Source organism: Rhipicephalus microplus, chromosome X (assembly GCF_043290135.1).
Source record: "Rhipicephalus microplus isolate Deutch F79 chromosome X, USDA_Rmic, whole genome shotgun sequence".
Classification (NCBI taxonomy): domain Eukaryota; kingdom Metazoa; phylum Arthropoda; class Arachnida; order Ixodida; family Ixodidae; genus Rhipicephalus; species Rhipicephalus microplus.
The window spans coordinates 349408679-349480767 of NC_134710.1; the positions used below are offsets into that span (position 1 = coordinate 349408679).

At 42.7% G+C, this 72089-nt stretch overlaps 1 long non-coding RNA gene across 2 annotated transcripts; it reads left to right on the plus strand.

The window, feature by feature from the left end:
• The first annotated feature begins 9076 nt into the window (after positions 1–9076).
• LOC142777281 (uncharacterized) lies at positions 9077–42231 on the plus strand. Of its 2 annotated transcripts, none has more exons than XR_012888005.1 (4): positions 9077–9340; positions 26697–26825; positions 40523–40622; positions 41032–42231. It is a non-coding gene; the product is annotated as an uncharacterized LOC142777281 (long non-coding RNA). The 2 variants fall into 2 exon arrangements; XR_012888006.1 differs by having other exon boundaries at positions 41727–42231.
• The last annotated feature ends 29858 nt before the right edge of the window (positions 42232–72089 follow it).

Below are 72089 nucleotides of genomic sequence, written 5' to 3' on the forward strand. Positions count from 1 at the left end.
TACATTCATAAGACAACCTATGATGAGTGGTATGTGAGGAGTACTGCCTATTTAGCCAACCAGAATTATTGATACTAATGACCATTATTTAGCAGCAACAGTAGTTTTAGTGAAACCCATTTTTGATAATATAGGTATAATCGTCTCAGTGTAAGCAGCCGAAACAAAGCTACATTAGCTGCGTTCGACATAGAATACATAAATTATTTTATATGTTTGTTGCAAAGAATATTTGTTAAAACAGCATACCGTCATGTATGTGCTGCCGTATCACTAAATTAGCATGTATGCGCACTATGCAGGAGCGCTATTCAAGCATATTAGTGACACACCTGAAATGTGGAAATTTCATATTCCTTTTTAGAGTTGCAGCTGTGTTCACCAAGAACATTGAGGAAGTTTTTTTTTTGTAACATGTTCGTTTTTGTACATTTTGCTCTTTTAAGACACATTTTTCATGATCGTTATAAAGAGCTGCCAAATGAAGCTTTCCTAACCGACACATTTCACTGAATTGTTCTTTTGTTTCTATTGCAGTCTATACGTGCTCGTCGTACAAAGAGTGTGGAAGACGTCCGGACTAGCCGGTCATAAATCCTGACTCGTGAAAAACTTCGCTGCGGGTGCACAGCAGCTGCACAAGGTTTCTGTTTTCTGTGAAAAGGCAACTTCATAGAACTAAATGTTAGCTGAATTCAAGTAGCACTCATGTTCAGGATGTTCAAAATAACAGCAATGTATCCAAAGGGACGCAATGTGAGACAATATTTCTCATTGTCAGCGGTGTCATTGAGTGAGAATAATTATTGAACCTATTAATGACTGCTGCAAGCGGTCACGTATGTTTTAAATATTTCACTAAGTCCAGTTCTACATAGGTTCGCTTGTAAAAATTCTAGCATGCTCGTGCTCATAAGTCCTGCTGGAAACTTTACTTGCAGCTTGCATCAGTATGTATCCAGGGCAGTGAGAACTAGGACAGACATCTGGATGTGATAGATGCATTTATTCTGACTATTGGTCGAAGGCACGGGTGATCATTATAATAACGGTTACCCTTTTACTTTTGGGTGGCGAAAGCAAGAATTGGCTCCTCGTCCCACCAGAGAGTAATATTTTGCTGATCTTCACTGCCTTGCATGCGTATTCATGAGAAGCAAATTTAAACTTTGGAACGGGTTATCTAGAAACATAAACATGCTCAAAAACTTTTTCCAACGCAGACATACCCGCTTCTTTCAGTAGCTAAAATTTTAATATTCTTAGTTTATTGGGCAACTGACAGCATTATTTTCTTTTTTGTGTCCCTCTGGATACAACGTATCTGGCAAAGTGTTTTTTCTGCTCTTGGAGCTGAATTTCAGTTCAATCACAAAGCACATTTTTGAATGTGTCAATGCAACTTACTAAGCTCTTTAATGCATATTTAGTTTTTTTAACATCTACTGAGTGAGTGGTTCTTCAGACTCCCATGTCAGGTTTTAATTGATGCCTTCTGCACATAAGCAATTTAAAAAAAGCACCTTTTGTGTTGTAACAAAAATTAGCACATTACTTATTTTATTTTCACTGTAACCTTCACTGAATTTTTTTTATTACGCCACCATAGTTATTTTATTGTCTTCGGAAAGTTCACTTCATAGGTGCAATTAGGTGATTTCTTACTGTCGTACTTAATCATACATATTTTTGCCAATACCCATTCATGTGTGATATTTCACAGTGTTTCATACTCATGTTGAACATTGTTAATGATAAATGATAGAAGGCATTCTGGAATATTGTAGCTTGAGTCCGAGGATTGGGGAGGGGGCTGAAAGGTAAAGTTTTTCATCTACATCTGCTTGCTTTATTTTCCGTGAAGTGTAATCAGTACAATATTTGCTGAGTTTGTATTAAAACCACGATATGATTATCAGTAAATACTGAAACTTTCGGCATGAAAAATGACGTTTTAGGTGCCCATGATAGGCCCCAAAACTGCCATTATTACATAAATAAGTGGTAAAAACTGTTCTTTAGGCATTTATAGACTCAATTCATAATTTCTTCAGTAGCGCGCAGAGGACAAATATTCACCTTCTAGCAGAGACAGCAGGCAAATTCTGTGCTTTAAAAAAGCTAACTGCTAAATTTATATTTTCCATGAAAAGAAATAGAAAGAAGCATAATCATTTTGAACAGATTTGGGTAAAGGCTGAGCGAATTTGACATTGTGGGAAAGACCATGAAATAATAAACAAACCAGCATCATCTCGAAATTTTTGGTCTTGAATTGTGCTTGACTTTAGTCAGCATTTGCTTTTAGGCGAAAAAGAACGCTTGACGTTCGCTGTAGGTAGTGTAGCATACTTGTGGTCTAGCACTTTCAAGGCTTTAATTGCATTCAGAACATTTGTATTAGCATCACTTTAAACATTAGACGCCTGCTTTAGCACATACAATCTGGGATTCTTTCCAGGGCAGATTCAAGCTTTTAAGCCAACCCTGTCAGCGACGAGCCTATTGGAGATGAGGCGAACTTTCCTTCGTGTTCGAAAAAAAATGGGCATCCTTAAGCTTTCCCTTTAAGCGTTGAACGCGATAGCGATCCTTTCTTTGATGCATACTTCCACCACTTAGTGCGTACCTCTATTGCTTGACGTCCCTCGACAAGTTTAAATTGTGCATTACTCTGCAGTATAATCGATAAAGTTGAAAGTGGCATGTGTCAGTGAAGCTTTCACATATTGCTGCATTCTGTTTATTATGTACATGCGAGTACTGTGCATGCGAATTCACAGATGTGGACATAAAAATAACAACATTAATTTGTGTGCCCGTGGAATGACTACAAAATACATGTTATTCGCGCAAAGTCAGGGGTTATTTAAATAAATTGGCAGTTGCATAACTAGCTTTAGAAGCTTTATGCCTATGCGTGCTTCAGAGTGGACATTAAATTCAAAATATTATGACCTTTCCAATTTCTTTTCTCTGGCTTCCCGATCGACGAAGTAGCGCTGTGATCCACTCGTTCATTGCCTGAGAAGGTAGTTTTACAACTTCTCGTTTTTCTGCATTGCTCGGCAGACTTTCATGAAAAACATGGTATTCAATAAAAACATTAATACCAACAAAACTTATGTGTAGCCTGTAGTCGGCAGCGCTAGGCTAGCTCACTTTCGCCTGATTAGCATTCGTTCTAGGTACACTGTACTCTAGCCTTGCAAACGGAACCGCCGAGGTGCACTACATTCATACCTAGTGATGGATATCTTCAAGGGGCAGGGGATACACTAGCGTTAGCCTTCCCTCGCTTCGCTACAGTATACACTCTAGCCACGCTTAAGGAACCATGCTGCACTACTCTCGAACTAAGCGACGCAAACCTTTTAAGAAGGCGTGCTAGCGCTATAGGTGCTTTCCTCGCTCATCCTCGCTCATCCTCACTGGGGTACAAGCCCCGCTCACGTAAAAGCGCATTTAAAGTGCGATGGTATCGGAGCGCTGGCAAACGTCACATTGGTGGGAGCACATTTGCCGATTCTATATATACGTTGGCTTTGGCAGTGTGTCGACTTATGATCTGTTTTCGTCGATATAACACAGTGTATGCGCGTGTCGATTCTACGTCGAACCATAATCACGCCTTACCAGTAGTTAAAAACATCAAGGAAAAACACTACCGCGCTATGCACGTGTTCGTTAATATAGCCACACCAAGTGCTTCTTGTTTTCCTCCATATGAAGAGCTCATTTAGGCAAAACGTTTGCTCGACGAACGTGGAAAAGCATTTTTACGCACTGAAAAGCTCATATAGGCACGAAGCTCGAAATAGGCACTTATAAGCACAGTAAATATGTTATTAAAATGTTTCCCATCTCTTAGCTCGTGTTTATTTCTTAGAGAGGCTCAAAACGGACTCCAGAAAAATAGGCATTTTGCCTCAAGTTTCGTTCCTTAATTAAAAGGGGTGCCATAGTGAAGGGCTTCAGAAATTTTCACCACATAGGGTTCTTCTAAATGCACTCTTGTCTAAGCAGACAGGTCTCAACCATTTCTTCTTTGATGGAAATTGCGGCCACAGCCAGGATTTGATTCTGCGGCCTTCAGCTCAGCAGTAGAGGGTGACATGAAGGAGGTGACGTGTGTGCTGTAGTCTCACTTACAGTGTTGCATGTTAAGTAGAGCAGTTTGCTGTTAACCAGGCATCTCTACTAGTACTGCAATGTTGTGTTTGTAACATTCCTAATTTACTGCAATATTTATTATTTCACCAAGCACGTATCCCTCAGCAGCTCTGGGTAGTGTGTGTTGATGTTGTTCATCACATTCCTGAATTTTTGCAATATTTGATGACTGTCGAATATATTCTGAGTTAGTTGTGAAGTTGTGATTGTTCCTTGTTTTATGGTCTGTAAGGCCGCATACATTTTTTATAGTTAATCGTATTTTGCTTCATCCGCCGACAAATTTACATTGCCTGTTTGAATATTGTCTGCAAAATGCTCTAAACTCTAGAATAAACGATAATAAATTAATAATTTTACAGAGTTTTGTGTACATGTCTATGCACATTTCAGTTACAGTAGCCGTATTATGCCGCCCTGTGCACACAGTGCAAATGGCCTAAATTCTTGTCGGCATAAAAGGTGGCTACTTACAGGACACATCCTGGACAGAGACTTTGAGGTGACAGAAAAGCGGCGGCCAAATTACGACAGTTGAGAGACATACAGGACAATAACAAATGGTAAACAGAAAGGACAGACATTTTGAGGCGACATAAAAGCTGCGGCCAAGTCGCGACATGTGAGAGACATACAGGTTGCGTCCTCATGTTGCCTCGGGGAATCATACAGTACACCTACAAGACGTTGCCATTTTCATAAGCGGAAGACAGAAATGCGAAGAGCCGCAATGCAATGAAGCACACAACTAAAAAAGAACAAAAAACTTTATATATTTAGCAGTCTCGCCAAAACTGCCTAACTGCTACCTATGATCCTTTATTGTAAAATCAACTCAAACGTTACAAGAATGCTAGCCGCTGCCCTAATTAGCACCGCTTACATATGGCTACACCCAAAATTCTGGCTCATTCATCAGTCATAAGAATAGGTATTACAGGAAAGTGAAACGTGTCTTCATTAAAGTTGTGCTTATTATGTAGGGACATATGGCAGCTATTACAGTTTCTATTGGTATTTCACAGCTATATCACTGTTTTACGTGTACACATGCACATTAACAGCTAGGGGCACATCTCTATGGTGACGATTGCCAACAGTTTTCACTATTTATTCAGGGTGGCAACTGAAGTGTTTAATATACTTCTGGACACAGCGTATTGTCAATCGCGTACAATGATGACATCGACAAGCACATGCTAAACTGCAACTCAATTCAATATGCCATATGCACTGCAATTCAATATGCACATCTTCAAAGCACGTAAGATATGTACAGACAGAGTAGCGGCACGCTCCCAAAACCTACGCAAGCATTCATGCATACCGCACTTCAGCAGCGCGTGACGCCGCCATTCGCACGTGAACTGCAAACGTGCGCTAGTGTTCCTTGTCCAGCTGGCCTGTTTCGCTCCACCAAGGCACGACATTCGCCCGTCGACATTGTCACCTACGTACAGTCCTTACTGTAGCAGCTTTTATGAAAAATGTGGTGCTCTCACTCTTATGTGGTCAGCGGCGACACATCGTTGGTGCACGTGGAAGCTGCACGACTGTCAAGGAGCTGTCATGGAGCTGTCATGCCCTAACAAGGAGCTGTCATGCCCTAACTCGAAGCGAAAGGCAAAGCAAATAATCACAGAGAACTATATTTTCGTAAAGAGTGGCCCCTCGAGCCTTTTGCGGCCGAGCAAGGAAGGGTCCAATCGATCGACAGACGGCATACCCGTTTCTAATTGTTAGTCAAGACATATAACAGCCGCCTCAAAAAGACCTTGGAGACCCAAGTTTGGCAAGACATTTTTTTTGAAGAAAAAAAGTTTGTCAATTTGTACACTTCGCAATATCGGCTTTAGATCATGTCCTGCTCAGAACGTTTATGCATTACGACAAAAATCAGTAAAGTGTGACACGAAATTGTTGTCTTTCATTATTTTTTATGCACAAAGGGTACACATTCATGTCTTTTAGATTGGTTTAGATGTACTCAACATGTGTTCTTTTAGTGGATGCATGGGTGTGTTGCCTAGTGGTAAACACAATCGCTTTACGAGCTTGAGAAAATGGTTCAAAGCCCAGCATCGAAAGAAAAAAACGTTTGTTCTTTTATTTATGCTGAAGAAATGAACAGGTCTCACCAGCCGCTTGTGGCGCTGAAAGCAGCGCGGCACTTAGGCCACAGGGCCCGATGGGAGTGCCCGTTCTTAAAGTAAGTATTTTTTTTTTCTATAACATATCTACGTCGGTGACACTTCAGTGCTCGCTCTGTCAGTATTTTTTACCGCTATCGAGAAGCTTTAAACATGGTTTGCAAGACTGTGCGCAGGCGCGGGATCTCGGACGCCCTATTTCAACTGTGTCATGCCACTTTACTTTTCTTGAGCTCTCAAAGACGGCGGCATAGTCTAGTTTCACCAACATAGAGCACGGAACAAGATAATGTGTGAAAGATGTAAGGCGTGTTGGTACCTAACCTCGCAATTTTTTAATAGCTTAGCGGGTAGAGCACTGGAAACCTCTCATCTTTTCCCAAGAGGTCAGAGATTCGACGTCCAGTAAGAAAACCTTTCCTTGAATGTTTTTTGCCAATGGGTAGCGCTAAATATGCAACGTCACATCCATGACGGAAATTCGTCTCTGAAGTCTTCATGGATCCCGGCATAAGACATTTTCGTGTTAACAGAAATACTGTAAATTACATAGCACGGCTCAGTCTCCCCCTAGCATACGGGCCAACTAATGCTTCTCTCCACCTGAAAGAGCACCACCACGTCGGTTATGGTGCTAGCCATTGGCCACGCAGACGTCTCCCTTAACGCTCTCGGCCTTCAGCCACCATGAGCCATGTGAGCTGGTTGTTTGAAGTGTTTGTGATCAGGATTTATAATGCTTCACTTCCAGAAGCACTCATGAAGCAGGCTCCAGTCACTTTAGCCGCATTAGTGGCCAATGACTGGTCGATACATCGAGCAAGGAATACGTGGTACGTACACAGGAAAGAAGACTACTATTATGGCCCTGGTGGTTAAAGCTCGTGTACTGATTCCACTGCATGTTAAATAACACCAGATGATTGCGAATTTTTCAAGCCTTCAATTTTGGCCTGGCTCTTGATAATATGGTAGTTATAGCGCGTAGAACCCGCGATATAATTTATCACTAATAGGAACGAAGGTTAGCATTGTATCTATATTACTCATTTTCTACAATTGAGCGTTTTTACAAGGTAATTGAAGCAGAGCAACATCTAAATTTACTTATATATACTGATGATAGTGGGCTGTATAGGTAGATTTGAGCCGCAATATAGTTGCGAGGTTTAATTGGTGACATAGGCACACTGGCGAAAAAATAGTTTGAGGAGGCCCATCGACAATGTCAGTAGCAAAAAACTACATTTTTCTTAGTTCTTACAAAGAAACGAGAATAAAACCACCACATGTGTGGTAAATGAACGCTGTATACCAGTGCTGTGCATTACGAGATGCTATGTCTAATACTATTCTGGTAATATGTCAGATTCAGTTAATAAGATTGTACGACTAGCCTAACCATTAATTTTTAGGCGTAGACGGTTCTTCATAATTTCGTTCCATTAGATGCACGTCGCGAGTGTGGCTGTGTGATTGAAGTGACGAGAAAGCGCATGATCCCCTTTCTACTCTCGGTCGTACGACAACTCAACTTTGCATTATAAATGTTTTAGCGATTTACTGAAACGCAGTGACCCCAAACTCAGTGTGAACTAAATAGCTGAGCTGAATGTTTATTTTATTTATAAAGGTATGCTCAGTGCACCTATTTTTGCGTCGTTGTGTATTTATTTCTAGGACATATACGTAGGTTTAATGAAAATCGCACCATTATCAGTAATGACTCTGAATACTGTCACATTACAATTTAGAAGCTTTAAAATTATAGAAATATGGACGTAATTGCCGAAATATTGAAAGATTTGACAAGAGAAAAAGGGGCGTCTGAAAATGTCTCATTAAGTTGTCTAGTGAGCTCCCAAGAAATCCACCCAGTTATTCCTAAATTTTAAGATGCTTTTATTGCGGTAGCAATATTATGCACAATTTCGGCTGGATTTTGCCGCTGGCGTCAACATTGCCATAACTCACCATATATGTATACGTATCTATATATATAAAAACACAATAAAAAGAGAAATCCCGCCAAAACGGTTCAGGTACGCGGTATCGAACGTGGGACCTCTGAATTGTGAGTGTGAAGTGTTGGCCTCTGAGTAACAAAAGAGCGCTTTCTTTAGTGTTCAAAAAGCAAGCCTACTATATCTGCTACTTACCACTGGTAACGGGCATCTCGGGGATGACGGTTGTGTTTTCAGCATTACCAGGAACATGACGCACTGAGAGCGCGTCGCCACATCGTCATGACGGGGCCGTGGGCGCTCTCGTCTTTTTCGTGTGCTCTGCCCAGTAGGAAGGGGCAGGGTGGACCTCAAGCGTGCGCTTATCTCGCAGTGGGAAAAATGGTATGTTCGGCTGGCCTTGGGCGTTCACCGAAACAATTCTCTTGTGGTTACCAGGCGCACAAAAGTCACTGAAATCGTTGGACAATCTCCGTTTGCGAAAAAAGTGCACTTTTCTGACCCAGCGAAGTAACAACTGAAACTCTTATTCGCGTTCATCGGTATTTGCCAGTACGTTTTGTGCGTCACTGCTGCTTGACAAACGCGGGGCGCGTTTTGATTTGCTTGACATTTTTCATGTGACCTTCCAATATGTTGCTATCGCGTTCATTTCTTCGTCTCTGGGCAAAGCTGTGACTTTTTTGATAAAATGCACGAACTTTTAAACCTATAACCAGTCTGAAAAAACTAAGTGGCGTCGCATGCTGACCGCAGGAAGGCAGGGTACGACTGTCACAAAATATGGAAGATGAGTTGGAATACACCTTCACGCGACGTATTGTAAGCAGGTGCAAGGGTATTTACATCACCGATATAAAGCACCCTCACCTCCCGTCGTGGTATGCTGGCCAACTTTTCTTTTCAAGCAAACCATTTTTTAGGAAGATGACTCGGCATGGGGGAGATCAAGCGGCTGTGTATCTGGGCTTTTTGCTCATGTCATGAGCACCTGCATCACCGGAATTGATCAAAAATGCTTCTAGAAATTGGATTTTTCTCACCATTGGTATGGTGAGTTAATTTTTGTTCATTTGCTGTATGTCAGTCACTGCTAATAATATGAAACTAGGTGAATTGCTATTTGACCCAATTTATAAACTTGAGAAAAACAAATTGAATAGAGAAAGCATTCCTCCGTTACCAAGAAAGAAGAAGTTTTAAAGAAACTTTGATCAACAGAAAAATGAGTCTTTGCCTAGTTTCAGGGGTCAGACACGTCAAAAAGTGCAAGCATGTCGAAGCCGTGGAAGTGACGGAAGCTTGTTCAGGCTGCCTTTGACATATTCTTTAGGGGACGCCACTAGGAACAAAAAAATATTTGTTTCTCTAAAGAGTATACTTGCTGAAGCAGATGTAAAAGAAGAAGCCTGCGTGCACCAGAATTAAGTGTTTCTATAATATACCTATATCAAACACAGCATCAGTACGCCTTCAGTTAGGCTTCTGCGGAGACTAGTAGGTAGAACGCCTTTCTCTTTATTGCGCTGTACGTTACGCACATGTTCGTCTTTTATGACGTAGCAGCTGAGCGCAGTTTACAGATCGCTTGATTGAAACAATATAGTTTAGTAGGCTCGAGTAGGGAAAACAAAAATAGTTTATTTCAACATACTGCTGCCTTGAAACGCTACATGCCGCATGGAAGGTATACTGCAACTTTGAAACGTTTTGGAGTTATGGCCCATCTTGATCATGTGATGACGAAACTCTGGTGCAACAGCTGGATACGCACACTGATGAAATTTAAAGAGCTCTCCGTTTTACATATTGCGAAAGAGAAAGTTTTCCTGCGCTCGTTCTTTTGTGCAAATAATTTCACAATATATGAATGATTACATTTACTCTTGAAAAACTTCTAAATTTTTATGCTTTCAATACGCGTGGGAGCAAGAACTGAAGTCGCATGACGCTAAACACTATTGTGCGTCGCAAAAGCTCAATAGTGGCTAAACAGAGTTTTGTGCGCAAGTGTGCTTTTATAGAAACAATACTCATTGATCATAAAATATTCAACGCCAAAACGACTCCTAGGGCCCGTGATCCACAAAAGCGGGATATCATTTGACGTGCACCACATGCAAGACGAACAAAATCAAAAAATAAAAACGAAGGCATTTTTTGTACTTATAGTACGCTACTTTTCGACGATCAGAAAAATGGCAGTATTTTTGTGAAATGATGCTTGGTCAGCTTAAAACACGCGAGGAAAGGAAAAAATTATGAGTAATACCATCTTGAGCTATGCGCTGAAACTTCTGGGGACCTTGCCACTATTTACGGCAAAAAGGAATGACAGCCCATACTAAAATCAAGACAATGATTTAACAGGGCGAGTTTCAAACGAGTTTTTATGATGAGCACGTTTTATGATAGATAATTACGAACTCCTAAATGTGCACTCTTTCTACAAACGGAAATATTAGAATGGTGAGCTTATACTTAAAAGTTGGACACAATCAAATCGCAAGTCACCAATACAGTCACCGTTTCACTAAGCAACCGCGCACAAAAAACTGCTCTTGAAAAACCCTTTAACATGAGCATGAAAGGTGGAGAGGTACGTTCAGGATAGGCATGATTTTGATCGTCTAATACTAAATACACTGAAAGACATCCTAAAATGTCTTATAGTGAGGGCGTAGGCTGGCAAAATAAATGGAGCTCACTCGAACTCAATAGCTAAATTTATTTTTCGCTTAGGATTCTCTCGAACGCAGACTTACCAAATTTTGAGTTATAATTACCGAGGTTAATTTGTATTAGTCTTTGGAATAATACAAATCCTAATTTTGTGTTTTGTCAATTTCATGCTTTAGCGAAGGTACTGAAGGCAATATAGGTGGCGTTTTACGTTGCAAAACCGAGATACGGTTGTCAGGGTCGTCATAATGGGAGGCTCCATAAATTTTCGGCAATGTATCTTTCGGAGCCGGCGAAAAAAATCTTGTCGTGGTTCGTGGTCAGAGACTGCTTTACCTCCTGGATAATGATGCAGAGTCGTATGAGTATCATGCTAAACATTCACACACAAAAAAACCGAAACGCGCATAGGAGCGCGCTGATGAGAGCTGTCCGGCGTGTTGAACCGTAGGGTCAAAGCTTGGTATAGACCATTCAAAACAATGACGCATTTTGCTGCTTGAAATGATGACTTTTAAGCCAAATCCAAAAATGTCGGGATTAAAAGTGTAGACACCAGTGTCGCCTCAGCGTGATCGTACCAGTCCCGAGAAAGCGGAGTACTATGCAATCTAAAGAAAAAATCAGTAGACATGGCGCCGAACCAACATTTAAAGGGTTTGCTCAAACTCCATGCAATTGAGTCACATCGCTAAAACTGCTTCATAAGGACTTTTATTTTTTTTTACTCGCAAAACGGCCCTGTTATATCTAGAATGTATGATTTCGGTATAGGTTGTTCTTTGTATGGTTTTAATTCAATGTAGCTGTTCACTCTTTTTCATTCTTAATGGCATCACCCTCCTCTGTATTGCTCTCGGGCCTTCGAGCACTTTTAAATAAAAAATAATTCAGGAGTCTTTTCATCGGGCAAGCAGGGTTAAGCAGGCCTTCCTGTCTTTGTGCGTAACCTAAGTACAACTCTGCCGAACTCCCTCACACTCCGACGCACGCTTCAATCAGAGTGAGTCCACTCATTAGTGAGTTTGCCGACATATAACTGACAGTAATGAAAAAAGCCATTTAATAAGCAGATGTTCTGGCGCAAGCTGCTGTTTGTAAGAGTTCACATATTCTAACCAATGACAGTCGTGTATATAGGAACATGCATTCACACACTCCTAAAAAGGCACGTGCACCTACTGACGACTTCAAATACACCAGGGTTATTCAAGAACGCTTTGTAACGAACGCAGTTTTAGGGTATGCTGGAGGAGTTTATGTTGGGCACAGCAAGCATTATGTGTTTCATCAGGAGTGTAAATATTTCAATTTAGTTATACGAATCTAACGTCTTACCCCTTTCATGTAACCTGCTGTATAGGTTGCATTGATGGAGAGAGAAGAATTGGTGCTGCTGCCACTTGGGAAATAAAATTAGAAGGTGAAAGACTAAAGACTGGTTGTGGCAGGGCTTTCACTCCTCATCGTTGGTCGCCCTGCTAGTATTATGAAACAACGTTACACAGAGTATAATCGCCAATCCTTCTTTTATATATTGACCAGGCACTGTACTAAGACTGTTTTATCAGGAAATGCGGAAGAACTGATGGCAACGGCAAAAGAATGAAAACACGTTGTTTCAGATGGCTCTAGGGTCACTTAAGGCACCCGCCAACGGCCGCCCATTTGGAGACAATATTTGCCTCAGGGCGGGCAGCAGTGCCACAAAGCGGTGTCATTTGTCGCCCGCGTCCCAGAGCTCCGATTTCTTGTCCCCCGAGGTGGTTGTTTTTGTGCACGTGGCCTAGATTAAGATGAAACACGTCGCCAGCAGAGTCTGATGTTTGCAAGCGGTCGGTGAACGAGGCAGAATCACCTCAGTGATGCTACGCAGCGCGAAGCAATTGATTTCCGATGCACGGGTGCGGAAACAAGGGAACCCGCTGCACCCAAAGCCTCACGTGGTGGCGGCAGAAAAGAAGTGCGAAAAACGTGAAGCTGTGGTTGCTAATAAACGGGGTCGTCCGTATATTGAGCTGTGAAGGCGACAACACTCACTCCACCCAGCCAAGCATAGGCCTCTTTTGTTGTAGACAACAGCGCACAATCTTCATCACCGTGTACAGGAGTGCACTTGATTTGCAAAACGAATGACCAAAATATAGGCAGCTCAAGTGTATGCTTATATAGGGGTGACGAGCGTGCATAATTACGAAAATATTACTCAGCGAAAAGGCAATGCGTCTCTCATAATCATATGGTGGTTTTGGGACGTTAAACCCCACGTATCATCATCAAAGGGCGAAAGCCAGGTCTCACCGACGTGGTCTCGGACATATCATTGGCATAACCAAGCGCGCAATGAACAAATGTGTTTACGAAAGAGTGAATTTTCAGTAAACGTGTCCTTTGATAAATGCATCGCTATCATATATACCCAAGTAACGCAGAATGTTATCCTAACGTGTAATGGAAGCGCCAGATGTCAGTTAGTAACAATGCCGAAAAGCGCTTAACGTCCTTGTTTGATCACAAGATAACGTTGCTTGTAACATTCAGGAGGGTACGGCGAGTCCAGGATAACATTTTCCAACATCAAGACAATTTTTTCGCAACATACCAGCAACGCAATGACAACAAACTAGCAACGTGATGTCAACATTGCTGTGTGACGTGTTGACTTTCATGCGAAGTGCGCAGAAAGTATATACTACTGTGTGTGCGTTATTAATAAAAGACAAATTGACTTGTTGCGAAAACCGCCCCGAAGCTTCTGGCTAGGAAAAAATCCTGGTATGGTGTGGAAAATTGCATTATTATTGTCTTTGCAAAAAAACTGTATCCTAACAGCTATTTATAAACGCATTTGTACATGCATAAACAAGTGGTGTTGAAACAGCCAAGCCTTAAGAATTTCAAAACACACTTGTGCATGTCCGTAAGACCAAAAACACACTAATAGTATCCCGAAGCTTCCAACACATGTGATACACATACTGAAATTTTAGAGCATTAAAAATGTGGTATTGCTCTCTGTAAGCAATGACTACAGTAAGTCAACACGTGTTGAAGGTGCAGTGCTTTTATGTGCTGAATAGGAGCAACCATGAGGACATGCAGTCACACAGCTTAGGCAGGAAAGAACATGCCGATGTACCTGAATGCTCTAAGAAAGAAAAAAAGAAGATATTTATTGCGAGGGTTACTTCTTATTTATTTGTCGTTGTGACAGGGCAGGATATAAATGGGAGTGTTAAAAACACAATTTAAGAATTCATTATTGAATATGAACAAGGCTTGTTGCAAGTTTCTTTCATACTATGTCCACTGCTGGTCGTAAAAAACAAATACAGGTGCAAAATGAAAACACAACTTTTTTATACAACCTTAGCAAAAGCTTGACGAAAAAAGCTTTTATCTATAGTACTTACAATATCAGGGGAAACATGAACAGCCAAGGGAGAAGACACTGGCGAAAATTTTATGTGTTAAATACATAGGAGGGCATGAATACCATAGACAGCCAGTGCCTTGTCGGTAATTTTCCAACAGTGATGCATGCATTGTATACAATGACGGTTGCCACTGCTGTTGAATGTCTATGTCTTGATTTCATGAAGAGAGACAATATAGCAGCATTGAAAAACTGGCACATCCCACTCAGACACAGCTTGTTTTGACATAGCTTAAAAGGATTAAAACAAGAAGTTTTTACCTAAACAGAAAAACCTGCTAATATCCGTGTAGCGAAACATGTTGCACATCAAGAGCAGCTTATCAGTTGGAAAGCAACAGAACTTCATGATTACTGCCTGGCACGCATTTAGCGAAAAGCGGCTCATTAAATGTGACCAATTGCTTCCATAAAAAATACGCCTTTGAAAGGTAAGGTAGCTGACACCCGGTCACAAAAAGCCAAACGCCATCAGTGTAGCAACTGCTCACGGTCATTCGCGAAAAACAGTGACCACCCAGCCACAACCAAGTGAGAAATATTGATCACAAAACAAATACACAAGGCATGCAATAATTTTCTGCTCAGTTCATTACCAAGTGGTGGTGCTTTTGTTCATTGGATGATTAAATTGCCTTGACACAAATATTCTTGTTCAATCAGTCATAATTTTATTATTTTTATCTAGAGGTGAGCCCAAGATAAATTTATAATGTTATGCACTGCTCTGCTTAACTGTCTAGTATTTTTATTTATGTATTCTTGTGCTGTGTGTGCACACTAATTTTAGCATTTCAACTTTTTTGGATACGCAGTACATGCAGCTTCCAAGTTGATAATTTGTAGTGAGTGGTTATGCGCATCATTGGAAAAGTGGCAAAGTACTCCAACTTGTTTGTGGAAGTTGTTAGGAAAGAAATTGATTTATCGAAGGTATTCAGAACAAGTATTATAACCGAGTACCCTATTTCTAACAAAAAATTAGAACCAGAAATGTCAACTAAGAATACATATACAATCATACTTAAGGGCACAGGAACAGCAGCAGGCGCAGTAAATGCAATCTTTTAGAGTATAATGACAAATGGACACCAACCTACATCGTCATCAGAGAAGCAACTAACAGCCATACCGCCACAACAGTTCGCATGCCCAGTGGAGCTCACATATGCAAACTGAGCAGCAAGTGGATGTCGCTAGTATTTGATCGAAACTTTACCAATGTGGTTCTACTTGAGAGAACAAGCTCGCCAGGTCAGGATACGTCCAGGATTGGTACACTGTAGACGATGTCGGAAAACAGCAATTGTAGGGTGATGGCTCTGACAACCATAGAACAAGCCATGATGCAAGGTAAACGGTTGGAAATGAGGGCCTGCATTATGAAGAGGAAGTGATTAGACTGATATTAGTAGCTTATCAAGCAAACAAAATATATATATGAGAACACGTTGTTAAAAAAGGCAGAAAATTGGCTGACAAAATCTGTCTGAACATCCTTTGAAAGCTGTGCCAAGACTGACAGAAAGCTATGTAACAATCCAGCAACGAAAAAACACTGCAGTGGAGAAAATTAAATAGTGCAGAGATGAAATTTGTGGAGCTGTACTGAGCTGAATTATCGACTCCTTACTCATACATGATAGCAAAAAATCAACATTTCTAACCTATTTACGGTCTTATTTCAGTTCTTAAGCTCAAACATAATCAATCTTCTTAGTTATTTCCAGGGTGGCAATGTTCGTTGAGGTATATATTATATAAATGACTCACAAAAAATTATTAGTAGTCTAAAACTGCTATATAATCTGGTGCATAGCAAACAGATGGCACTCATAGCGTAGTATTCTTTACTCTCACTCCTCATCAGCCGCATTGGTAGTAAATTAGAATGAAATTGTCCTCCTCATTTTCTTCTTAAGGCACGTGCATAAGTGCCTAAACAAAATTTAAAAAAAATCATCCAAACATCAATATAAATTATCAGCATCGTTTTGGTGCAACACAGTATGCAGCACAGCTTTAACTAAGGAGCAGTTGTAAAAATGTTCAAAAACACAGGCCATTTTATGATTAAAAATATGGGCTCCTACTTGTTACAGCAAAATGTAGCAGAAACTAGATAGGCGTTTTGCCAAATATGCAGCTGGCATTCTCAGAATGCCCTGGCACCAAATAAGCGGAGTTTACACAGTTTGCTGCTTGTCTCGTATGTCGCTTTGTACACGGCCGCGGTTGTTGTCGCGCACCAACTTGTCACACTAATGAATCACGACTAGAGAATTTTTATCTTGCCCCACTTTTGTTCCCGAGCTAGCGTTGTCTCATCACTGAAGTTGAATGCATGTCCTGTCGTCGAAAAGTGTTGGACGAGTTTTGTCTTATATAGCGTGGCATGAGTGGCTTTGGAATGTCTCCTTTGTGCTCTTTGAGGCCTGTTGGTCGCTTCCTGCCTATTTCACCCATGCATGTGGAGTCACATACATCACTGATCAGCACTTGCAGTCATATAGATGGAAAACGTGGTTGGTGAATCGTAACGAAGTCATTATATGAACAGGTTTATAAACGACACCCAGAAACACATGCAAAAGGGAACAAGGAGTGTGCAGCGAGAAAACACAATACCCATTGTTTCTGTACCATACGTTGAAGGTTTTTCAGACTCTGTTTGAATAGCACTTTTTCCACTGGGAATTATAACAATTTTCAAGCCTCATTTTACCTTGGTAAACATGCTCTTCAAGCCCTAAGACAACCCTCCTTCGAACGATCAAAACAGGGATGTTTGGAAGTTCCTGTGCAGCGGCTGCGACACCACTTATATTGAAAAACTGGCAGGAAGTGGTCAACGAGTTTTAAAGAACACAAAGGGGACATCACAAAAAGCACGCATTCTCAGACAAAGCTCATCAAACACTTCTTGAAAATGGGGCATGCCTTCGACTTCCATAATTCAATGACGCTGGCTCGGGAACAAAAGATAGGGAAGAGAAATCTTTTCGAGTCTTGCTTAGACCATCGTGACCAGCCAGCGTGCAACAACTATCGTGGCCTCCATCCGGATGAGTATACACATACGAGACAATCAGTGAATTCGGTCACCTCCACACACTTAGTGCGAGTGCACACTGAGGATGCCAATCACATAGAAGGCGGAATGTCTGTGTAGATTTGTTATAATTTGTTTTGTAAAGTTGGGTTAAATATTACTATCACTAAGGAGCTCAGTTCATTTTCATGTTAATTCGACTTATGTTCAAACTATTCCAGAGAAAAAAATTGTTTATTTGAACAAAATCAAATATTTATGGACTTGCTTTCTATCTTTGCGTACATATTTTCTCCTCAGGCAAAATAAACCTTGCTTCTCAAAATTCATGCCATGCGTTGACTACCGATATTGTACCATCCCATAATTATGCTATTGCCAGTGAACTGTTTTCTTGGAAATTGTGATCGATGCGTCTCTTCTATTTGGCTACACCACTTGTCTTAATTGAAGAAGTGCAGCGGTTGACTACCAACTTTTCTGTTAGTAGTTAGCTCAGCGAGTGCTGCTCACTTTATCAGATTGATCCTTCTAAATTGAAAGCATCAAAACAAACTTGACCCAATTTCAAGCATTTGCCCCAAGTAAAATTACCCAATTTTTATATTAGGAAAAGTTTGGTTTTTCGCTCTACACTTTGTCGTATAAGATTAAAAGTTTTTGTACGTTCTCGGCATGAAGAAGCTGTATCATTAGCTTTGCAGAGGCATTCCCTTGAAAATCAACTTAAGCTGCAAATTCACGACAAAACATGGCAATTCACGTACAATGCCTAGCCTTCATTATGCTGGTGCAACTTATGTGAGCAATATTTTGGCCCATGCAAAGCAACAAAATACCTGCATTTTACCTAATTTCGTTTAAAACATACCGTCTCTCAGACAGTCAAACTACTCTAATATGCATCACTCTTTCATGCCTTTGTCGGGGCTTAAAGCACACACAAAAGCACGAAAAAGACGAAAGCATCAAAATTCCACTCGAGCGCAGCTTCTGTTCCGATAAACCATTTACTTTCATTGTTTCTGAAGATCTGCCTGTATTTTTGAAGCAATGCTAGCAGGCCGCAGCTGCACACCAGTCTTTGTGAGGTAGCACCTTGGTGGGCATGATGTCAGATGTCTCTTCGGCAAATGTAAGCTTCCTGTCCTGCTACTTCCCTTTTTCCACCTCTACTTTACATCGTGCACTCTTCCTTCAACAGAAGTGCTAAGATGGCCCCCTTTTCGGGGCTTTAATCTCCAGCCGGTAGCATTATTCACTGCTGGTGCTATTCATATTTGCTCTAGGAACCCTACAGGGGGAATGTCGTGAATTGAGAAGCACGAGGGACAACTGGCGAGGTTCGCATACCCGTTTCAGGAGATAGTAAATGACACCTACACAACTTGACCACGTGGCCACTAGATATGGCAGTTTGTAAAAAAATACCAAAGCAGATTACACGTGCTCAGGCATGCTCTTGTTACGACCATCATCATTATTGAAGTTTTTCGGTCTTTGTGAATGAGATCAAAAGATTTCGATCGACGCATTCCAAGCAAGGGTGCGCCCTCAAGACGGATTAATTTCCTCTCGGCAAAAGCTGAACAAGGGGTTCGGGACTGGTTCGCGCAGAGAAAACGCACGAGCCAAGAGAGGCCATTGTGAGCTCGACTCAAGAAAGGCCATTGTGTTTGCTGCGAGCAAAGCTTTCGAGGCAGACAAGGAGGCAGCTGGGCCACTTTCGAGGTCATCGAGGAATTGGAATTCTCGGAACCAGCATGGTATTTGCAGTTCAGGCTGCAAGCTAAAACCAAATTGGTTGTGAATGCATCTTGCGAGGACAAGCGGAGCCCGGGAATCAGTGCAGCTAAGCCACAGCTTCTAGCAAACAACCAAGAATGGAATGTGGGGGTGAAGAAAAGGATAATGCATTATCTCCTGCAGCCCTAGCTGGAGCCCGCCTCGGCGACGAGGGATTAGTTGACTACTGCTCCTCCCCCCCTTTCTCCATGGGAGCAGCAGAATTGGGTGGCATATTTTGACGATATGCTGGCCCAACGCTACATTTTCCTACCCAAACAGTCAGGCAAGTTTGACACCTGTACTGGCAGCCGGTTTTTCGAACCTCACCCAGCTGCTAGAAGAATCTTGAAAACCAAGATCATCGGACGTGCGCGAAACTTGGTGACTTGTGCGAAAACGTGGGTGCAGTGCGTTTGTGACCATATTTCGGCATGGTGTAGACTGTACCCTCTCCACATGCATTGTGTGGTGTCTTTTCTCTCCTTGATGGGTTGAGCACCTAGACCATGGAGTGTCCTATTGGCGGAAGCCGTGGACAATGTGCCCAGGGTTGGCAACGAGGCGCTATATAAGCCGAAGACTTTCGTGTATTTGAAGTTCTACAGTTCAACAGCTCTCATGTGCTGTTCTTGACTTCTCGTTCTCCTTCTCAGTTACTAACTATGTAAATAAATTGTTGTCGTTTTTACGACCGCCTCATCTGACTTTTTCGACGATGGGTCCTCGGACGGGGGCGCGCTACCGAACTGAGACCCGTGGGACCCGGAGTCACAACAACTGAATGGCAGCGGTAGGATAGCGTCAACCCAGGTCGCAACCACTGGATTCAGCGGAGAGATAACGTCAACCCAGGTAGCAACGACTCGACGATAGCAGTCAGATGCTACGATGCCATTGACTTCGAGAGGAGATGGACGACAACGGTCGGATGCTTCGAGCTCATCGACTTGAGAGGCAGCCGAACGGCACTTCTGGGATGACATGAGGTCATCGACTGCGAAAGGCAACCGGAAGGCACTGCTGAGATGCGGGACGCTGGAGGCATTACTGCGAGCCGGGTGAGTGCCGACTTTCTCTGTTAAACTTCACCAGGCATTTACTAATGTGTGAGTAAAAGCTGGTAGGGAGAATAGCTTTTTTTGGTCATTGTGTAACTGGCGTCAGGCAGATTGTGAGATAGTTTGTTTTAGCTATAGTCTGTGGGTGACGGCAAAGTTAGCAGTGACAGAGCTATTTTATTCATCAGGTTAACACATTACTTGCGTCGGGCAGATAATTGTGAGATAGCTTATTCAAGATATAGCCGGTGGGTGACGGCAAGGTTAACGGTGACAGGGCTGTTTTAGTCATATGGGTAACAGATAAATTGCGTCAGGCATATAATTGTGAGATAGCTTGTTTAAGCTATAATGTTTGGGTGACGCCAAGGTTAACCGTGACAGAACAGGATTCTAAGTAAAAGCTTACGGAAGCTTTTCAGACTAAGTTAACAGGTAACTTGAGCCAAGGCAAAAAACTAGGGCTGTCGTTGTTGTCAGGATTATTTATCTGCAAGACAGGAATCATTTGTAGAACAGAGAACGGTACTGGAAGCAGTCATGAATCTGAAAGCCCTGTGAAAACCCGTATTGCTAGTGATCGCAGAGGAGTTAAACTGGATGTGTCGGACTCCCACAACAAAACAGAACGGATCGAGCGGATCGTCGGGACAGGGACAAGCGATGAGGACCTCTCAGAGTATGTCGAGAGCATTCAACAGAGAAAACAGGCAGAAGCCCAAAGAGAAGAGGCAGAAGAAGCCGAAAAGATACGTGCACACGAAGCTACGATGCAGGCCATTTCTGAAAGAATACAAAGGTCGAATAATTGCATTCGGGAACTGCATCAAGATTTTCGTCCGTCGTGTATGTGTGAAGTATGTGTAAAGCCCAAAACGTGCGGTGAAGTGGCGAGTACGGTGCAGTGTGAAGTCACCGTGGAAGCCGCTGTTTGCGAGGTACCGCCCGAGAAAGGTACGTGTCTCTATCAGTGCGACATGCAAAGTGATCCTTCGGCGGAGAGAAAAGAGCAACAGTTCGTTGTTAGGAAAATAGCGCCTAGGGAAAGTACGCGACTCTCCGATGGTGCGAATGTAGTGCATGTAGAGAGCGGGACGGTGGCTGGTATGCAAACTGTAGCAAGTCCAAAAGGTGTTCCATGTGAGACCGAGGCTGGTTCCAATCCCCCTGGTGGGATCATTGAGCAGATTGATGAGCTGGAGACCACGCTCGAGCCTCAGCAGGAAAATGACCTTTTCGAGGTTGAAAGAAAGGACGACGAAAGTAGTCCTAACTGTAGTGAAGTCATATTGCTACTAAACCCGACCATACTGCCAGCGAGGGCGAGCTACTGTTGAAAGTATCTCCTACAAATAGCGTAGGAAATACCTCAGAGGGTGACAAAGTACATTGCGAGGCTGTCGTAGGTGTACAAACAGGCGCAATGTTGGTGGAGAATCGTTTCGAGGAAAAGTCTAAGCCCAGCAGCATGAACAGAGCTTTTGCAGTGTTAGAGACATGCCTTGTGCAGCGACACGTAAAGGATCGGCCGGACGATAAAATCTACCCGCAAATTGAGGACGCGAATTTCGAAGAGTTCAGATCTGTGGAGGGCCCAGAGTCTGGTTTTGTGAGGGGAGCGCAGATAAGTCAGCCCGTCAGAGCAATAGAGCTGGGAAACCGAAGGGCAAAGGCGGCAGAAAGGGTGGTGCACAGGCACACCTGAACATATAGGGTTCCCGATGAAGCAGCCAAGGAAGTTTGTAACAACCAAAGAAAGGTTGTACATAAGTGTCACTGCAAAAGAAGAATGCGGGGACGTGCGGCACCACAAAAGCTTGAGGCAGAGGGCACGCCGCAGCGGACACGGAACGGTTGGCCATCCGGCAATTCTACAAACTTTCCTTTGAGGCGTACTGTCAGGCGAAACTGGCGAGAGAAGAGTAGTGGAAAGGGACACGCGTTCCCAAGAAGGAAAGCGCCGTTGATAAGAACAGGTTTGCGTCGACAACTACGTCTACAGGTTGCTAAAAGAAAGGCTTCTGGTTCTAAATTCAGGGTAGAATCAAACCCCAAAAGACAATGGCGAGTGTTTCACCCGCACTTTGGGAGTCTTCGGTGTTACGAAGAAAGCCGCTCAAAAGCACGAATGATGCGAGATAGCAAAGTTGGCCTAGGAGTTCGCGCTAATTGTGGCCTCTGGCGATCGCAAAAGCGGCAGAGAACACGACCGCCACCTGCAAGGCTGAAAGCGTGAAGGTCAGCTGCAAGCTTTTCACAGAATGCGACCCAGAAATTCTGGAAGGAAATCATTTGACTACTGTTCCAGTTTTATTCCTTTAAAGTAAAGTTTTATTTTGTCAGTAAGGTATAAAAAAGGACTGGTTTCAAAGGGTTCATGCCAAACGTGGTATGTTGTTGTTTTTGTAAACATGTACAAAGAAGCATGCAGTTAGAATATTTTTAGATGGTATGGAAGCGTACCTTTGGTCGAAAAATGTTACAGCGCTCCATAGGTGCGAATGGAGCTAACGCACCTGAAGGGCCCGGCGCGTTCTTTATCCAAGGGGCTAGCATTATAAAGTATTATTAACCGAACAAGACTATTACGCAAGGTTTAGTTCCGTTCTTTTGGTTTTGATAGAATGCTTAGGTATCGTGCGATAGCTTAAGCGGAGCGTTACGCGTTACCAAAAATCGAGGTTAGAGCAAGATTTCGACAAATTATAGGATGCAGATGATTCTAATCTGAAAGATTTGAGTCTGTGAAGGTGTGTCCAACTAGAGACGTGAATAATTGTAGCATTTGAGCTTGGGTTATAGCGTCCGCAGAGAACTCACGCGAAGACTTAAGTTCTTCGTTGTGCGTAAATGGAAGTCATGCGAGAATTCTTCGTTCTGAGCTTTTTGTTGTTTCACAGGGGTCCTGTTTAGGTAGTGAAAAAGAGTCGTAAAGGCAGCTAGGAAAACTAGCTTACTAGATTACCAAGTGAGCTTTATCGAGGTGCAGCATTGTCCTCTCAGGGTTATTGCCTTTGTTCTCTAAGAATGGCCGCCTGCTGCGTTGAAGCCTCGTTTTGCAACAGTATACCTTCGACATACGTTTCAAAAAGAGGGATACCCCATGGCAACGCTGAGTGTTTAAGTCGCTGTCCCTGACGCGAATAGCTTTCTCGAGAGTTCTGAAATATTTTTTTTCCTGACCTAGGCGAAGACGATTGATTAGGTTTTGTTGTTTTGTTGCGTTTAAGAGTTCGTTGAACTCATGGTAAGTACATTGAAGACACCACTATTGAAGGTTTCAGGTTGGGTTTGCTTCCAGTACTGTTATTCTGTTTCACTCAAACGTAGGAGAGAAATTTAGAATAACTAGTGTAATTCTTTCAATTAGTTGTAAAAGGGTAAGTATGCCTGGTTGGGTTTAACGGAACTGTCTGGCGCTCACTAGGTGAGTGGTTGTGTTTCTTATGCGTAGGTGATGTCTCTTGAGCCAAAATGAAGCAGGTGGCACTACTTCATCAAGGATAGTCTTCACCAGACCAGACGTCAGCGCTAATCTTTCCGAACTGTGGCCGCAAACCTCAGCCCATCGGGATCTTCACCCCACCATGCGATAGACTGTTACGACCACCATCATTATTGAAAAATTTCGGCCTTTGTGAACAGGACGAAAATATTTCGACGCATTCCAAGCTAGGGTGTGCCGTCAAGACGGATTAATTTCCTCTTGGCAAAAGCTGAACAAGGGGTTCGGGACTGGTTCGCGCAGAGAAAGCGCACGAGCCAAGAGAGGCCATTGTGAGCTCGACTCAAGAAAGGCCATTGTGTTTGCTGCGTGCAAAGCTTTCGAGACAGACAAGGAGGCAGCTCGGCCATTTTTAAGGTCACCCTGGAATTGGAAATCTCAGAACCAGCATGGTATTTGCAGTTCAGGCTGCAAGCTAAAGCCAACTTGGTTGTGGCTGCATCTTGCGAGGACAATGGAGCCCCCGGATATGTGCAGCTAAGCCACTGCTTCTAGCAAACAACCAGGAATGGACTGTGGGGGTGAAAAAAGGATAATTTATTATCTGCTGCAGCCCTTGCCACAGCCGGCCTCCGCAACGAGGGATTAGTTGACTACTCCTCCTCCCCCCCTTTCTTCGTGGAAGCGTCTGAATGGGATGGTATATTTTGACGATATGCTGGCCCACCGCTACATTGTCCTACCCAAATAGTCAGGCGAATTTGCCACGTGTACTGGCAGCCGGTTTTTCGAACCTCACCCAGCTGCTAGAAGAGTCTTGGAAACCAAGATCATCGGACGTGTACGAAACTTGGTGACGTGTGCGAAAACGGCGGTGCAGTGCGTTTTTGACCATATTTGGGCATGGTGTAGTCTGTGCCCTCTCCACATGCATTGAGTGAGGTCTTTTCTCTCCTTCGTGGGTGGAGCTTCTAGACCATGGAGCGCCCTATTGGCGGAAGCCTCGGACAATGTGCCCAGGGTTGGCAATGAGGCGCTATATAGGCCGAAGTCTTTCGTTTATTTAAAGTTCTACAGTTCAACAGTTCTCATGTACAGTTCTTGACTTCTCGTTCTCCTTCTCAGTTACTAACCTTGTAAATAAATTGTTGTCGCTTTTACGAGCGCCTCATCTGACTTGTTCGACGATGTTTCCTAGGATGGGGGCGCGCTACCGAACTGAGACCTGCGGGACCCGGAGTCGCAACACCCTGTAACAGTAGACCCTTCAACACATATACTGCGAGTGTTGCGCATGGTCCGCTTGATAATTATGTCGCTGCATACTGAAGCTACCCGGAAAACAATCTTTTACTACTTCATGGCTATTATTACACAAAGTCCCATTTTCATGCCTTTGAGTGTTCGAAAAAATGGTGATTTCATGAGCACGAACGGCGGAAGGGATTCCCCAGCCATAACATTACTAGCCTCATGCATCACTGAACAGATGTATCGGGTGCCACTTTCTGTTTACTTTCTCACATATATACTTGGAACCTTCAAGAATGTGATTAGGGATTGGGGTGACATCGGTCGTGATGTGGTGCAAGCGTGGTGAGCCAACAGTGGGATAGATGAGGTCGAGCAGCGCAACATTCATACTTAGAGGGTGGTGTCACACCTACATACACGAATGCAGTGTTCAGATTTAGTGAAACATGTGATAGTCAATTCTTTCAGCTATAGAACACGTTCCGCTCGCACCGCATTTATTTGTGTAACAGAGGCAAATCGCACCCGCTGAACTTTGAAAAAAAATTTAATGATATCATATACACGCAGACCTAAAATCCAAAAAGTGGGTATCTACTTAATATATCTTAGGCAGTATTCAAATCAGTGCGAAAAGTTGATAATATCCGCGCGCCTCTACAAAACAAACAGCACAGTACACATGGTCGAGAAAGTTTAGAGTCCATATCAAGCGCAAAAAGTGCCTGTTGCTGTCTACGCAAGTGCTAAATAAAATCATTGGTCGACATCATAGGTCACCAAAAGTTTTAAAATCATGATGTCATCAAGTGACATCGCCGCTTGGTCTAAATTGAGCAGATCCCCAAGAAACTGGGAAACCGCATGAAGTGCAGAAATCTTTTGGCGAGAAAAAACAGTCAACCGGGGAGCAGGAAATTATGGCTGCTTGTGCGTTCAAATATTCCAGGACAAACGCTCATGGGATCTTGTGAGTCTCTTGGGACAAAAATAAGGCCCCCAACCTGCGCACTTACTGGGCTTTCATGAATGCGACGGTAGACCTGTCATAATCTGATCAGTTTGTGCACATGATATTTCAGATATTTTCATTCAAGTTTTAGAACAGCAGCACAGTGGTGTGGTATACAAAGTGATCAGACGAAATGATTGCTTCATTAGTGCTCACCTGTGTGAGTACTCATAGCACTTGCAGGTGATATGATTATCGTGAAAACTCACGCAAAGTCTTTTTTCAAGGTTCCAGTTGTTTTGTTTCAAACTTCAAATTACCTCCTCCTCCTCGCACCCCCTTTGTGTTTTTACCATCTTGAATGTCTGGACAGCAGGCTAGCTGACTGGGACCCTCGGCTTAACGAGTTGAAGCTGCAAAATAAGTCCGTGTATAGCATTTGTCATTTGAGAGGTGCAGGGGAATAGGCGACTCACACATTTGTGGCTTCACTGAGTGAGCACTTGAAGAAGTTTATTGAAGAAATACGCTTCAGTGTGTCGGCGTTTTCTGCGAACGTCTCATTTTCTGAGTGTCTACGGTGGCCGATAATGAGAGTAAATGCATTATGTCCCGCTGTGGTCAGCGAAGTCCGGGGGCCTAGAAAATAAGATAGAACATTACGTACATGAGCAAACAGATTATTTGCCAAAGCTTAGCTTCGCTAGAGGTAAATGGTGGCCGTCTTCTCTATTTTGTGCAGTTCAAGCTTTATTCCTGCTGCCGCTCTGCTAGACCAGTCACTGCCCACTACAACAAGCAAAGGGCATCACATCAATGATCTTCGAGGACACAATGATAATCTCAATACATGTGTTACCCAAATTTGAGAGTAAGTAATACGCCAGCAATTACATTTTTGTCAAGAAGTTGGCATACTCAAAATATTGTTTCCAACTTCAGATGGCATCAAGACACTAGACGTTTGTTTTGCTGCGCGTGGCTGGGACCGTTATAGAGCTCACGCAGCCATTCGCACTTTTTGCTACAGTTAGAAAAATATGGCTCATTAACTCACAGTTTATAATATAGTTACTGCGCACATGCAAGTTTGCTTTCCACCAACTTGTCCGCAAACTATCCACACATTTTTCAATGGGTCCTTTTAAAGTCTCAAAAGCACCTCTATAAAGGTCACCAAATTGAAGCTGGGTTCATAACCTCTAGTTATCCGACATGCACTGGTAAAAGAATCTCGGAGGCTTTGCAATTTTCAGGAATGATCTGCAGACGATTCAAGCTACTTCTCAGTTAGCAACTGTTGCCACTCTGTCCAACTTTTATAGAGGCTGCCTGGCCTTGTGACCTCCACTCCTCTACCAAGAAAAAAAGAACGTGACTGGCGTCATGTCGCCACCCCTTCACATATGCAGACTAGTCTATTAAAAAGGTGCAGTGTTATACTACCCTTCAACCAGTGTCACGTGGAACACACACTGCAAAACATTCCTCACCTCCCCGCGAAGGAAAGACTGCCAGGTAATGTCCTACAATTCTCAACAATTAAAGAAGGCGAGTTTAGGTTCGCTGTATACTTCAGAAATGTTTCTGCAGTCCCCTGGCTACAAAGGCGAGCCGCCAAGCAGGTCCGGGAACCCATGGCACTATAGCCAAACCACTTGGTCAGTAATGTGGCTTCTTTTTCTCTGTGACTCCGTCTCTTTCTTTTTTTTCAGCAGCCTTTTGAGGTCCCATTGTGTATTGAAGACGTAGCGATGAAATTTACCCGCTGTGCTAGACACTAAAGTCTGAAATCTGGAGAAATAACCCATACGTGTTTTGGCGGCATAATCATGTTCAGAGGCATCACTTTTGACTAACATGAAAACTTACACAAGACAACTTCATGTTTCTTTTTACAGATGACGCCAGTACCAAAAACGATTGCAATATTTATTATTTGTTGAAAATCTTTTGACTCAAGCAGTGCTACGCAAAGTTAGTGAGCACTGGTAATTACAAAACGTGACATGGTTCTGCTAATGTGCGATAATTTTGAATTTGCAATAGAAAAAAAAGTAAACGTGCACAAACCTGGCAAGCAGAAAAAATGACCTAAATTCGCTCTGTCCTAAATTTTAAATAACTTATGAAAATTTTCTCTGCATAGAACGGCTTGCTGCTTCAATTTTGAAAATTTCAGATTTTCATCTTGGACAGTTTTTTCAACTCGTCTGTAATGCCTGAATAAGTGGATCCATAAATTTTAAAATTCCATCAGTCATTATTCATGAACTATTCGTCAGAACGCGAAACTTCTTAACACTGACATTAGGTATATTGTACCGTGAAAACCCATTCAATATTGTTGTTCCACACAAAAAAAGTTAATCACTAATAAATTATGATTAAATCCCTACATGATTTTTGATTGCTTTACTGGCTAAGTTTCTTCCTAGAAACCTTGCATAATGCTTCATCAAGAGGCCCAGGAAAGTTGACTTCAATATGTTGAACTAGTTTGCCACACTTCCAGTGCAATGGAGGCCTGTACAGCAAAATCACTGGTATTCTTGAGCTGTTTTAAGTGTTATGCGAAACCGCTTCAGACTAGGTGACAATACTAGCTGTCATTAGAAAGTGCAGAATGTATGCTTTCCAATGCAATACAATTCACATTATTATTCTGAGCGTAGAACGTCAGTAAATAGTGAATAAAATTCAGAGCGAGTGCTGCCGGAAGGGGACCGCCACCTTACTAAATGATTTTGTTAGGCTAATTGGTACATGCTTACTTTATTCTAAAATGATGCATACTGTCAGGAAAGAAAATTGAAGACATAACAGAAAGGGCGTCACTCGCAACTAGCTTTATTCTTGGAAAATCAGTGAAATATATAAGCGTAGCAACCTTGCCCACACACATCGCCACACTTGCTAGTCAAAAAACAAGTGATAATGTGGAAATATATGAGCACACAAGGTAGAAGAAAAAGCACTTGACAGAAAAGACGCTCTCTTACATCTAAAATTTTATTAGAAAACATTCATTGCACAAGAACAACAACGCGCATGCGCAACAAACTATCACTTCAAGGTTCCACCCCCCTCATTTCTGCCCAAAAAAGGAAGGTAAACGTTTATCTACTTCAACAGCTCAAAAAAGACAGCTCTTTTTCACTATGTTTTTTCACAGTTTTTCATTATGTTTTACCAACTGGCCCAGTATTTCACTTTATTGTACACGCGATAAGATTGAGAACAAAACATATATGACAAAAAGCCACTAAACTAAAAAAGCTTCTGAAGAACGTAATTCCGTACGACGCAGAACGACAGATGTAATACTGACATGCGTATCTCTTTTCTTCTTAATGAAGTATGCTTCCATATTTTGCGTGCTAAGGTGTCATTACTCTTTCCAAGAAAGGATGCAGTGAAAAACCTATCCTCACACTTGCAACAACCACAATGTGCAGACAAACGGGCCGGTGCATAAAAGACAGAATTAGGTAGCAAAAACTTCCAGTGAAAAATAAACTATTGGCATATTTGCCAGCACATTGTGGTTTCTGCAAATGTGAGGCTAGGTAGGTTTTCCAGTGTATCCGTCCTTGTAAAGGTTAATGATACCTTGGCACGTGAAATTATGAAAGCATTCTACATTGAAAAGAAGGGAGATACGCATGTTAGTGTTACATCTGTTTCTCTGCGTGGTGGGGAATTTTCGTTTCTCATAATTTTTTTTTGTCTAGTGTCTTTTTTCATCAATTTTTGTTGTCAATCTTATTGCACGTTTTCTGGCTAGCATGTGAGTGAATGTGCACGCGCATGGTTGCTATGTTTATTTATTTTGCCTATCTTCCAAGAATAAACTTCGTTGCGAGTTATGCCTTTTCTGTTCTGCCCTAAATTTTGTTCCCCGATGGTATGCATCTTTGCGTATTTCAGTAAGTACTGTTTTATTTTCCAATAACAAAACACTTGGAACACCAATATTTGTCTGTTCACTTGTCCATCTAGTTACAGCAAGGGTAAGTTGTATACAGAAAAAATACAAGAAAGGAAAGCATAAAACCATGCACCAGAATAAAAATATGAGGATAAGTGAAACGAAAAAGATGCAGCCTAACTTCTCGCGTCTCTAAATCTCACCAAAAGAAAATTCTCTTTCTCTCAAAGGTGCAACGATAGCATGCTTACACATGTGTCAGTAGACCCTTTGACCTCGAATATGTGCAAGAAACACACTGTCTTCAAAAAATAGGCCTAACCCATCAACCCGTGCAAGTATTTCGAGAAACCTTTAAACTACTGTTCATAGACTGCAATGGTGCTCACGGAGTGTATCATTATGCAAGGTTCCTGTTGGAGCCACTGACCCTCCTGCATGTCACGCAACAAAAGGAGCATTTAAGGGCTCAATTATCTTTCATAGACACAGCCTGAGCACTGAAAGAAAATATTTGCATAGCGTTTTTTTTCGATTGCAATAAGTAGGTAATGACACTCTCATTGTGAATGGAACAGTTATTTACCTAGAAAAACGTTTTACAGTGCTGAGTCATGATTTCGGTTTTAGAAGGCGCTATACAAGTGAGGTAGGACGTAACGTGGTTCTCATGCGAACATAGCTGGCTACATGAACACAAAACCGCATCGACGTGGTCACCGCAAAGACAACTTTCTTCAAAGAAGGCTTCATAGGTGCAGCGCTAATTGCCTCGGAGGCCATTTTTTGTAGGCATAATCACACAGAGCAACCTAACAATGATTCTGAGAATAAAATATTTGATATTATGTTACTTTATTTAGTGCATACATCGTGTACACAACATAAAGTGAGATATTAAAAGTGAATGTATGCAAAAATTACACATATAAGATTTTTGGTTGGATACAGTAGATTAAATCGGTGTCACACGAGCACCTTTGCTCGTCAGAAAAGTTGATTTGGAAGAGTGGCAGTTTGGGCTAGTTGGTATGACATGACCATACTCATAACGCGAGAACATAACGACGGCGGGTCTGATTTCTTGACCGCGATCAAGAATGGTCGTTGCTAAGCCGTACAAATAATCTGGATCGAGTTCGCCCGAAACAAGAGTCAAACCGCGATTCGGGAGCCAAATAAGGATCACTGCCGGTGTCACCGTGTGACACCGGCAGTGAACGTGACTTACGTCACAATTAGTGCGACGAAACATGCGATGACAAAAAGTGCTACAAAACACAAGACTGCAAACCCCGCAAGTTACCCGATCATGCAGCGTGAGGAGTGGTCAGGTGGAAACCAATGCCACTGCCGAACGCCTTGCTTAGTTGTTCACGGACGGAAGGGGGCACCAAAAAACACAAAGCCGATAAATGCAGTCACGCAGACTGTATTTAAACTCAAATTTCACATTGATAACTATTGATGAAGGAACCACGCGGAACCCTCCAATATTTTGAGCGCAAAATGCTATCACGTGGCTATAACAGCCCATGATGCAAGGTGGGACCTGATGTTGACGATGTATAGCCTCCGAGACAATTAAAGTCAGTGCCAAACTTCAAGGCTATTGCTTGTTTTATACCTAGGTAATTTGATATAGTCTTCGTGCAAATCATAATAATATTTTAATCATGACTGCATTCTTGGTTTCGAGACATCTGATGTGCGCAAGTAGATACTATGGTAAAAACCCGTCATGAGGGTGCAAAAAAAGCAAGTGACGAGTGCGTAACTGAAACTTCAGTTGCGCTGTAAAGTTATAGCGCTATGTACAGTATTTCGGTCCTTTGCAAACAAGTTTTCTCTCACTTTTTTATGCTGCCTTACCTGTCTTTTTTTACTGTTACAAAACCCCTTCAAAATAGGTTGAAATTGACACTTGTGCAATGTTGATTTCGACTCTTATCGTCATCATAAGTGTAACACAGTAGCATGAAGCATCTTAACTTTGTGTGTTTTCGCTCGGAATTCTCGTTCAAAGGCGTCAAGTTAGGGTGGCTTAGTCAAGCGTAAAGCGTCGTACAAGTGTGACCGATAACGACAACTTCTAGTGAAAAAAGCAGAGTACCTCCATACAACAGCTAAGCATCATCAGTGTGCTCACTTGATGTGGATCTTCCTGCACAAATTAACGTCCCCAACAGAGACAAATCGATGATTGATTGATTCGTGGGGTTTAACGTCCCAAAACCACCATATGTTATGAGAGACGCCGTAGTGGTGGGCTCCGAAAATTTTGACCACCTGGGGTTCTTTAACGTGCACCCAAATCTGAGTACACGGGCCTACATCACTTACGATCCCATCGCAAATGTAGCCGCCACAGCCGGGATTTGATCCCGCGACCTGCGGGTCAGCAGCTGAGTGCCTTAGCCACATAGACCACCGTAGCGGGGCGAAAGCAGAGACGTCTGAGCACGTAAGTGCATGATCGGCGATTAATGGGCGAACTGGATGCTGTTCACACAGCGATTTCAGCTTTATTTCACCGTTGCAAGTCAAGAAACTGCATCCATTGAACGGACGATTATACCCCGACTTTCTGTAGCCGGCGGACCTGTTGCCCTTATCTGCAACAGTTTAGATTTCGGTCTTCTAACTTAGGTGAATCCACAACCAGAAATGAACACTTCATGAACACTCTACGCCGACACGCAATAAAGGGTATACCCGCTGCACCCTTCGCTGCTTAAAGCGGCAAGCTAAATAACGTCTCGGCTCTTCCCCCACTGCCGCAATCTTAGAAGTGCATGAATGTAACAATGAGCAGCCGCGTGACAAGATGATCAGACAACAGACCTCTAAAGGTATGAATCACCATTTGTACGAACTAGCGACAATAGTCCACAATTGTCCTGTACAGAGCTCACTACGTTCACCAAGCAGGCGCAGCTCGCACACGACTTCCAGCTCAAATCAGCCTCAGTTTAATTATAAGTTGACAGTTTGATAAATGCAGCTAAGGCTTCGTTGTGTTGTGACCAACTAGAAAAACACTACAGTTGACCAAATCTATTAGTAGTCCACACCGCTGCATATACCTGGTGCTACTTCTACATCTACTTCATAGAAAGCTGCGTGAAGTCATGTCAAGAAAGAATGGCATATGATTAGCAGCTTTGCTCAGTGGTGTGTCTTCTCACTCGACCTACTCGGGCAAGGGAATCGCAATCGGTAGGTGCGTTTGTTCCAGCCGTCAAAAGCCTCACATTCAAAGCGAAACTGAAGTCGGGCTTGGACAAATTTCAAGAGGACTGCAGTAGTCTTGTGTTATTTGTGTGCTGCATAGTGTTTTGCAGGCTTGGCATCACCTTGTCAGCATGTCCCAGATTTGCTGAGGGTGATACTGTTTGCAGATTACTGTGCCATTTCACGATACTGCAATTTGTAGTTCAGGTTTTCTTACCAACAACACAGTGCTTTCAGCAGACATTCTTTCTCTATGTTGGTGTCAGCCGTGTTTGTTGTGAGTGATCGTTCTGTATTAGCGTGGCATTTCATCGCGGTGCGATTTGATTATTATATTTACTCGCAGACAGTGTTTTCTGCAGGCCTGGTGTTTGCTGCGTGTGCCGTTACGGATAGATTTTGCAGTGAAAGAATAACACACTTTTTATGATTGCTTAACTTTTGGCCGATGTTTACTTACATGTTGCTAATAACAAGACATGAAATGCTTTCGTGACGATGTGAAATCACAACAAAGCTATAAAAGCAGATCACGTGAAATAGCTGCTCTATTGAATTTTCATCAGTCAGAGACACTACCAGATACTTGAGTACTGCAAACAGTTGTCAAGGCAGTTTTGAACCAGAATCGGCACCCTTTTGTTTGTCCGAAAGCTCAGCCTGTCTATACATTTATTGCGAGTTCGACCGTCCTTCTAAAATTTCAGCGATGGATCCACCTCGTCGATCGTTAGTGACAGTCTAGTGCAAGTGTGTTTTCGCTACCTCCTGCTCTATTTTTCTCTCTCATTCTATTTTCCTTACCTTTCTGTCTCCCTCCCAAGTGCAGGGTAGCAAACCAGATACTTGCTTTCCGGTGAACCTCCCTGCCTTTTTTCACAGCATATCTCTCTCTCTCTCTGTCTTTCGACAGTGATTTTACTTTATTGATATATCCCGCTACTGATTTTTCTGTTTGCATCGTTTTATTAAACCATTGCATTGCGTTTTATGTTCCTCAAGAGTAAGGTACCTGTGAAACAGCTGTTTTTCTAGCTCCATGATTCCTATTGGTTCAACTTCCATAACTCTTGCCAATCGTAGGGTTTGTTGTGGCTGTTGCCTTGCATCATGAAAGCATGTAGGTCCCGTTTTAGTAGATCTGTTTCTTGTGTGTTTATTCTGAAAGCACTTTTTAAAACATGATTGTGGTGATGGTTCATAATGGAGGCACAGTTTGATTTAACTACTGCTTGCTCAATTCATAATGTAATTGTTCCCATGCTATGTTCACAACCACACAGTAATATACAAAATAGACACGTATTTTTTTTTCAATTCTGCAGGCATACATGTTAAGTTGTAGCCTACCTACAGCAGGCTTTTTGTAGCCTGAAAATTTGGGGTCGTAAAAGGCCTGCTCTTGCACATATCTTTCTCACATATGAATTCACTGTGTTTAGTGTATTTAGCCATAGACGTAAGAAGGCGACGCAGTGGTCTCCACCATGTGATTTTGTTCTTGTGTTTTATTTTTGCCAACGTAGTCATTCTTGTGAAGAACATATACGGTGCGGAGGTATAGAGGCCTAGTCAGGCGACTCACGAAGGTGTTTTTTATCTCCTGCTATACGGCAATCGTGCTTTGTCAAACAAATAAATAAATAAAAACATAGAGTGCAGCTGTGTAAAGAAATCAGATTCATAAAAGAATTAGTGTGTGAAGAACATTGGCTGAACTGTTCTCTGTATTTTTCATGCTTGTTCCATTTCTCACTCAACCACACTAACTAGCCCCTGTCAGCCATTAATCAAATGAGTACACGAAGTTTAAAATGTTGCCAAGTGTGCAATTGAATGTTTCGGCAATTCTGACCTCCATGTTGTCTTTACGTTCGCTGTTAAGCATGGACTTGATATCTGTATACAACTTATATGCAATGGGATTATTTGATTGTTGTTGCCACATTATTGCCATCTCGTTGGGGCAACGTGATATTTTGAATGTTGCTGCCTCGTTAAAAACAACACGTTAGGACAATGTCATTCTTTGAATGTTGTTGCAACATTAAAAACACTGTGTTATTGCAACATAAGTATATAAACGCCGGTGCAATGTTTTAATTTACCGTCTAGCGTTGCCTCACAATCGTTATATTTAAATTACGTCGACTCAGCATTCTGCGTTAACTTGGTATATATGTGACGCTATATGTTGGAGACGTCGCCTGGCTCCCACACCACGTGTTTATTTCATTCTTACTTTTTCTTCCTCGGCTTTTGTGGTCCACATTCGGCAAGTGCGTTTTGTGATGTCTTCAATGAACATGGCCGCTTGATGAGGTGGCTGCCACGTCTTCATCCTTTGGGCTTGTGTGATGCTAAGATACCTAGGAGACATGGCCTGGCTCATACACCATGTGTTTTTTTCATTGCACTTCTTCATCAGCTTACACCGCCCTTCACAATCTTCTTACGTCGTATATATATATATATACGTGCCGTCATACAGGCTCAAAGAGTGTGTCACATTCGCCGCCATGACTACAGGTGGCACTGACTGAAACTCCCACGTTTCAATTCACAATAAAACCCAATGAAGTGGGTGGGGGAATGGCCGCTTTGATAGCTCAGTAACAAAAAAAAAGCTTTGATAGCTCAGTGGTAGAGCATCGCACGCGTTATTCGAAGGTCGTAGGTTCAAGTCCGGCTCATGGTAAGTTAATTTTTCACCCACTTTTCTCCTTATTTACAACACATTGGTTTTAATAAATTCCCCTATACATTCCTTGGCATTATTGTCCGATAGATCTCATTATTATTTTGTCAAAACAAGAAAAAACGAGCCCTTTGGTATACACTTTTTCACCTTTATTATATATATATATATATATATATATATATATATATATATATATATATATATATATTGTGTGAGGATTGCGGGATTAGTGATTAGTATTGTTGTATGGTTGTGAGTGGTGACTTCCCTGTGTAGATTTCTCCGGTGCTACTACATGGCCTTTAGCGCTCCAGATTTCGGTTCCTTCCCCTGTGGTCTTGACTTTCTTCAACTCCATGGCAAATGATCTACCAATGACAGAGTTCTGCTCCAGTGTCGGCGAGACTGACGACGTGGTGGACATTGATAAGCACGTCAATGCCGGTGGTTCGTCGTGTTGTGTTGTGATTATAAAGGGGGTTTGGATCACGGCTCCAACGGCTCTATCCGCTGCTGCTAAGCGTCGTTGTGAGACCTTCCGGCAATTGTGGTTCATTTCCAGGGTGCTGCTTGGCTCACGGATTGCTCCTAATACGTTAGCGGCAGGGAATTTCGATGAAAGCCGATTTAGCCGATTTTGAAGAAAGCCTCGGCAGCGACAGGCAGAGTGCTACCGCAATGATGGGCCAGTAAATTCTAATTATAGGTCACCAGCCAAACCATCAGCTAGTGCTAATTTCTGCCCTAGTTCAGGAGTATGTTTTCAATGCGGACGGCAGGGTCACTTCGAAAGAGATTTCGAGCTCTCACGTTACACAGCTGCTAATAAAGCAGAAGTTTCTTGCGTAGCTGCCCAGAATGAGCGGTCATTTGAGAGCCGAGCTACATCGTCACGACACCCTGCCGTAATGAAAAACTCACTCATGAGAAACCCGCGTCTTGATATTTTCGTGGAGGACAAACCATGTTTCGCGTGAGTTGATTCAGGTGCGGATATAACGGTGATACGGGTGAATGAAGTATCCGCTGAGATTTTGCTGAGAGCAGTGGCATAATAAGGCTAACTGACGCTTTTGGGCATGGTGTTACCGCACGCCTGCTGTACGTACGTCTAGCTCTTCCAAACTCGTCGGGAAGCGCTGCTCAGCCTGTGAAATTGCGATGCGCAGTGACCGATCAGTTGAATACGAGTATGTCGGTACTGCTCTGTCCCGCTGATTATGAGTGTCCTTGTCATCACCGACAAAAGCTACTGCGTGATCTAAATGATGGTAATAAGAGAGAGATCAGCCGTGTAAAAGGGGAAATTAAACCACAGCAGTATTCATTATTGAGGGAGCCAAAGCATTTGTCTCGAGGTTTTAGCCCTAGCGCTAACACTGTGCAGTGGGCAGTGGAGAGACCGGAAGACCGAGCAGGGAGCCGCAAACGACTAAGTCTGTGTCACTTGTAGAGAAGGCGCTGTTAAGAAGTTGCCATTCGGCTGCGGAATGTAATGTGGACAGTGAGCGGCTTGGTCCATTTCATGGAAATTATCGCGACGGGGAAGAGGAACGCGATGAGTCACTTGCCGATGCGCGGCGTCAGGTGAAAGAGGGATCGCATGTGAGAGGAATTGATGGACGGTTACTGTATCACAGGGAGAAATTGCATGGGAAACAGCCCCGCCAGTCTGTGGTGTCAAAGTCGAGCCGAGACGAAGTGTCAGCGATCGACAACTCTTGCTATGGTAACTGCCCAGAAAAGAAAACGAGAATGTGCGTTAGAAAGTGGCTAGCATTGGGTTTCGGTGGTAGAACGAGGGGGTTCTACGTCTTGCGTGTTGCCTGTTCAAGAGGAAAAGTCCCTAGATTAGGAACATCGCGTGCCCGACTGAAGTGTAAAATGGAGCCGTAAGTTCTTTGGAGAATTAAACTACCAGATTTGTTGAAAGTAACTTTGGTTCGCGTTGTTTTTAAGGTATAATGCAGTTATCTTACGTGACGAGAGGTTATTTTAGTGACAAGTTTTGCGTTGTCATTTTTTAGTGTTTAGGTATGGCGTGTTACCGAAGAGTGGTGACATGGTGAAAGGCTCTTAGTACAAAGTCGGCTATTTGTCAGTTACGGCGGTTTGAGAGTGTTGAACACGCTGCCGTGCAACGTAGAGACTTAGGTAGCGGTTGATTGAGCTTGAGGGCTTGGCATTGTTTTCTGAGTTTACGGAAACCAACCCCAGCAAAGCATTTTGTTCGGCTACAAACGCATTGCAAACAGCCATGAGAGGTTGCCTCTCCCAAAGGACAGGGGCAGGTGAACGATCAGTCGCATTTTTCAGTGAGAGGTTATGCCAGTCGCAACGGGAGGTGTCCACAGTTGATTGAAAGGAGAATGTGAAACAAAACTTTTTTGTAATTAGGGCGCTCTGAGCGAGGCTGCTGATCCTGTTTTGAGTATCGGATGATCATTGAATTCAGCGAATGTAACTGTTTAGAGGCATGGTGACGTTTTGTCTGCTTCATATGGTTGAATTTTTTTTCGTTGTATTTGTTGTTGTTCTGTAGCCACTGAGGTAATTTATGTGAATTGAATGACTGTACAGGAGTTTGCATCGCACGTTTAAGTGTTATGCGTGATGTTATGTGGGTCAAAGAGATTAATAGTTCCAGCGTGATGAGAAAATATTTTGTTGTACCAGGCGTTTTTCGTTGTGTTGTTGGGATGCGAGCTTGCCTCCAAGTGGTAGAACTGCTTATAGGTGTAGTTGATGTGTTGTGTAGGAATAATTTTGTACATTATTAAGGTAGCGTTTGTGAAGGGAGTTGTTTATAATTATTTCTTCTTGGTGCAATTCGTTGAGACTTAGGTATACCTATACCGCGGCGTCCGTCGCTCTCTTTGAGTGTGTCATGTGGGGCCTGGAGGGCGCATGGAGTGGGTCTTCCATGTTGGGACAATGACCATGTGGTGTTGCGAGTTTAAAAGACAAGATGCCGCTGGACTAGGCACGGTGCGTGTGCCCTGTGACAAGCTAAAGGGAACTGGCTGGCGCTGTGGACTTAACATTCTGAATGCGTTATTCAGTGTTGTGCGTTACGAGAGTGTTTTCCCTTGGAGGACTATTTGAGGGCATTATGTATATGTGTTGCTGTGTCTATTTCGCAGAAAGGCGAAAAAGTTGTCCTGTGGAGACTGAACTGAATATTGGTTCACGTATGTGCACGCACTGAGAGTGAGATTATTTTTAGCGATTTTTTTCGTTTGTTTTTGTATCGCGTTACTGGACATCGAGTATCCAGTAACACTTTTGAGGGGGAAGAAGTTAGTATGACGCACCTATTACCGGCGTTTTGCGTGTAGCGAAAATAATGCGGCTGATGTAGAGCCAGCTCCCGTCCCGTCAACTAACGAAGCTCATTGGTTCTGCGAAGGCGAATGCGGAAGATCCGAGCACGGGAAAAAAAGAGACTTCTTCAATCGCACGGTTCATGAGCGGAGCAGTCAAGGTCGCCCCCGTTTACGATTAAAAGGAGAAGTCTTACTCGGTAAAGCGTTTCGCAAGAGGCAGGTCAGGCGCCACCGTCTGAGTTTGAGCCAATGTTGGCATGCACGCGTGCCATTGAGAATGACGCGGGGACGCGACCACTTGGCTGATTGAGACATAGTGGCGGCAGGGAGACGAGCATAACCTCCCCCGCTGTACGTCATTACCGAGTGCTGCTAGGATGTCGGGGCGCCTCGCTGTCGCATGCACACCTGGTAAGCGCACGGAGCCCAACGGTGTATTCACTGCTCTTAGGGAGGCTTTTACGAAGCAACAATTAATGAGAGAACTGACGGGGCTCGAGCGTGAGAACGGCTGCCGACGGAAGTCGGCCGACGTAGGCAACGCGGCCTGGCATGGGAGAGTGTCACACGCGCAGAACCCATCCCTTTACGTGTTATAATTGGTAACGTGGTTTTACCAATGTAGAACCTGTTATGAAGGTGTCTCTGCGATTGGTTGTGATGATGCGAGTCCCAACATGTGATTGGTGTTTGTGAAGACTCTGTTCAACCGAGGGTTGAAAAGAGGATGTTTGAATCTGAAATGAGAGCGGACGTTCGGGCTTGGACCTGGACAGTAGTCTGAGGCTGCAATAAAGCGTCTCTTCACCGGATTACGGCTCTTTCTTTGCGCTGCCACCGTGCACTCGAGTCATCGGGGCGACCCATTCCGAACCTCTAACATCTTCCCTCCTTAGCTAGTGTTGAAGCTAGTCGAGGAGGAGGAAATTAACTCCCTCGCCCCAAAAAAATTGTGATTCTGAATTGAAAATGTTATTCATTTGTGGTCTTCCTCTGTTGTACCCCATCTTAACTTTCCTAAGCTATAGCTTGCCACTGTGCTATCGCTTTTCATTCGATTCAATTGTGCTATCGATTTTCATTTATGTGTATACATCTTCCAATATCGGGTGTAATGTACTAAGTCATTTTATTTGTTTTGATTGATATGTGGGGTTTAGCGCCCCAAAAGCACCATGTGATTAATAGAGACGCCATAGTGCAAGACCTTGAAAATTCAGACCACCTTGGGTGCCATTTTGATTGTTAACGAGAGGTGTTTTTTCATGATCGCTACTGTATGTGGCTTGTCGCAAGCACATAAACATCGCGTGTTTTATAATATATGCTTTGCTAACGTGTACAATTCCTTTTTTCTTGCTTGCATTTTCTTCTAGGCAATTAGATACATGGTCACGGATTCCTTTTGTAAGGACCTTAGAAAAATAAAAATGCTTTGAACCACAACTCCAGAGAGCCGCTGCTTGAGTGCACAAGGTAATTTGCCCGGTTACTTCTTAAATCCTGACGTGTTCTTGATCGCCCATGTTGTGTTTTTCAAATTGTGTCTGTCTGCTTTGTAAAGTTAAGGGTGTTTTATGTTGTAAGCTTTCATTTATGTTTACTCAGCAGAGCTCTGTAGCATTTGATAATTGATAAAAAGTGAATGGTCGTTTACCAAACTTGCTGGTACCTTTAACACTATTGATAAAGCATTGCCATACTAATCAATGTTCAAATATCTTTTTAAGTGAAGACGAATATAGAATCACCTCAGCTGCTTGAGCACTTGTGAAGGTCAATTTAATTTATCATATTGTTCGGCAAAAGCAATTTGAAGCTATCCTCGGGCCTGTTATTGTTTTCAGTGTGCCAAAAAATTTTAGTCAATGTGCATTTTTTACAGCTTGACTTTGAAGCAGAAATAAGGTTTGGATACACAATTGAAGCTATGGAGGTCAAGATGAGCAAAATGCCACAGATTTTGAACTAAAGAAGTCTGATGAAACTTGAAGATTATGTTCTACCCAGGACGGCCGGCTCTGAGATAATTTACTACTCTAAGGCGACACTTTATTACGTCTAGAATGAAAAAGGACCGATGAAAAACATGAGGGCTGTAGTTCTGTGTACGAAATACCCAAAAACCTATAGAAAGGTAGACTAATTCAGATTTCATTTATTTGAGTTTAACCAGTAAGTTGTGTTAAGCTTCATTAAACTAGAAAGCACATATTGGTGTAAGGACCACATTTATTTTTGTGTGAAGGTGCTTCAAGTATAAAGTGCACAAAGGTAAATATGTTGTGTGGTAACTGAACATCTCTCAAGACTGGCAAAGCTGGCTAATGTTCACGTCCTTCAATTGGAAAGCGTATGGATTTTTTCGGGTATGAAGCTGCGATTCTTTTTACACTAAGCAATCGTTGATGTGCCATGCTCACAGAGTTTTGGGCTCACTAGCATCTTTTGCTGCTTTGACTGAAAAGAAGCCAAGAAATCATGGTGAAATCGATCAGTTTTATAAAACGAAGAGCACCACAAACACCACAATTTAACGTCATTGTTTATTTAAAATTTCCTGCTACTCTTTTTTTGAAGGACACTAGAACTTGGCAACAAGTCTGCGCCAGGCATTTTGAAAGAGAATGGCAACTTCAAGATACCCTGAAAAAAAATAAACATTGTGGCATTACCACCTGGACCATCCCCTCCAAAGGCAGTCATCCTCTTGTTGACTGTATGTTATATTTCAAACCTGTCATACCCCTATGCTTTTGCACAGTTTTTGGGACTTGAGCTAACAGTTGTATTAAAGAGTGAGGCTTTTAACAATGTCTTTATGTTGTTTAAGCTGAAGTTTTTGATGAAAAGCCTAAAGCGATCAGGCCTATTATGAAAGTATTCAATCTTAAGCTGTAACACAAAAGTTGTGCCTTCTTTTTTATCACAAAGGCAAAGTGCTGGTGGTAGGTTTCAAGACTTCTATTTTTTTTCAATATGTCACTTGTATTTTTCAAGGCTTCTTTTGGTTATTCAAAGATTTTTGTTTCAGAGTACTGAATTATTTTTACGTGGAATTTTGTGAGCTCAGTAAATGGCATATAGGTACTTGCGCATTTGACTTACTTCATTTCCTGTAATAAACCTCCATTATATGGCATTGTTTACTGTTCTCTTTTTCATGGCGTATGTGCAAGTTTATTTTCAAGTGCTGCACATATAGTCCGGGCCTTTTTCTTACCAACCATTTAATAGTGGGGCATATGTGAAAATGACCCTTAATATTAGTCTCTTCTCCTTAGAGGCAGCTAAAGGGTAGAACCGAATCTGGCAGGCAACGCCAACGTTGCCGTTCTGCAATTAAAGGTATTTCAAACCTACTTTTGCATAGAACTGCGCTCTAATGGGAGGCTGTGGAGAACCGTTTGAGACCATACTGTTGCTAAAATGTCCACTTTTCGATTATTGATATCACCACAGGCCACATGCCAAGTCAGCTTTGCTGATGACCGGTATTTCACTGACATGAAAAGGCAAAATTACTGCAGAAGCGTTAACCATGGTCAGCTTCCTAATTTTCTGTTAGAACACTGCTTTACATAAAAGAGAGGTCTGAAGGAACCTCGAACGGTGTACCGGATAGGGCTATCACTATTTTATGTGGATCACCATCCAAATAACTAAAACAGCATGTTCATTTGGAACAAAGTTTTATATATTCGTACGTGGATCATCGTTCCAGTCCCTGAAACAGCAGTTTTATTTGGAACAGTGTTCCATGCATACTTATGTGGAACGATGATTCACGAAATAATTTAGTAAAAATCTGTGGTGCACTGTTGCATCTATTTTCTAAAGTACGTGTAACGGGGCTGCAATTGTATAGCTGGAACGTTTTTTGCAAAAAAGTTCCAGCTACTATTTGAGTCTTATGTGGATCCAGGTTAAGAGTAATGGGGCACACTGAACTATTAAATGTGAAGTTGAAAAAAGTCAAGACCACCTGGGAAGGGCCCGAAATCTGGGCCACTGGAGGTCACCTAGTACCACCGGCAGAAATCTACATAGGGAGAGTTACCAGTAACAACCACATTAATCCCGAAAGCTTCCTAGTGCTGCAATGAACCTCAAGACCAGCTCTTAGCAAATCTAATTGGATGGGAGAGTCTGAGGGAAGAATAATTGTATAACACAATACTCACTCTTCAAGCTCATGGTAATGCCCTTTGGCCTTTGCTCGCTACATGTGACTATCCGACGCTTTATGAATAAAGTACTGGCAGGACTGCAGTGTCAGGCTTTCTTCGTTCGTTTTGACGACGTTATTGTGCCTGCCTCAAACCTCGACAAACACATCCGGTGCATTGAATTTACTTTAAGAAATTGCGACATCTGGCCTTACTGTGGAACCTGAAAAGTGCCGCTCTGGATACGACAAACAATTCTTTTTTTGATAAAGTGGTCAGTAAGTCTGGAGTTCCCCTTGACCCGCAGAAAACTACTGCCATCACTGGCTTCCCGCCACTCATCGACCCGAAGGTCTTTTGTAAATATCTCAGTTTATGTGCCTATTGCACTCGCTTCTTCTATAACTTTTTATTAATTGTCAAGCCCCTCATGCGAATCGTGAAAAGCGCAGTCCGATTCAGGAGTGAAGTAGCGAAATGTAAAAAATTTCACGAGGTGAAACACAGCCTGCAGAAATCTCAGACACTTACGCAATTATATATATACAGCGATAAAAAAATCAACATCGATTAGTCATAGTTGGACATTGCACCATCTTGGTGCAGAAGACTGAAAGAGAGGAAAAGATTATTCGTTATGTTAGTCGGTCTCTATCCAAGGTATAAGCTATTACACAAAAAATTGGCTCCGAATAGGCACGTTACACTGCAAATATCGTCAAATATCGTCAAATATCGTCAAATATCGCCAAATATAGTCTTGCGTCTGGAGAGAGTGAACAAAACGTTTATTAGATGTTCTGAGCAAGAAAATCGGTGAATGGCGCAGCGTTACAGTGCCTCAAGCGTGTAGCGGAGGCGAACGAGCGCATCAAGGCACTACAGACACGAGCATCCTCTGGCAGGTATCTTCGAAAAAGAAGGCGTGCGCGCCTGCGCAGAAAGATCAGCGCCTGTCTCGGATGTGATAAGGTGTAGAACGCAAAGCGTCGGGCAGGTGCCACCACCATGTCGTCGTAGCAAAGCGTTGGAAAGATTGTTTGAGCATGGCGTTGCACTGTCAGCGCAGAGCGATAAGAGCTACAGTATTTAGATTTACCTGTGTGGGCCTTTTCTAGTATAAAGGCAGACGTACAAAACAACGACGTGTTGTTATGGCTCCTCAGATATGCGCAATATTTGCTTTTTAATTGACATTCGCACAACTATGAACGCTAAATCTCGAGCAATGATGGTGGGCGCTGCGGATGGGGTTGGCCGTTTGGTGCCGTTTGAGGTATCGTTAGGGCTGACAAACAGGCAAATGTACAGGCAGACCAAAACTTTTTTGTCGAAGGTCCCCATGAAAGACTATCTTCTTTAAAAAGAGTGTCATCTCATCGTCTCGGCTATAATGATGAATGGTGCTTTATGGCACAAGGGCCACGGGTGACCGAAGAGCACCAGAACAAAATAGGGCTTGTCAACGATGATAGTGTTAGGTGGCTGTATTGGGGCCTAAAACTCTATGCAATAACTTGTGTAAAATTAAATAGTATATAAAATAATGATATCGACAAGAGTGTTTGCAATGAAATTGAGTGGCGGGAAGTCGTATAAGTTGTACTGTGAGAATAACTAGCACGGATGCCTCACCAATTATCTTGAGACTAAAAGCATGAAGACCGGTGCATTCTATTGAATGCGTATCACAACAGCAGCCTCTCTCGAGAGGCCATGCTACGAATTACCAGGACAGATGACATTGCAAGTATGCACATGTTTTAAAAACCCTAAAAGTGACTCGTGTTTAATGAAAGGTTTTTTGCCTAAAACAATAAAGGATGGAAAGGAATGTAGTGCTTGTAATGAAAAATGCTTTCTTCTATACGGATCTAGTGCTGCACATTGTATAAGGATATCAGGGGCTCACCACATTTCACCACTGTCAGGGGCTCAGCACATCTATCGCAGCTAGACGAGTCAACCCCGGACAAAAGGTGTGCGTGGGTACAGTAAGTGTGCCATATTCTTAATCTACGGAGTGTGACGTTTATGCGACGTGTTGTTCACGTTGGTGACTAGTTACCTAGTTCTAGCTTGACCAGGTGCAGTTTATTTTTTGTTTGAGTGTCCCGTAGATATTGCCAGTGTGATTTCAGTGTTTTCTTCAGAAAGGGCTTTAAGTCTATTGCAGAAATCTCCCTGGATGTATGAGAGCCGTCTGTAAGGACAGATGTGGCTAGTCGGTCAGCTATCTTATAGCCCTCGATATCTCAGTTCGCATGAAACAAATACACCAGAACGTTCCTCTGGGACGAGCAAACTGTGCATAACAGTGAATAGAGACACATTATTACAGAATTTTTTTGTTCTTATTGTTTTGAGTACTTTCACGACGTTTAAGAGTCTGTGTATATAACTGGCTCAGGTATGTTCGATTCTTTATAATGCTTACCCGCCACTAACATAGCACATACTTAGGCCATAAATATGCTTGCATTTGGATACAATATGACAGCCTCGGACAGGGATGGGCTGACCGCAACGTACGATACGCCATCATAAGACTTGGATACGTCTTTGAAGAATTCGGGACAAGAGTAGTTATGCTGAAGCGCAAAAAAGTGTGCGAGAACGTGTGCGGCAGCGACATGCTTCGTAAGTTTTATAAAACAGAAATCACAGTTTATGGGCTGCCATTCCCACTGCGGGAGCTGTTCAACAGGAGCCGTGAGCTGGTATTTAAAGAGTGGGACACTAATTTCCTCAGCCAGAGCTCGTACGCAGAGAGTATAGCTCTCTCGTAGCAGCATGATTATGAAACAAAAAAGAGCTGGACAGCGCGTTTACAGCCTAATATGTTGGATGTTTGTAGTTTGCACTAACGTTTAGGAAGTTCATAATTGATAAACAAGATCTTTTCTACTCCAACGACCATTTGTTTGCTTCTACGTAGCCCCACCGCAGTGGTCTAGTGGCTAAGGTACTCGGCTGTTGACCCGCAGGCCGCTGCAATGAATCACGGCTGCCGTAGCTTCGTTTCCGAAGCAGGTGAAAATGCTGTATGCCCGTGTGCTCAGATTTGGGTGCATGTTAAAGAACCCCAGGTGATTAAAATTCCCGGAGCCCTCCACTACGGCGTCTCTCATATTCATATGGTGGTTTTGGGATGCTAAACCCCACTTATCAATCAATCTATTTCTTCTATGAAAAGGCTTCGTATTGGACTTGTCCTGAAAGCTCCTGTGGAACGGTGGATGGACAGATGATAGACTGGATCCAACGTCTTCAAAGCGCTTAAGGCGGTGGCCTGATAGGCTACAGCTCCATATTCATTGCGAATGAGTATAGGGCTCTTGTATAGACTCATGAGGCATTTTCTATCACTGCCCCTAGAGTTCGCGGAAAAACCTTTAGAATATATATTATTTTCATCCACTTTTTTCTGATATATTGGATGTGTGTTACAAATGTTACTTTCATGTCTAGTATGACTCCTGAGATTTTATGCTCCGTTAATCTAGAAGGCAATTGCTCTGCAGGTCAATATGTCGATCTCAATGTAGGCCTCTCCTCTTAGAAAACAGGACACAGGTGCTCTTGTGTGGGTTAAGGCAGAATCCATTTTTGTCTGCCCTTTCCGACACCTTATTCAGAACAAGGTGAACCTGCCTCTCGCATACTGCAAGGTTGCCTGATTTGAAGCCTCTCTGAATGTCGTCTATGTATATCCAATTGAACATAGTTCGTGGAATGCATATACCCCGAAATTTATTTTATTTTAAAACGCGTGCAGCTAAGCACAACGCCTCGTGGTTCTCCAGTTTTCTGGAGAAACGGTCGTGACAAAACGTTGCCCAGTTTAACATGGAAAGTTCGGTTAGACAAGTAGCTCTAAATGAAGTTCAGTCTTTCACCACGAATACCTAGTTCTGAAAGGTCTCTCAGTATTCCGAATCGTCATGTTGTGTCGTATGCTTTCTCCATGCCTAAAAACGCAGAGAAGAATAATTGCTCGTGAATGAAAGCGCCTCTAATGTGTGTTGCTATCTGTACGAGATGTTCAGTAGTGAGCCGTCCCTCTCAAAAATAACACTGGTGCGGGTCAAGCAGGCACTTTGATTATGAGAAATGTGTTAATCAAAGGCTTACCATTTACTCGAAAAGCATACAGAGGCACTTGGTGAATGCTATTGGTCTGTAGCTCGAAACAGAGAACGTATCTTCACCCTCCTTCAAGATAAAAAACACAATGGCCTCTTTTCACGAGAAAGAATTTACATCGGAACATTATATGGCATTGTAAAGTGTAAAGAGAGTCTTCTGTGTTTCGAGAGGCAGGAGCACCAACATTTCATATGCTGCATGGTCAAGACCTGAGGATGATTTGTTGCAGCAGTTTAGCAATACCTGCAAATCAGCTAGGCAGAAACGTTTATTGTATTCTTAGTATTTTGTACACCTTCGTTATAGTTTCTGTCTCTCTATTCTTGGTTTATAGTGCTGGAAACGCTTAGAGTAATGCAATGAGCTTGACGCGTATTCAAAATGGGCGCCCAAGAAGCTTGCTTGGTCCTCCAGCATATTGCCCTGCATATAAAAAAAGTCGGTGTGTTTCTCGTCCATGTATCCTGTGAACCCTGTTCCACACTTGCTTTCGTCTGCATACGAGTTTATCCCTAACAAGAACTTTTTCCAGCTTTCTCTTCGAGCTTTCCGGCATGCCCTCCTTGCTTGAGATTTTAAGTTTTTTTTTTATTTGTGAGGTTCTCCACTGTAAGGAATCTTGCAATAACCGCCATGCTTTGTTTTGATTGTTCCACGCCTTTCTACATTTATTGTTCCATCAGGGAACACGTCGTTTAGAGCCGGAGATACACGCTTCTGGATTACAATTAGAAGCAGCATTTCCCAGAAGGACCGTAAAATCCTTCACGGCATCCGCTACTGTCAGACCGGACATTTCAGCCGACATTATGTGAGTAACAGTTTCGAATTGATCCAAGTCAAGCAGCCACCAATGGGCTTGAAGAATAAGATTATTCTAGTTTGGCGCACTAAAAATTATCATGAAATGATCACTTCCGTAAGGGTTCTTAGGAACATTTTGTTTAAAATGGGTTAGAAGTGATGGCGATGAAATGCTAAGGTATATAGACGAGTATGAATTGTTTGCAAGGCTAAAATACGTGGGCTCTTTCATAATAAAAAGGCATAGCTTAGAAGAAAAAAGCATCTGCTCGATAAGAAGTCCTCGAGCATCGCATCGAGAATCACCCGAAATGACATTGTGTGCATTCAAATTACCAAAAATCAAATAGGACTCTAGCAGCTCATCTAATAATTATTCTAGGTATTCTTCGTGGAGCTGATGATGATGTGGTATATACAGTGAGCAAATAGTGAGTTTATTTAAAAAACCGCTCGGATGGCAACTGGCTCAAGGGGCATTTGAAGTGGTATATGATAACACGCCACTTTTTTTTGTACTATAATAGCCACACCACCTGATGACGCCACATCATCATCCCGATCTTTTCGGAGAGTGACGTAGTGACGGGGAAAGTTGGTATGTTTCGACTTTAAATGTATCTCCTGTACGCACAGCACTTTTGAATCGAATTCGTGGAGGAGTTTTTGTATGTCATCGAAGTTCCTAAGAAGACTTTTTATATTTCATTGTATTATTTGTGGATTATTATTGAACATAAGGTGGTGCTGCGTGTACTACAAGGACTGTTTTAGAGGACATTTGTGAGGCCCTGTGATTGGTGTTTTTTTTTTTGGTGCAGCCAACTAAAGGTTGCCGCTCCTTTGGCGCTACATGCGCTATTTGGCTAGCAGTGGTCTCCATTGCTTCCTGTGAGGCACTGAACACCCGCTCCGCAGAGCAATGTGTTTGTCCCGTAGACTTCACCTTAACATACAAAGTCTTTGTCCCCACCGAGTCAGAGGTTGATGGACCTCCTTAGCCTGTTCATTGCCCTGCCTGCTGCCAGGTCTTGTAGAAACCATCGGTGTAGCCTGGTTGACTGTAAGTGGGGCAGCACTGGCTGCTCCCAAAGTAGGGGCGAGTGGCTTTAACCTGCACTCTCAAAAATTGTAGCGACGTTGTCTATATTTAGGGAGAAACGGCGATGTCCTCAATGCTCGTGTTTAAATAGAGAAACGTTGCTCGTTTTGCCACGGAGAAACATGTTTCTCCGTAGAAGAATTAAGATGGCTGACCCAAGGTTAGCGAAGCGAGTGGGCTTAGCAAATGCATAAATTCTTCACTGGTAAGGAGTACACGGCTTTCACAGTTGTAAAAAACGGTCTCGGCGAGATTGATGTCAAACTAAATGATTTTAAAAACAAGCAGATGAACCTGTAGTGGTGATAAAATTGCGAAACAGAATGATGGAGCTAGTAGGTTTTGTTCGGCAAGCATGACGGCGTTCACTTTGAAAGACACGGATACTGCGGTATCCTCAACTAAAGAGTGCATGCTAGGCTTGCAGTATTTATTTCTCGCAGATGCACATAGTGTAGCGGCGTTATTCACGTATTCACAAAGCCGCAGGCCACGAGATGTGCCTCCAAACCATAAACTCGTTCACAGCAAAACCAATCCGACTCAGTAGTGCAGTTTTGATAGATAGATGTTTAACGTTATATAAGTAGCTGGAGGTGTGGGAACGTCACAGCCGTGAAGTGGGCGGTAGCTGGTGCCATCTGGAGGGACTGAACAATACCAAAAAATTCACCTACGGCCACGTACATTGTCATACCTAGCAGCACGGTTTCCTAGCGGATAGTTGGCGATTCAGCCCTCTCATGGATTACTCACTGACAGCGGACGACTAATATATGCTGAAGCAATGCATATAGTTAAGCATGCACACAAGTACATATAGTATACATAGAGAGTGAACTCAATGAACAAGACTACAATTAACAATTCTCTACAGCGGCACACCCTTAGAAGTGTTTACTCACACCCCAGTACGAAAGAACACAAGCTTATATAGCAATGAATTTGGACTGACCATTGTGGCACAATTGACAAGTAAGCTTTGGTAAACTTTTTTACGTATTGTGGCCATACCGCAACATGCTCACGCATAAATACGTTGTATCTCAATCTTAGACAGTCGCAAGTTTATCAACGACTGCATAATGATGAACGGAGTAATTACTAGTGCTCGTCCTGTTTTCGTGAAAACAATTGCCCCAAGTAATGCTTAAATTCCCAACAGCATTCTGAAGGCTGTGTCATCTCTCGACCACTGCCACTGGTATTTTTTTTTCCTTGAATCCTCCGAGATGGCGAACGCTTTCCGTGCCCTTGCCATTTCGGAGGTGACGCCATTTTTATTCTTCCACTTGTTACTAGGAGAGGGCGCAGCATGCAGGCCACACTTGGTCTCCGTCGTGGGAGGTTTCCTGTGGTCCCGTGAACCTCAATTAGTTATTTCATGTTAACCTTTGCTTATATTGTGTTTGCGTGCTTACCAAAAGTGTGAACGCTAGCCACAAACACAGTACGCCGTGAGACCTTCAATGATAATGTTTTTGATGTAGTAATGACCGTCTTAGCAGTGTATAAACGTCAGACTCTGGAGTTTTGCGAACATGCAGACCCACATGTCGACGCAGTTTTGAGTAGTGCACAGCCTGGCTCTCTTAAACAGTTTGCTGCACAACCAGGGGACACTACAGCACACAAAACAATAATTGAGCAAATTATTAGATGTCTTTGCGCATTGAACACTCAGAAAAAACTACCAGTTTCTCTCCGCTAGTCGGACGCGTCACCGAAGCACCGAGAAGTGCTTGCTGGTCCACTCGTCTGAATGACGGCGAAGAGAAGAGCAGACGCAAAAGCTCCACGCTCTACAAATAAAACCCCAGAGTGCGCTACTGTTGTGTTGTGAAATGGCACGGACGTAAAAGACTTCCCTTTTGTTGATTTCTGCAGCTTTTGCAAAGCAGAATGTCGAGAGTGCTAAATACAGGCCGTTACGAACGTGTCGGGTAAGCGTATTATTCACGTTCTCACAGCCGTTCGCTTGAGTAAGTATGATAAAGTTATTGGTATTGCTTTGAGTAGCCTTGACGGAGAACCGTGGCAACATTGATTATAAAGCTTAACAGACCCTCTCACCGTGGTGCGCGGCGTGCAACACAAGACAGAGGAGGCCCACGATATACATCGCACACTCGCAACCACCGATAATGGGAAGTTGTCGCCACCACACAGAATTCTACACGCAGGGCTTTGAAGGGTCTTTAGGTAACGGCTTTAACTAGGAAATGCGAACACGTACGTCATACACGTAAATGAAAAAATGATGGCGAACATGATCAGGGGCTTGGTTTTTTTCATCGTTTGTTTTCGCAGTTACCAGAGCTATCTGGGATGCATCGACCTTGCCCTCTGTTGTACACTCAAAAAGTGGATAAGCACGCGTCATCATCAGCAGTATATACAAACAGAAGACAACCCTGCACAGAGTATTCCAGCAAGTGTAATAAAAAATTTCAATGAACAAGATGAGAGAAATTGATGGGGAATACAACTGCAAAGCGAAAATCACCAGGGCCAATTGTTCCGGATAAAGTGAGCTTCGTACCACTGGTCGCACAGAATGTTTGTGCGTGCATGTCATCGCTTTGGCATTATGTGTATACCCAAGTTTACCGCATTTAAGCGTTGTGTTCTTAATCAAGTCCTGACAAAAGAGCTAGATATAGTCAGTAAACAGAACATTTCTTCTGTATAGTTTCCTAGATATAGCCTGCATTTAACCAGGACCTGATTAAAAGTACAGAACGCATGTCGGAATGCTTGCCTCCAACTCAATGTCATGCGATGCTCACTTGCACTTAAATTTCCAGTTGAAGAACACCGAAATAAACGAAGCATTTTTTGCAATGTGACCACATTTTGTTTTCATAAGCTTCCTACTTTTATGAATCGAGGTTGGATTGAAGAAATAAGCTTGCCAGGCCCTTGATTTTCAGAAAACCATGCCTAAAAACCAAAGAAAAAGGAGGGTCTATGAACGTTCACTTACGCCCGGCTTCTGTGCACTACCCATTTAAGACCGGTGTGATGCTGGGAGCTCTGGTGGCAGCATTTTTCGCCGCGCCACCTGGAGAGAATCTGACGTCTATACGTAGGTTACAACGCGGGTCGTGGGAGAGAAATAAGAGATGACCTCGCACCCGCCAAAGTTCTTTCGTGTGTGATGGCAGTGGCTGTTGGCGTCGTGGCAGCTTGATTACTAGAGCAGAGGAACTAGCTCTGCAGTGCGCAAATTTACTATAATGATATAGCATGCTGTGCCTAAATACTTCTCTGCTTGATATGCGTCTCACCATTCGCCTCGCGTGTCAACATGCAGTGATTGTGCGCGCCACACTTGTGTTGTTAGTGCTGTGGCTCTGGTGGATACTCTGGACTTGCAATACTCTTTTCACAAAGATGAGTGAGAGTGTTAGTACTTATTTGCTGTGCAAAGCTGTCACTAGACGTGCATTTTGTGTTGAGTTTCTCACGACAAAAGAAATTCATGTGGACGAAACGGCATAGTGCACGTGTGTATAATTGCGTCCTACCTCTCAATGCTGGCATGGACAATTCAAAACGCATGTGATTGAGAATTTGGTTAAACTGACACAAGTCATTGGTTTGCTTTTCACGAAAGTGTAGTTATGATGATGTTTAAAACGTTTCTGAATATTGTAATTCAGTTCAGCAAATTAGCGCTCGGTGAAACTTCGCAGCCACTTTCTCTTCTTGCTTTCACCTGCCATGGTAGCATAGCCTTGTTGAGTGTCGTGTGACAATACTGGAGGACGCAGGCTCGACTCCCGGCCACGGCGGCCACATTCGATTGGGGGAAAGCGCAAAGAACACCTTTGTAACTCCACGTATAAAACAGGTATAACTCCACCAATTGTGTAATATTGTGCTTTCATGCTTGGACTGTGCAGTGGTAGCACGTTTCCTACAATGTTGAGAAATTAGGTGTGATGCTTTTTTAGGTGTGATGCCTCATCGAATTCATAAACGCTATTGGTGCCGTGCGAAACCAATAATCCGTTTGCTTACCAAGTATTTCGACAGTAAAAAAACTCATTATTTGGGTATAGTCTGAGGCAATTGATAAAGCAAGACTGATTAGGGAAGCCGAGCTCCTTCTATTCCTGACCAAACGGTAATATGAAACAACACAAAACACACGGAAGTGTGCGGAGCATTGTGTCATTTCTCAGCAATAAAAAAGAAAGGCTTTTACTTTACACAAATAAAACAAAAAATAAACGTCACTGCTGCATTGCTTGAATCAGTGTTAGGTAAAAGTAATCGCTCGCGACTGGCCGTGGCCGCCTAGGCTCGGCGAGCGCATGCACGTGGGCAAGCCCGCGTGGTTGAGGAGAAACTTGAAGACTGAAAGATAAACGTTACTTTTGAATTCTTGTCGCGAGAGGGCGCGACGGGTAAAGATCCGAATGAGAGAAGTCGAGAATCCGAAGTCGCAGCGCCAAGTAAGAAACAGGTTCGATCCCTTTTTTTAGAGTGTGGGCATGCTAGGCTTGGGCCAGGTATCCACCAAGGGCCATTGCGGTGCCACTCCTCGTTCCACCACTTCAGTGAAACATGTTCTTAGTGCGAAAAATGAATGTGAGACTAGGTGTCGTGCTTCACGAAATGTGATATTTTTGTTAACTTTCATACTGGTAATTTCATTTTCTTTCATAATTGGCTGGGCATAGTCTGGAGTATGCAGGATGAGTACTTTTGCAGTGTGCACACAGAACCTCATCGTTTTTGCATTCATCGGTACCGTGACCATTTGTTGGCGCACTTAGTGCAAGTTAGCTGAGCTCGGCACGTCTGAGATACGTGTCTCAATTGCTGACATTAGAAACAACATCTCTGATTCAAAATATATGCTCGCACAAGAAGTATTACAGAGCCGGTTTCGATTGGACGTAGAATGAATGAGTTGAAAGTGAGTATTAAGTGTTTTGTTGAACTTTCTGTGTTGTTGCGTCTTATTGTGATGCGTTGCAGATGTGTTAGGCCCTCATCCTTTCATACATCGAGGAGTTCGTTTTCGGTTAGTGTCGTCAAGTCTTCATCGAATATTACGCCCTTTGCTGTGTTCATTGTATAGTGTGCACACACTGATTCAGGAAATGGCCAAAAACAACAAAGTGTGCAAATTTGTCGAACTGTTCCTTGTCCTTTATTTCAAGTAAAATTTCTCCACTTACCGTCTTTGTAAGTTTATAGCCAGTTTCACTGATGTCTTCTAGGCACTTGGCCACAAGAAAAGGTGAGATTGCTCTGGCTTTTGCTGAAGGTTGTTCCCAATGAACAAGAGAAAATTTTGGGAAGGTTGCTATGTTTTGGTCAAGAAAAAGAGCTGATACATCGGTGTGTACCCTTTTGGAGGCATGCCCCGCCGCAGTGGTCTAGTGGCTAACGTACTAGGCTGCTGACCCGCAGGTCGCGGGATCGAATCATAGCTGTGGCGGCTGCATTTCCGATGAAAGCGGAAATGCTGTAGGCTCGTGTGCTCAGATTTGGGTGCACGCTAAAGAACCCCAGGTGTTCTAAATTTTCGGGCCCTCCACTACTTCGTCTCCCATATTCTTATGGTGGTTTCGGGACGTTAAACACCACATATAAATCAATTTGGAGGCACGATCCGTTACGAGGAGAGAAGGTTCAAAGGTCCCATGAAAATTCTGGTTTTTTGGCACCGGCGCCTACCACCCACGGAGCCCAACAAGGGGGCGTGCTAGAACATGTAGACAAGTCTTAACTAAGCCATTGCTATGACAAAATATGGTTTACTCTATGCAGAATAGCCACACAGGGTTAACCCTAGCCGCCAGGATACAATAAAGTAAATAGAAAAGAGAAGAAGACAGGATACACCTAAAGTGCAGATATAGGCAAAGACGTAAGGAGTGAAAGAAAGGAAAAGGCGACTACCGATTTCCCCATCGTGCGTCAGCCCAGGGGTGCCGTATACGTGAAGCTGGGGCCAAAGCGGTGTGTTGCTTTGGTCGGGGGGCCTTAAAGGTCCAATTGCTCGGCATCAGCTCAACCTCCAGGATCCTTTTTTCTCGGTCACGGTTCAGCCACGCACGGCTAGGCGTAAAAGGGAATCGAAATCTCTCCGTTAGCTTGCGTTCGTGGTGTCACTAAACACCAAACGCCAACATACACAGAGGCCCGTGCGGTCATCATGTGGGCTACGTTGAAGCATCACCGCTACCTTTATGACAGACCTTTCAAAGATGCAAGCGACCACCATGCCTTGTGTTAGCTTGCCAACTTGAAGGACCCTTCAGGTCGCCTTGCATAGTGGAGTCTTAGAGTTGACAAAAGCGACATTACCGCCATTCGCTTTTCCGGAAAAAAGCACTCTAACGCTGACTCTCTGTATAGTTCCCCATGGACTCCCGCTGCAAGACAACTGCTTCTTTGAATCTATGAGGGCCAGCGATACACCAAACGAGAGCAAGTCAACCCGGCACTCAGGGGCTTTGTGAATACTTTGAGGGCAGGACCACGTTGTTCTGAAGATTTATATGCGAGGACTGGCATCTTTTTTCTTACGAAGCAGCATCCTCTTAAAGAACTCCTGCAAACTTCCAACTGCTACATAGAGCCAACTCTTTCTCATGCCCCTAAGCAGTCATCAATGCAACCAGCAGTGCTCCAGGCCCGACACGAGAACGTAATGACTGGACAGCTCGGTGTTTTCTGCATGCTCGGAAAAATGCAGGAAAAGTACTCTTGACCGTGCCCAGCCGCAGACATCACTCATTACGTAAAGACCTGCCGAGGCTGTCAGTGCTTCTAGACTCCACCAACAAGATAAATGGGCTTCCTTCAGCCAATAGCACCACCAAACAGCTCATTCCAGCAATTTGTGAAGGTTCTACAGAGGCCACTCTCAATGTCAACTACCGTAAAGAAATGCGTGGTCGTAGCTACCGACTACATCACCCGCTACGCTGAATCAAAGGCTCTGGCAAAAGGCAGTGTGGCCGAGCTAGATGTTGTTCGATGAGGACAGCGCTTTTATCATGACGCTGCAGAGGTTTTTATCACCGACAGAAATATGGCCTTTACCACGGACCTAACTCGAGTGATTTAGGAAACAGACGCACAAGCCCTCGCCTGACCACCACCTACCATCCGCAGACCAATGGCCTCACCGAGCGTCTAAAGAACACCATCAACGCCATGCTGGCCAAAGTGGACAGTTGCGTTAGTTGGTGATTCGTGATCGATGTGCACAGGGCGGTGGAAAACATAGATGATGAGTAGACGGTCCGCACTAGTCGTTGGTTTTTTATTGTCCTGTTTTCTACCAAGCATTATACATCGAACATGCTGGTGGTACATATAGACATCGAGCACAAGACATGGGATTGTATTTTTCAGTATCTGACCTTCGCATACAACACAGCCACACAAGAACCAGCCCAGAGACACCGTACAAGTTTATCTACGAAAAATCAGCCTAAAAACAACGCCGGACGCAGTGCTGCTAACTGCCATCGACAAACAAAATTTTGACGTCGCCGCTTATCCACACTATGCCGAAAATGCTCGACAGCTCGCCCACTTGCACATAAAAATAAAAAAAGCTTAAAATTGGAGCCACTGAAGAGCCTATACATATTCCTTATCTCTGGACACAAAGATTACCACTTCAAGCCAAAAAGGTTGACTTCAAGTAGAGGCTAAGTAATTCTTAAAAACTAGATACAGAAGTTCCACACTTCCAAAAAAAAGAGAATTCATCAATATCCCGTGAAATGAAGCTTTGAACGCCTGCCATCAGCTCATCTTGAGGTTTGGAATAGTAAAGTCCTCAATACCTATACTGAAAGCGCTGCAGCTGCAAGAGCTATCAGTGCTCAGAAACTGTACCACCGCTTCGGAATTACCGACACAAAAAGGATCCGAGATAGAATGGGTTTCTGAATTGCTTTGCAGGTATCTCGAAACAACGTTTTGCCACATGTCTCTTTAAGACACAATCGCTCTGAAAAGCATGTCTGGCTTGTGTGTTTTGACCGAAAAAATTATATCAATTTCAGATCACTTAGCAAATTTGATCGCGAAAGCTAACCGCTTGAAATTCATGTCAGAAAGCAAAGAACAAGCCTTTTTCTTTGCTTATAGCACTTGCGATTTGCAGGCACAAAGTTCTTGTTGAGTGCTTTCACGGCCTTCTCCGAAAAGCAGCCCTCATTCATAACAACAAAGAAACCTTCTTTCTCAGCAACAAGAAGTTGTAGTTTGTTACGTGCCAACAATTTACAAATTGGGCGATCTCTGTCTGTACCCTGTACATTCGTCTTAGTATTAGCAATCACATCCACACACTCCGAAATGCACCTGGGTCGCTCCTCTTTCACCACTTACCTGGAAATGGTCCATGCTAACACCAACTTGTCCACCCGCTTGACTGATGGCTCGAAATAAAACTTGGTACCAAGACCAAGAATATCAAGGTGCTTGTCAGGATGTGCTATGCTGCTGAGTTAACACTTTTTTTAGCTTGTGCATTCAACGTTTTGTCAATGGAAGTAGAGGAAGAACTTGTCGCCAGAGATACTCGGCCGTGTCGTTGCCAGTGCGGCACCTGCCTTTATAGAACGGCTGCCAGCGATTTCTATGACTCAAGCTGCACGACACCTTCAACCAGTCCTTGTAGCTCCTTACTCGCCAGAGTAATTCGGACTGCAGAATCCGGCATATTCTCCTTGAATATTTCACGAAGGGTTGAAACCATCCACACAAGGCTTGAAGATTGGGAAGACAGGTTCCGTAGCTAATGTGCCAGGATGCCGTTCTCGCCTTGCAAACGCATACGGCAATCATTTAAGCCAGCGTGGCCGGGTCAGGTGCAGTGAGGTGATGAAAAGAATTAGTGCCGTGGGTAGTAGACATGAATAACAACAATATCGAAAGTTGGGATGGTTGGATATGCATGGTATAACCGTCAGTTCAAGCGCGCGAATAAACACAAAAGAAAAGAGGACAAGCGGTTTCTCGGAACTAAACGATTTACTAGAAAGAGAAGAATATATAATCAGGCAATCAATAAAGAACCAAACTCGGCGCTCAGCATCAGTACCTGTCTTGCTTTCCCCTCGCAACGTGCCGACACCGTCAAGTCTGGCGCGAAAGCCGCCCTCGCAAAGCGTACTACGCTTCGCACTCGCCCTCGAAGCTTCCCCAGTTTCTCTATCCAACTACCTCCCGTTGCGTCGCAGAAGCAGGAGACAAGGAGTGGGTCTAGACTATAAACTATGTCTAGACTGAGCATCGCCGGCTCTGTGACAATGACGGGTTGGTTACAGGGGCACTTTTGTCACTTATGGTCGCCCATTCGCACTGTGAGTTCTACGATGATCAGTGAATAAGTCGGGGAATGCAAGAAAAAACATCGAGATGTTTTGCTTGTTGGAAAAGAACGCCGCACGCGTTCAGAGTTTTGTGTATTTGGTATGAAACACTGCGCGTTACAAGCAGTGACAATTAACACTTTTTATTCTTCAGTAGTCTACCTCGACAAATACTTCGCTTTCTGAAAGACGCCGTTTGGCCACATGTGCGACCATTTGATTTGAAAACAGTCAATATTACTGAAAAGGAACACGATAGAGATATTGCCATTGTGCTACTTAAGCATAATTGAAATACAGATGACGAAAAAAGGGGACGATAATAACTCAAGCAATTTGACTGTGAAGGACGTGGGGAGTAAATGTAGGGTGGCTAGTTGCAGCTTCTCACAATGTTTTGGCAAAATTATTTATCACAATAATAAGTGACACAATTATGGCACCTAATAATCTAGAGCGTAAGTGGAGTTCGGTAGACTACCTGATATATATCGGCACGAGATAAAATCGGTTCGCAATGGTAAAACGATCTCTAACGACAGGAGGGCAATTTAATTCAACGACGAATATTAGCCCAGTTTTCACCAATATACGCGTCTCCAAAAAGGTGTAATGCTAGAATGCTTCTGTGAAAGACAAAATAATACAGTTCTGCAATGTATAAAGAAAAAATTGGGTCGTTGACATGATTATATTTGTCAAATGAACCAAAATAAAAGGAGCAACAGAAACAAAAACTTGCTTTCAGTGCAGCCAGACTATATGTCAGTGATACGTGCTCGCACGCGAGAAAAAAACCTACGCACGCTTAAATCCAACGCGCTCTGCTTTCTGTCATGGTCTCCGCCGCTCTAGATGGATGGATGAATGGATATGGCTGTACCCTTTAGATCGGGTGGTGGCTAGCGCCACCAAGCCGTAATACTCAAGTAGAAGAAACCCACATTAGAAACCCACATTAAACCCACTAGAAACCCACATTAAACGCGCCCTCTAGCAGTAGCTGGGCGCGTAAGGCAAGACTCACTGGTTTTGCTGGGGAGCGCAGCGATTGGGACGCCTGGAAAGAAATATGCCGCGTGCCCTTAAATCTTGGAGGCCATGGCATAGGCATGAGGGTTGTACATGCGGTCGAGTGGTGACAAAGTGTGCTCACTGCGTGACCTGCCGGCGAAGAGAAAGAAAGCGGACGTGTTGAGAGTCGTGAGCACCGCCATGAACAACGGTGCCTCTTCTAGTGAGCATTCTTGTATTCACCGGAAAACAGATGCCTTGAAAAGTGGAGTGCGTTCCTTTGCCGCCAGAACAAACACCACTGACATCCTGCTCCTTTCTTCTCTCTTTCAATATCCCGCCCCCCCAAACTATCTCCCATGTGCCATTGTTTGGGTTCCCTCCTCAGAGACAGACAGTTACCGCTTCACCTTCTTTCAAATTCATTTGAAGGAGGTGAAAGTGCGGTCGATAGACCACCTATGAAGAATGAATTGATGAATGTATCCGGCTGTGCCCTGTAGAATGGGTGGTGGCTCACGCCACCTGGCCATTAGGTTATGTACTGTCTTACTTACTGAAGGATTAAATTTCACTCGAGTCTTAATTGTAACCACTAATCAGTTAGCCCCCTCCTAGATACCTCTACCCGCTTAAAGTCTTTTGCCATCACTGTCCCTAAACCCCCCTTCTTCGAAAAATTCTGCTCCATTATCTTGGACTATATAATGAAGCCCTTTACAGAACATTATGAAATGTTCAGCCTTTTCCTCCTCCTCTCCACCCGCACTACATACCATGTCTGTGCCTTCGCATTTTGCTCGGTACGTCTTGGTCCACAATACTAGCGTTCTGGGCTCGAACAGCACAGAACTACCCAACGGATTATCGTATACCTTTTCATTTGCTATTTCCTTCTTTAAATTTCGGTTGGTCTGCAGTGATGATTTCGTAAGCATTTCAATCTTCCCCATATTTCTCCCTGTTTCCTTCACCTTCTTTTTAACTGATGTTTCTTTTTAGCTTAGTATTCTGCTGTTGTCTAAATACTTGCTTGACAATTTTCGAGTTCACTTCCTCTATTTAGTATCAACATCATTTGGGTACAAACAGCTGAAAACTTTCCTAGCCCGACGCTCCTCTTGCATTTTTCGCAATTGATCCTTAAGTTCGTTTTGCTGCAAGCTTCCATGCACTCGAACAATGCCCATCCAATGCCACCCTGTAACTCCTGATTTGGCGTATTCTCATGCGCTCTCATAACAAGTCTACCCATGACATGTTCAACTTCCAACCTTGCTTGAACCTCTGATTTCATGAAAAAGAACGCATTGCTGAACGTCTAACCCGGGACCATGACACCTTTCGAAATTCCTCTCATAACGTCACAACTACTGTAGTTCTACAGTGCCCTAATTTTCATTACAGCTACATTCTTGTTACCCTTAGTCATTGCGTATCTTTCGTGCCCCCTTAGGTACTAATTCCCGTTGTTTATCTGTACGCCCAAAGTTATGTACTTATCCACTATTCCTAGTGCGCTAGCGCGACTTTCTTTTATCTTTAGCTTCATGCCTTTGTAATCTTAAATATGATGAATGCCGATTTTCTCCCACTGAACTTCAAATTTAACTTATCTCCCCAATTACCATGGACGTCCATCAATTCTTGCAGATCTTCCTTGTTGAAGGCTAATAATACTTTATAATCTGCTAACATCGATGCTGGTAATGACTGCTACACGTGTTTTCCTTGCTTGGTAAAAGAGAGGCTGAAGCCCAGTTGACGCCCCTCAAATTTCGCTTCTAGTTTCTGTAGATACAGGATAAATAACAAAGGTGACAATGAACATCCCTGTCGAAGCCCGCATTGTACCTTTGTAGGTTCGGATACCTGTTCTTCCCATTTTATAACTACCTTGTTACTTAAATTGATATCTTTTGGGATACTATTTATTCCATCTTCCACATCTAGTGTCTTCATTATTCTCCACAATTCTTTTTGAATTCCACTATCGTAAGCTCCCTTAATAACAAAAAATGCCAGCCAAATAGGCCAGTGTCCTTTTCTCAATATTTCAATACACTGCATCAATTAAAACGGATTGTCCTCCAACTTTCTTTGTTATTACAACCCATTTTGTAGTTCTCCAAGCACCCCATCAAACTCCACTCATGCCTGTAGTGTTTTTTTTTACTATCTGCATCACCAGCCTGTAAATTACTGCAGCCACTATTATAGGATGGTAGTTGTTTATATAAGCTTTGTCCCGCTTTTTTTGTAAATTATGCTCATTTCATTACGGTTTTCCCCATCCATTATTGCTTTGCTCACTGCCTCTCTTACTGTTCGCTCAAATGTTGGGCCTAGTTTCTTTATTATCATATTTGTGTTGCCGCGAGGGCCTGTTAACGTGCAATTAGGAACCCTCTTCTCTACCTTTTCCCATTCTTGTTGACCCAGTGAAGGCACTGCGCTAATTGGTCCATCCTAATCCGGTATGGTGCATGCAGCGCTTTGTCGATGCTCAAATATTTCTGTCATCATTGTTCTAATATAATCCATTGCCTCATTCCCTTCCAGCCTAACCCCTTGAACTGTAGTTATAACCTCTGTTTCACGCTTGTCTTATTATTCAGGGAATCGACATGGTTCCGAAACTTTGGAGCTGCCTTTACATCATTTTTTTGTTTGCTTTCGCTATTTATTGGGCTCAATTCTTCTTATCTTTTCATTGATCAGATAGGATGCTTCTGTTCTGCAGCTCAAAAAGTTGTCCCATTCTCTTTTGACATCATCTTCCGGTTCACCCTTCCTTTTATCAGGCCTCTGTTCCTTGGAGGCTTCCTGACGTCTTACTACGGCTCTCCTAACTTCCACAACCTACCAGCTTTTGGGACTGCGTCTCCTTCACTCGGTCTGTTTGATTCGTATATTAGCAAGCTCTAGCTAAAACAATCGAGTTAGATTTGAGTACGTTCACTTTGTTTTAGTATCCTTCGTGGTTATTATCTTAATCTCTCTAGTTGCTATTTCTATTCTCCTTTGTGGATGGTTATTAACATGTGGTTACGCATAAGTCGTCCTTCACATTTTTATGCCTCTTTCAAAAATCAGCTTGATACGTTTGTGAACACCAGCTAAGTTTCTGGGCCCATATTTATCTATGTTCATCAACCTTAGCCGATCATACATCCTATTTGACATCATTGCGTAATCCGTCATCGACTGCAGCCTTCCCACCTCCTGTGTTATCTCCCCTTCGCATTTCTCGGTAGTGCTGTAAATGTATAAATCGTGCCTTTCATACATATTCATTAGGTTTCTGCCTGTTGGGTCAGTATATTTATTCATATCATCTATGTGCGCATTATGTCTGCGAGGTTATTATGCGAGGTTATTATGTCTAACATAATAACCTCGCACTCCTCTCCTACTTCATCAATGTCATCTTTTATGCACCGCACCATATTTCGGTTTTCCTCTCTGGCTTTTCCTCAGTCCTCAAGTATACAAACCTCAAGAGCGTCATCTAAGCGTTAAGTGGCAGCGCGCTACCTAGTGAGCATTGTTGCTATCACCACAGAGGTGACCTTCACTCTGATCGCAGAAGTGTACAAGCAACACTGATGTAATCACCACCCGCACAGATAGGTGAAGCCGAGAACAGAAGAAGCAAGCTCTTAAGTCATGCATGTTGCTCTTGTCACCCTCGAGCTACCAGGCCGCTTTTCGCGTACACTTCCTCCAGGTCAAAGCTGGAGAAGCGAGGTATCATTACCCTCTGCTTTGCAAATGACGTTCTGAATTCTTGTGTTCACACAGTGGCCACTAGCTTGTCAGAACACGAAGCACCACTGGGCATGCCAGGATACTCCTCGCCACTGCTCATCTCTGTTACGAGCAACGTGCTCATGAAGGTTACCCATCTGAACGGTGAATTTGCCATTGCATTCAGGAAAACAAACGGCGAACGTGGCAGTGATCCCATTTATACGCAAGACCACGCACGAGTTGAAAACAGTAGAAGGCCAATTGCCTGAAAAGTGGCTTTTTCAGCATCCCAAGACTAAGCTCACCGGTGCAAGCTCACCGACTCAGTCACTGAAAAGCCGGAAGAGCGCCAGAAAAAGAACGTAAATCTTTTCGTGCCATGTGCGCAAAACGAGCTGTACAGTTTGCCACTGACATGTGGTGGAAAATACGTCGCCTAAACGGACCGTTGCATGAATGATCGCTTACGATGGTATGAACAAAACGTTGCTCAATACAGAGATGGGCACCTGTCGACACATTGCAATGCCAGTGTTGGTCGCCTATTTATTCAAAATATCCATAACCAGCTGTAAGAAAGATAAGTGCACCAAGGAAATCATCGTAGTAAAGACAATAATAACCAAAGGGTCGAAATGTGTTGGCAAACTAATGATAATGTTGACAGACTGAAATGGTGCTCTCTAATTCATAGGTATGAGGAACTTGTCACGAGGCCGAAAAAAGCGATGTATGTAGGGAAGATTTTTATTAGGAAACCAATGGCTGGAAGACCTTTGTCTCTGCGCCTATGTGTCTTTCTTTAATCCGTGTAATCTAGCGCTAATCTTTCAAAAAAAATTATTTTTGAAAGTTTAAAATAAATTAATTAACCAAAACGTATACACATACCAGTATTTTTCGTAAAATATTATTTTCCTTAGGCATTCCTGAAGTGTTACTCTTATATAGCTAACATAAATGCATTGCGTGGATATTTGCGCAAAATATTGACGTTGCACAAAATTATAAAATTACACTTGCTCCAGCCTCGGTCTTTGAAAGATAATATCATGCATTTTTTTCTGTTACTTTCGTTTTGGAATCTTCTATATACGCTTGTGGCTGAAGATTGATGTCAGGGGAGAACAAATTTTTCAGGCAAACAAAGATAGAGAAAGTTTTCGCAGTCACTGCTTCCTTGTAGTATATCACACTTCGTAATAACTTTGGTATAATACTTCCATGTTTTTTCTTCAATTACGTGATCACGAAGTATGAAGTTTCTCACCGACAAATGTAACGCCAATACACAAAAAGGAAAGAATATTGCAACAATAACGAAGCATATTGCTTGGTGCCGCCGAGAACGTAAAGAGAAGACAACAACAGTGCTATTCTCCAAGTCTTCTCAAACATTTTACATTGTTACTGTGAGTTCCTCCACCAAGGCCGAACTTCAGCGCTTCTCATGCAGCTATACCACAAGAAAAATTTCATCATCTTGGTGCAGGTATGTGCGCATGTTATTTTCGGTGGGGAAATAGAGCTACTTGTAGATCTCGCCTTTAGCGCAACTCTTGAAAACGCGCAAAAAACAAAGTACAAAACCTTAAAAAATGCGAAATGCGATTGCAAGATACATTCACAGGACGTCCCACGGCACAGCTCAAACTGATCCCATGCGCCGGATTTCATCTTTCGCCGAAGGAATGTTGTTTGCAGTCTTCAGGTTTCGACCCGGGAATCCGCCAGCGTTTTCACTGAAATTTCAGGAGTGGTGCCTTCTTCCTATGCCATAGCGTGGATGTACACTTTCTATAACACGGTTATATCAAGTCTAATTCGCGTATTGATTACAAGAGGATGCGAAAATACTTACTGAAAACGTAAGAATTATTTTTTGCGAACTTGGTAAACTTGGAAGGAATGTAAGAAGTTAACAATATTCAAATGTTATTTTTTTCCTTGCTTCCAGTCATATTTGTTTCTAGACTACTTTAGACTGGGCCTGTTTAACGGTTGCATATATATAAATTTATCAATATATATATATATATATATATATTTTGATAAATTGGCGGATATTTATATATATATTTATATATATATATATATACATATATATATATATATATATATATATATATATATATATATATTGATGGCGGCTGCCACGACCAACACAGGAGAGTGTTTTTCGAGAGCTGAAAATATCAACCAGAAATAAATATACGGATGCCGTTAGAAACAAGTGTTTTGCCCCCTGTATGGAAGCCTAGAAGGCAAATGATGAACATCAATCAGTTTTTTCACAATGACGAATTTCTCAAAGTCAGCTATATAAACTTTGTTAGAACTGTGCCTATATAGATCTATACTAAAACAAAAAGGTTGAATAAAGCTGGTTTACTTATTGGCTTTAAAGAGTGCCTGTTTCACCTCTGCAATTTCTTTTCAGAGGACGAGGGTGGGTGGGGGGAGGGGGAGGAGGGGGTTGATACAACTGGTGGCAGCCCCACTTACTAAACTCGGGAAATTAACTAACTGTAATTTTCCGCGTAGTGCCAAGATGCGCGGTTTCTCAATGCTTTACAATTTTAATTTAAAAAGTGCGAGCTAGAGCAAGGTTAGCATTGTTATCTAATTAGGACCATGGGAAGAGACCTAGGTCCTAGCAGCTGGCATTTCTTCTACCATTGTTGGCACACATTGATCACTAAGTGTTGTGATAAAATAAATAATTTGAAAAATAAATTGAAATGCTGCTGAATAATTATAGTGGGTAAGAAGATATGTGATTCGCTTCAGGTCTGGGCAGGAAAGAGAGAACTAAATTCCACCATCATATACACCTTTTTGAAGGAGGAAAAAAAACACTATGATTATGGGCTGCACCCGGGAGTACAAAGGCTAAGGGCACAGCCTTCTCAGTGCATTTTTTAGGGGTCACGCCAATTTGCGCAGCCGGAAAAAGACTACGGCGGTGCCCATGGAGGCGTTTTTGAAAAGGTGTATTGAAGCATGCGAGACATCTTGCCCTATCATTATAATGACGCTTGGCTCTGAACGTTACATCGGCGCATTCGAACTAAAATATCCTGAATAATGCCATACAGCAGCCGCTTTGTGTGCAGTAAAACAAGGTCGTCTTTGCGCGTAATGGGTTTGAAGTTTACGATGTTCATTCATTCAAAACCAGTAGAATTTGTGAAGTAATTTACAGGTATTTCTTCACTCTACTTGTGTGGTAAACTTGAGTCCCGCAAACCACGAGCAGTTTCAGTAGCATATAGATGGTTGTCTACATGCTGCTGAAGGTGTCCGAAAAAGCAAATCGTGTGTTCCGTTATTGCCTAAATTTCTCTGAAAAGTGACATTTTACCTCCATCTTTTTTAACGAATTTTATTTCACTATCCATTTACAGATAACAAAAACCTGTCCAACAATTAGCCAAAGGCTAATTGAAGGCTAGTTGAATGTCCATATCTTTCAAATTAAAGTCGGTATAGTTACTCGTAATTTGTGTTTAATAAAGAAAAGAAAGTATTCCAAATGATATTCATTTGTCAAAAAAGATGATGATCGCACACGCTTTCTTGTACATTTTATTTTCACTTAATCTCCACTAGAGCTTTAGGACTCAGTTTTGTAGATATGCTAGAACAATTGCCCGTGGCCCTCAGTAGCAATATATAAGATGCATGGGCTGCATGCGACACGGAGGGCAGCATTATGCGGCTCCTGATACAAAGTGAGAGCATTTCGCCCTCTCCGTTTTACTTCTAACTTGAAGGCTTCTACGACACGTTTGACCTAAACTGCTTTTTTAGATGCGAAGCAGGTTATGGCGGAGTTTATTCCGCAACCGGGTGTGCGTGCGGTATTATCACCCTTACTGCGCTTGCACCAACTCTCCCCATCTCACGTGAGATCGAGGAGTTGGGAGGACCGTCTCTTCGCGTGAGCAGCACGAGGAAGTGAGGTTGAGGGGGTGGCATGAGCGCTGCTTCCGCTTCACACAAAAAATTGCAGCCTCGATGGGAAACTACTACAGATCAAACGCGGGCTTGACACGCCCAAATTCAAAAATAGTGTCAGTCAGCAAAACCCGCGGTACGCAACTCCGATATGGAAGCAAAGCATCGGCGTTCAGTAATTGCAATGTTTGCGGACAAATGACGCGAATCTAACGCCAGTTGATAACGGTGCACTAGACATCTTGAACGGCTGGGCTTCAACTGTGCAAACTCCTAAAAAAACAGCCCCATGTCCCGTCAAAGTGAACCTTGAGGCAATAGGGAGCACCACGGGAGTGCGCACTGCGTTTCCACTGGTTTGAATAAGTGTCTACGTTAATAATAAAACTACATAAACACAACACAAAGGATAATACTAAGTACGCCACAATAGCGGAAACATTAGCAAGTTTGAAAATTGGGAACGTAAAACGCTGTGTAACCTAGCTGCGTTGGGTAGGCTGCTGTTGCGTTCGGAGGAGCACTGTTTGAGCACTAGGCCAACCGCATGAGGCGTTTGATGAAATCTACAGAGGGCCACAGGGGGCAAAATTCAAATTATGCGGCAATTGGGCTATATAGCGACATGAACCACGCTGCGTCTGCATCGTTTCGCTGGTGACCCAAAACACCTTGGGGGCCCATGCTAGTTTTTTTTTATTTTTCTTCTTGAGACAACGCGAGCGCAAGAGTCCATAAGCGCCTTGGGTTCTGCGCATGCGCCCTGGCTGTTCCCATATTTTTTGGGTCCCCAAGCTGCTCGGGTTCATAATTCTCAAACTCTCCAATAACGGAAACACCTCGTCAAACCGACGCAAACCTGGTGTGCACCCTCGCGCCATATCGCATTGCCTCACGGTACCCATTTGGGAGAGAATATGTAATTATGTAATTTTTTATTGCAAATTATGTGCATAAATTGCAAACCTGTGACATGCGTAGTCAAAATATTAAAGTATCCTAGAGCTTCGCCTTTGGGAGTTGAACGCAATAGCGACATCCCGTTTCTACTGCGTATTTCCGACACTTAAAGAATGAAACCTGTTCGAATTTGCTATACACCCATTACGTGGCCTTTAAGGAAATAAGTGCTGTAGGTTGTGTGAATTTTGTAGGGGTTACCTATTTTCAACCACAGGGCCATTATGATAATGACATATTCTTACGCCCTTTGGCAATGAACGCTTGACCACACATTATTACTTCAATATTTCATGTTGCATTGTGAAGCATACACAGTGGACGTGTGTTTGTGAAACATAAAAGGTACTTTCCCCATTTCCAAGCAGAGGAAGTTATTTTCACTGTTTACACAATCGGAGGTGTTATTTTCACATTTTCCACGATCAGAGAACATACGCTTGCCACGCAGATGATCCGGGTTCGATCCCCACTCGTACCGCAGCAACGCTGGTTTGGTCCCCACTCTGCTCTGAAGTTTTTTCTCAGTTATTGTTTTCCATCCTTCTCGATTTTTTGGTCACGCGGAAGATGAAGGTTTTTCGCTCACAATTAACTTCGCCGACACCGACACCAACGCAGGGACCAGATTTTCGCTTACACGAGTTAAATTACGCTATACCGTCAATAAACATGTTTTCCACCACTCTCCTCCAAATCATCTTGTTTCCCTCGTTGTGCCAGTATCCGCTATATGACACTCGGCCTTTGATGCTTTCCATAAATATACGAGGAATTATTGGTCAGCTGTCTGCTCATTAATGGCAAACGTGCTGTGGGTTGCCATGGCTGCCAGCGTCGCCGACTTACATTTCCAAGTTTCATGTACATAAATAACCAATATTACGAACGAGGGCACGGCTGACGCCATAGCTTAATTGATGGAATCAATTACCAGGATTATTCATAAATTGCATAGACTCAATTGAACATATTGTATCTTGACCTGTATTGTTAAAGTGTTAAATGTCTTTCTTATTCATTGTTTGAGTTATGTCCTTATTACGAGCTTTGTAAATGCGTCCCTCCTGCTTGGGCCCTTCACTGGGCCTGCAGTATTATGTGAATAAATAAATAAAATAAATTAAGATCATCAGGTCCGTGATCCGAAGGTTGCAGGTTAGGTTCCTGCTGGCGTTAAATTGTCTTTTCTTTCACTTGACATTTTTAGCATCTGTATCACAGCTACTACAATACAGCTAAAACAGCTTAATTACCGTCCTCTATACCTTCTTTGAATTAATTATTTTGTTGTTTTTTATGAAGTAAGTGACAAACAAAAAAAACTGTGCCCTTGAAATTGTGTTGTTTCAATCTTATTAAGGTAAGGTTTAAAGAAAAGTACTCCTGAAAGGTAGACAAATAACACCTAAAATGTCATACAGGGTTGAGTCAAAACGAGACAAAAATTTGACAAAAAGTTAATCAATATTTTTATTTCACCCGTAACCATAAAACATTATTCCCTATACCTTTTGTGAGTAAAAGGTATGTGTTACAAGAATATAATCTAGTCAAGACTGTTTGAAAGGCTATAATAACAGAAATAAAAACGCACCAGGTGTCTGATTTTGCCCCAACCTGTGAAGCAAAGTGACTTAGTGTGACAAAAGTTTTATTTCTTCATTTTTTTTTCAAGTAAAAGCACTTGAAATTCACACCGTGGGCTCTGACGCAGTCCTCATAATCTGAGTTCTCCCGCTCCACGTATTGAATACAGATAGACCCTGGTGCTCTGTTGCTGCAAAACTTCGTGCGAATCAAACACCTTTAGTATTTATTGGTACTAATATTGTAGTTTTCCTACGCTCGCAGTACATTGGATCATTTAACGATTAGAATTTAGATATGTTCTGACACCTCTTTTTCACCTCTTTTTGCCGTTTTGAAGCAGCAACACACGGCAATTTCGTGGCTTTTGATTTTGTCAGCTGGACCTTCTGAGGTGATGAATTTCGGATTTTCTATCGCTTGTTATTTTTCAAACTTCCGTTTGAAAAACATTTATTTAAAACTAGATTCCTAAGTGGGATTCTGAACGGCTTGAGTTGGAGATTATTCCAATATTTTACACTTCTTTCAGAGTACCCCTGAGAACGCAGTACAACCTGGACACAGCGTGAATTGATTGATTGATTGACTGACTGATTGATTGATTGATATGTGGGGTTTAACGTCCCGAAACCACCATATGATTATGAGAGATGCCGTAGTGGAGGGCTCCGGAAATTTCGACCACCTGTGGTTCTTTAACGTGCACTCAAATTTGAGGACACGGGCCTACAACATTTGCGCCTCCATCGGAAGTGCAGCCGCCGCAGCAGGGTTTCAATCCCGCAACCTGCGAGTCAGCAGCCCAGTACCTTAGTCACTAGACCACCGCTTCGGGGCCACAGCGTGAATTGAGTGGGTCCTTTCCTCAACAGCATTCAGTGCTTTTTAATGTCGTTTTCTTGCCAGGAAGCCCTATATCATATTCTCTTGCAAATACAAGCCCTTCTAAACAAAAAAATAAAATATATGAGTGTAAGTAAACGGTTCACATAGTAAGACATTATCTATGTGAATTAGATTTTCTTTGTCGTGTTTTGTTTCTCTGATATATTAAATTTCAAATAAGTTTTTCCTTTAGTGCCGAGCACCAAATGAAGAATACCTATGGCGCTTACTAGCTAGAAGCATAAAGTAACAATCTAATCACTTACCTGGTGGTGCTGATACCCGAGTTGCTTGATGCATGGATTCGAAATTCTAATTGAACGAAATTTCGCCCCTTTTTGATTAATCAGTAGCACATCAGCACTAGCCTCAAAATTTTTCTCACGCGTACGCTGAAAGAAATAAACTTTTACACAAGAAAATGTAGACAAGTACCAGCACTTATTTCTAGAAAAAAGAAACAAAGAAAAGTACTTTCTTCTCAAGAAACAGTGGCCGACAAAGTTAAAACGTCACGTTTTGTCCCATATCTCATTTCAGCCCAAAGTATACACTAATATTGTTGTAGTTGTGGCGTTTTTCGTTTTCTTTAAAGTTTACGCGCAACATGCGATCGAAATGCTGGTTACAGAATGATTACATAGGATTATTGGCGCTCTGTCTATTGTAACGTTTTAGTAGTTGCTCCGATTTTCTATTAGAGTCTCATGTAGCGATGCGAAACGTTTATTTATTCTTCAAATAAGAAGAAATGTAACTTACCGATATTGAACTAACTCCATAGTTTACGTATACCAAATGATACTAGGGTACTTATCGACAGGAATTGCAGTTTCCATACTATAGAGCACAAAGTGAATACATACAATGTTTTAGCAGATTGTCTCAAATGATGGCACGTTCTCGGTAGCCTAATTCAGCGAAGCTGTGGGAAAGTAAACATAAAGGCAGATCATTAAACCCACTGCCATGTTACGAGTGCTACTTCCGGAAAGCAATATTCTGAAACATATGCAGTGATATAATTCCTGAGATTTCACTTACCGAACTTGCGATATGAAATGGTGAAGAAGTAGATTTTTAATTAATATTCATGTCTGGTGTGCTTTAACGGCCACCTAATGGAAGCAGACAGATGTTCCTTGCATTTTTAGCTCCATTCAAAATGCAATAACTGCAGCCGGGAATCCAA